The 72,089-nt window shown below is 26.6% G+C and overlaps 1 long non-coding RNA gene across 1 annotated transcript; it reads right to left on the bottom strand.

Annotated features, from left to right (window-relative positions):
- Positions 1–29,945: 29,945 nt before the first annotated feature.
- LOC126550166 (uncharacterized) lies at positions 29,946–36,931 on the bottom strand. Its single transcript, XR_007604208.1, has 4 exons — positions 36,634–36,931; positions 33,125–33,309; positions 32,342–32,607; positions 29,946–30,033 (listed from the first exon to the last, which is right to left on the bottom strand). It is a non-coding gene; the product is annotated as an uncharacterized LOC126550166 (long non-coding RNA).
- Positions 36,932–72,089: the final 35,158 nt, after the last annotated feature.

Below are 72,089 nucleotides of genomic sequence, written 5' to 3' on the forward strand. Positions count from 1 at the left end.
TAATGTACGAGTAACAATAAACATGCTACCGAATTACATCTTAAAAAAAATAACAACTAAATATATTCTTGAAGCACTACAATAATACACGGAGTAAATCATTTATGGTAAGCACTTATTGTTTTAAAAAACACTTATGTCTTTGAAAATATATATTGTATATGATTTGATTTTTTACCATCAAGTTTGGTAAATAAATATTTTGAAAATTAATATTATGTAGTAGAAATATTTTGAACAACAGCGACAAGGCTTTATGAAATTTGTACAGTGGCGCCTGCAAGCCAGTTAAGATATGTGTAATGTATAAATGTTATTTGTTACTACCAGTCAACAAAAAGTCTTCTAATAAAGATTTGTTTCCATCGAGAAAATTACGAACTTTTGGGATTAGAATCAGTGAAGGGTTACAACTCTATGAAACTGTTTCACCGCCGATTCAATTTCAACACAATAATAACACTAGCAGTTTATATCTATACGTATTTGGCCAAATATGCATTGTTAAAAACCATGAAGAGTACAAGGAACGTTTATATAAATTATATCTTGTATTCGTATCAGTACCTACTGTTGTTTGCAATGTTGTAACTTTTAAGAAAAGTTTTTTTTATTACATGAAAAAAACTACAGTTAATGGCTTAGAATAGAGATAGGTATTAAATATATAACATTTTCGGCCTTGAACTGTTAAATAAGTGATGGGGTAAGTAATGCCACGATAAACAATTCCGTAGTAGTTATATAATATAGTATAGACCAAGTTTTTCTCAACTATATATAATATTTCTTTTTTAATTTATTATGCTAATAATAAATGTTTATGTCTTTTATGAGCCTGAGATTCTTACTTTAAAGTCATGGAATAATAAAATAGTAAAATATGCAGCTTCATATTATTAAACTTGTCTTTAATAAATTAAAAATAAGATTACAGAAATATTATTTATAAATGTTATTTTTGAATACATCATTTTAATTCAATTTGATATTATTCTTGTTCTAGACACTTGTTATCAGATCAATTGGTTGGGATCTCAATGACAGAAATGTTCCCTCTGAGGGTTAAAAACAATTCAAAATCGTTTATATCTTTAATTAATATACCTATTGATTATTTTAAGGCATTATTTCAATTATAATTTGTATTTATGTTTTTATCATTTAATAAATAAAATACATGTAAAAAAATAAAAAAAACTATAACATGCTAAGCAAGGTCAACTTTTTAAAACTATTTTTATTTTTTTTAATATTTTACTTCTTTCGCAATTCATTCATTCAATAGAAATAATTTAACTGCATTATTTATATTTGATCCTATAATTCAAATTGAAAACGTTTCTTAAATCAACTGCATAATTACGTGGAAATAACATTATTTGTATACCCCAGTTTAGACGTACTATTATAATATGTAATTGCGATTTTTCTTTACCCTAGTTAGATTAAGTTTAATAATATACGAACACTTATTTAAAGACAATATTTCACACCTAACTAGATCATACATTTTACTATCGATAAATAATTATACAAATAAATCAGTGCATACTACTTACGTCCGAAATTATAATCTGTGGGCGAGTTTCGTCATTGTATTAAGTATAACGTTTGACCATGTATATAAAAAAATATAACAATTTCATTTTTTGTAATAAAAAATAAAAAATATTGCAATACATTAAATCAGAAATGTCTTTAAGCACCATTTATACATTCACACAGTATCACATACATATTTTTATAAAACGTTTGGACGGATCTAACAAGGGCATAACTAAAATATTGAATTTTATTTTTATTTAGTTTGATTAAGAACTTAACTCAGAAATACTGATTGGTCATTTTAATTATTAAAATTTTGAAATAAAAGCACAAATAAAACGATTCATTATATGAATGATGATATTCTTTTGAACACAAATCAGTCGTTATAATTCGGCAGAGTTTCCACTGTCGAATTATAACCAAGTGATGTAATAGGTAATCGGTAAAAAATATATATTTTCTACAAAAAATGAGAAAGATAATAAATAAATATTTTTCCACAGTACCGTAACTCCGAATTATTATTTTATTGGACATTTTAGTACAAAAGTTTAATATTCTCTAAATTATTCTTAACAATACTATTACAATTATAGTCGATCCTTAAAATATTTAGTTTTTTTGATTAAATTACTTGTTATTTAAACAATAAATATTATGATATCTATTTAAAAACTGTAAAATTATTATATTATTTGGAATATGATAATAAAATATGTATATGTTTATTGTTTATATTAAAGTATCTAAAGGACTAAATTAAAAGTTCAAAAATATAATTGTATAAGAATAGTTAAAGAAATATAACAAATATTACTGAAGTTATGTTTTACAGTATAAATTAAATACCTATTCCTATTATAATTAAATTAATATAAATATTTTTAATCCTATTTGGTAATTATTATATCATATAAATTGTTACTTATTATAATGGCTTACAAAAACAATATATTATAGCGGAACAAAAATTATGATTTTTTTAGAGTTTGAACTGATCCTCGCTAAAACAATTCCCTAGTATTGTTAATCGAATGCATTAGGTATAATACGTGTATATGCTGATTTTATAAATATTATAAGGGATGCATACGAATTTATATAATATATAATCCTTTTAAAATTGATATGCGATACCACACTCACCGAATGTTATGCGTACATGTGACCCGAACAATTGCAGCTATTAGGAATTGCAATTTACGCTAATAGATTCCACATGTTACACCTGCGACTGATTTTCGATTTCTAGGTCATAAATGGCATCTGGTCCAGCTGTATTGTCGAATATGATTGTTCGCGACCGTGTTAAATAATAATAATAGTAATTATAACTAATAATAATGTATTCACGAGGTTATTGAATTATTTCAAAGTGATACAAATTAATAACAATAATTTTTGTATACTTTATTCTAAGAAGTTCTTCGGATGGATAATTTTGAAACTAAACAGAATTTTTCTAAAATAATTAGTAAAATTATGGGTAATTGTTATATGAAATTGTTTACTTACTATATAAATTCAAAGATTACTTATAAAAACAAAAAACACACTTTTATAAATTGTTAAATTAGGTGGTTTCAGAAATGTATGCTTCACATACGATTAAGAGTTCTATATTATACAAATATGTGTTTTATTTGTAATTAAACAGAAATACAGATACAGTCATTCAAAAGGCATTTTTAGAGTGATACAAATAGGTCTGAAAAATAAATAGCACAAATCATTTAATTTTTTTATGTATACATTAAGTTGATAGGGAAATGGATTTTTTATAATATAATAAACAGGCAATGATCAATTATCGATAATATTATTAAACTATTTATTCAAATTAGAATTTATTATTACCTTTTAATCTGTTTTCATTTTTTAATCAATATTTCATACTAAAATATTAAGACGAGCATAATATAGGTATTTAAATACCTATTTGCATTCAGCAATAATAAAGAATTGATTTCTTTATAAATTATTATTTGACATGAATATTAATAAAACGTATTTTATATGCTCGAATACTGTTCAAAAAGTACGTAAGATTATTCAAATACTTTACAAGAATTTAATTGTGGTGTACAAGTTTTGAGAGTGTTTGTATCAAATTAATTTAATATTTGTTGAAACAATGTACACTAAATCTTGGCATGGGAAAAATAACGAACGTTCGAATTGTAGAGTAATGGATAGGACTGAAATCGTATAATTCCAACGCTACCCATAATTATTTCTGGAGATATCGAGAAAACCGAGACATTCCAGAAACAATTGTACAGATTACTTCTTAAATCCCCGGACGGACATTTAAATTTCCAAACAAGTCTGAACAAAACGTTATTGCATATTATATAATATTATAATATACGTATAAGGCATATATGTATATATATACATATACTTCGCTGAACATGCGTAATATTATATTATGTATCCCACGTGTATTAAAAATTATAAAAGCTGACTGTCCATTAACGCGCATGGGGAATTAATAACGAAATGTCAGGGCGTCCGTTATATATACATATATGTGTGCGTGTGTGTAATAATGTTAAAACGGTCCCGTGGTCATCGTGACATTTTGTAGACGTAAACATAACTCTAAAAAGCCTCTCACCTCCCGCCAACCCGTCAAATCGCCACTGCTGCGTCATACAGAGTCCAAACCCGCCCCCGACGTGTCGCCTGCAACGATCGCCGCAGTAGACGCAACACTACGAATCGTGCTATTTCCACTCTCCGCTGCACATACATCAGTTATATACAGGGCGCGACACTTAACCACCTAGGCTAATTTTTATGATTACAAAATTTATTGTTTGAAGTACTTATTAAAACACCACTGTTTTACATAAAAATCGAATTTTTTCTTTCTTCATATCAATCACTGATTGTTTTTTAAAATTATTAATACTAGAGTTCTACTAGATATATGTAATATCTTAATCGAAAGTAGAATACTTTTCTAAAAAAGATATATTACATTACTATCCAATATTTAATGTAAGTTTATTAATACAAGTATTAATATCTAAGTGTCTAAGGTATTTATGGAAATAAAATAGTAGTGGGCTAAAAAAAAGTATTTTCTTTAACATTAACATTAAATAATCCAAAATATGATAGCAATTAATAATTAAAAAAAAAAAAACCTATAATATTAATTAATTATATAAATACATCGATATTTTCAGAAAACTATTCTATCTCAATTGAATCAACGAAGGTATCTCCAAAATGTATTATAAATCTTACAGACTATAATGTATTACTTATCATAGAAAATAGCAAACAATTTGTATTTTTTTTTTTTTTTTTTGTAAATACCTACATAGTAAAATTATTTTTAAACCTAGGTTAAAATAAACATTATCAAAAACAAAAAAACGACTGAAAATTAGTGTAGCCAGCTGTAAACCGATCACTCCGTATACGGTGACTACCCTACACTATGAGGCCAGTCGTTTATATACACACACACACTCACACTCTGCGGGCGAGAGCTTTCGGTTCACTTCATTCACTGTCCCACCAATATATAATGTGTTATATAGCGGACTCGTTTATTGCGAAATTGATTTATAACCTGTGCATATCAACAATATCACCACATGCACCCTTCTACGACCGATTCCGCGAATCTACCCCTTTTCTGTCCAGGCGCGACCGGTTATAATAATATGTATACGTGCACCATCCACTACAGCCCATACCGGTTAGTGAATTATTGCTACACGTAGTATCAACAGTTATTGTATTATTATTATTATATTTGTATTATTATTACTGATCTATTTACGTATTATTATTATAGTGGGTGTGTGTGCGTGTGTGAACCCAACACTGATTAATACCGACACCTATTGTCCAATACGCGATTGAAACGAGTCACCGAAAAGGTTACCACTAGTCAATAGATAAGAATGCATAATGTGTGATAAGATAATAAGATATATTTTTCATCACAGAATCTCCATATTCCTTGACCTCGTCAAAAATTTAATTTGCACCTCCCTCTGATTGATAATAATATGTTTGGTTAGGTTAGGTCAAATAGAAAAATCGTAGTGTTCTATGACAAAACAATCACTTCGTATATATAGACATTTGCTGTTATAATTATTATTTTATTTTTTATTAATATAGATACTAAAATACCATAATTGACTGAAAAATACAGTACCTAATAAAATACGATTTTGTAAGATGATAATTACAATAGATAAACTTAAACTTTAAATTTAGGTTAGATGTAAGCTAAATAAGTTAACTTATATTACTTAAATGTTAATCATTAATCAAAAAGTATCTGATACAGACTCATTATTTTATCTTAAAATTCTCTCAAGTGGTTTATTTCAACCAATATTAGTTCAGAAGTATTGATATTGGAATTATTTTTAGTGCATCTCTATGTATATTTGAAAATATTATTGAGATATACCTATGGTAGGAAATATATCATATAATATATTAAAGGTACACTAGTACACCACAAATTACAGTAATAAGAATGACAACGATGACGATGACGATAATATCTCGTTGTTTTTACGATCGTAGTCCGAGAAATGGAGTGTACGCGATAAGAAAGTATACATTATATAATATTATCATGTACAATACGTATAACGGTAAAAATAAATATCGTGTGACGTCTAAACGAGTATTTTATGCTATTCGTCTTTAAGGTTTAAAAATATTATTTATTATTATAGTTATTATTATAATTTTTTCTTAAATCACCACAAATAAAACAAACGACCAACCAAAAAAAAAAAATATGTATATATATATAATATATACATAAAATATACACTTTTAAACGTAAGTATACAAGTATTATAAGATTTTAAAAGCGAACAAAATAAAATATTTTTTCAAGACATCAAGCAATATTTATCCATAAATGATTGTACATTCGTTCGCTGTATGATATATATATACTATGTATATAAAATTAAATGTCAAATAAAATACGATAACAGAATCGGGGATACATCAACGTTGAACTCTCGATTGATGGATTAAATTTTTAAGAAAAAATTTACAATAGTCATATAAATTGATATAATACACCCTTGATTCAACATAAAAGTCTAGTGGAAGGATGTTTATCCTTTTAAGCAGTAGGTAACATATTATTTTTTTTTAAAACTCGTGATCTCCATTCGTAATAAAAACATATATTAAATGATTAAAAATATATTAACAAATACATACTATGATTAAAATGTGTTCACTTGTCTCTAATTAAGACAAAGTAAAATGTGCGTTGAAGACACCAGATATAGGCATATAGCGTATATGCGTGCGTGTGTGTGTGTGTGTGTGTGTGTATGTGTGTGTGTGTTATATTAGTAAGTTCTAAAGGTCCATATATATATTATAAATATGTAATATAATCGAATACTTGATTTATTTTATATTGTATAATAGGACGTAAGTATTGTGTAAGTAATGTGTAGAAACACGGTTTGATTTGTGACAATGTTGTGTCGATAAGATGAATTAAAATTAAAACTCTATATTACTGCTAATCATTAATTTCAATTTATTTTATTTTATAAATAATAATTGAAAATTGGAATAATAATTTCTGTGTTAAGGATTAATATTCAAGGGAACTCCAAAATTAAAATTGAATTTTCCGTTTAAAAAGATTCATTAAAAACAGATTCCTAAGATGAATAAAATATAAATCACAAACTTCCTTAGAAAAAAATGTATGTCAGCGTTAAGTTAATACTGAAATTGAGAATTTGTACTTCAATATAATATAAAATAACTATTAATATAAATAACAATATTTGAGAAATGTATCATTTTAAAAATTAAACAGTTAAGAAACCAAAAGTTCCAGCCTATAAAAGATATTTTTTATAGACATTTGTATATATATATATGTTTAAATTGTCTTTATAAGTTGTAAATAGAAATAAAAAGGATATAATTTATTATGTCATCACTCAACAATAAGATATTAAATTTCAAAACTTCCAGGGTTAAATGTTAAGATCATGGTGGTTAAAGTGATTTTTTTTTCATGAGAAACTTCTGAATACTAAACTTCAATAAAAATTAACCTCTTTTAAATTTCATAATTATTTAAATAACGCATCTCATGCTAATGACAAGAACGTTAAACGATGATGGTACCTGTTGGTATTTAATAATTAACTTAAGTAAGTAATATAATTAAATATAAACTGCATGTCTCAAAAACATTGCAATGTCTTATTAGAACTTAATGTATAATTATTATTTGCTTTTGAATAAAATGTTAACCAACAAAATTATATTATAACGATTTTACCGTATTTTACCACTATACGAACGTGACACTTTGTATCGAAGGGCGTTTGACCTGTTTCCGAAGAGGAAAAGAGGATGTGTGCGTTCAGTAGAGTTTTTGGCATCGTTTTTCAGGCGTAGTCTATGTTTTTGGCTCTGTTCTCGCCAACAGAACAATTCGAGTAGGTATTTTAAAATTGGATTTTTCCTATATACAACAAGCTGCAGAATACAAATCGTATATATATAGTTGTTTTTTTTCTAATAATGTTTAGCAATTGAACAAAAAAAAAGTGCTTGAGCCAAAACACTAATTTCTGTATAGATTATTTTGAATTAATTTTAAAAACGCTGCAATTAGTTTGGACGTAAAAAAATAATCAACCGTGCAGACGACGCCGTACTATTATAATACGTTTATTAACGCACGTATAATATATGTGATATGTACGTTAGATAAGATTATGCATTTAGAGGATTTTAAAGGACGTTTAGATATTACGTAGTTAAAAGGAACACAGAATATCGATTACGTAAAATGGCTTAATGTTTATTATTATAATAACACCGTTTGAATCACATCGTACGCTTCTGCAGTGGCAGCACAACAACTATATATTTATTGTGGCCAATTTTTTTTTTTATATATATATATATATATATATACACACTTATAAGACTAGATGTGAGACACGTAGAAACTGTTTTAGATGTTTTTATTAAAAAATAAAAATAAATAAAACTATGAAACAAAATCTTATTTAAATTCAACCACTTCTACTTATAAATAAATATCACTAAATTTACAAATTTAGTAATGTGAATTTATTATATATCATGAATGTGCAAGCCCAAAAAAAATATATTGATGATAAATAATTGTATCATCCATATTTTCTTGAAACATTATACATTTTTAATAAAATATTTATGCATGCCTATTGTGATTCAGCCTTCGTTATTATGCACTCAAAAAATACACACACTCAATATTTCGTTAGTTAAACCCACTCAGTGTACATAATATTACAATATCAATACAAATATGTCAGATTGTCATTGTATACATATCTAGAATATTTTTATAAATAAAACACTGAAGTCAAACAAATACTGGTACCTGCAAATAGATAATCAATAAGTACATGCAATATGCTCTGAACCGTTTGATTCCTTATTACGACTACTCCATCGACATTATTTGAGTGATACATACTGGAATTACACTAAAAAAAATATCAAACTAGTAATTTAAGCGGTTTATTTGGTTTCCGCCTCGTTAAAGAAATATTACATACCTACAACAGCAGTTTTCATTCATCATATAGTAAACATATAATTCCAAACATACAATTAATAGGTAGTGAACAAATAGCTGTTAGGTGAAAAACCATTTCAAACACAAAACTGTATTCATTATAATATATAAAAATATGTGGGTTTCACATTTTATTTAAAATAATAATTTGTTGATTAAGTGTGAAAGATATAATATGTATATTGTATACATTTAAGACACTTGTGAACATGCTAATTACTCGTTATTATATTATTACTATTCTTTTTTTATTAATAGGAAATGGTTGATTTTTATGAGGCATTATAATGTATTGTAAAAAAATGAAGTTTACTACAGTTACTAGGTTTAGACTAAAATTTTAGAAATAGTCATAAAATCCAAAAATATTTTATAACAATTGAAGATAAAACATTTAAAAATTAAAGGGTTTAACAGCATTTTATAGCATTAATAATAAATACTATTATTTATATTTTTTAAATTATATTTTTAAAATAATTCTCATTTTTAGGTTCCCATTATTCTTATCAATATAACAGTTATTAGACATAAAAAAAATATATACATGTAAATACAATAAAATAATAATTCATGTTTATATGCTACTATCAGTTGTTTGAACTTAGAAGGTGTTATCTAATTGTAGGCTTAATAAAATTTATGTAATCTCTTAATCAGTAATCATTACCTAAATTTAAGATACAGAAACTATCTTTAAAAAATCAATCAAATAAAATTAAATGTCAAAAAATCATATTATTCAATATCTCAGTTTTGTGTAATATCTTACTTATCTAGTAAAACATTTAATGGGTAAATAAAATGTCAGACTTTTAACTGATAATAATTCATAAGTCGGTATTTCGTAATTTATTTTTCATAATTATTATCTTATTATTAGGTAATCAATTTTACGTACCTCAACTAGATTATAATTGCTGTCATCGTGTATAAAAAATGGATGGGATCTTATTCTTCTCAGTTTTTTTTTTTGTTGCCTTCTTGAATTATTTTTTTAAAAGAGCTTTGGCGGCATTACTCGTTTATTCCTATAACAACTCTGTTGATTTTTCCCCTTCGATTTTGCAATTTTGGTATTAAAGGATTTTTTCTAAACTTTTCTTGATTTTAATCAGTTCTACACTGTGTTACGTTGACTTGTTGAACTTTAAATTTATGTTAAGTAGCCATGTAAAGTTTATACACGTTTCACGACTATTGACATATTATTATCGTGTTGTATTTTTTTTTTACATTTACCATCGTAAACTTTATAGAATTGTCTGTATCATTCTCACTTTTTATTGTGAAGAAATAGTAGGTAAATTTGTCTATAGTTTATTTAGTCCTCCTAATAGATACATTATATCTTTCACTTTTTTGATGTGAAAATTGTTTTCTTGTCAATTATTGTTTAATGCTAATTAAACATATTAATTTGTGTTAATTTAGTTTATATTATACGCATACAGTGACAGCTTAAATCAATATTGGTATATTGTGTGGTCAATTTAAATATTTATTTAACAATGTATTCTGTTTTTATTGATATTATATAAAAAAAAAAAAAAGAATTCATACTCTTTTTATCGTATAAGGTACTGATTAATATACATAACAACAAGAGATCTGCCACTGTTCGATTTTTAATATTGTTGCCGACTCCATTATTCATTTAAAGGTCTTTTTTACATTTTCTTTAGTTTGATTTATTTTGTGTTTAACTTTTAAAATCATTTTTTACCCTTCCGCCTAACTAAATGAAAAATTCATGAAGTGAAAAAAACATGACAAGTGGACGACGACCATTAAATACCTTTATTTGCTATTTTTTGTTTCTAAAAACCAAAGCCATATTTTGTTTGTAGATCTCTTAATTTTACCAGGTGCGACTTTTTGCTCTAACAGTGTATTCAAATAACCGACCATTTTTTCTCTCTTCTTGTTATCTTCTTTCATATAATCAAATTAGTGAAAGTTATTTTACGTAACGCACCAGCACACTTTTTGCATTTGATTTTGTGGTTCCTTCTGAAAAACTTCATTTTTTTTGTTACTCTGAAGAATAAGTTTACAGCTTTGACAATTTGGTGTATAATATAGTTTTCAATGTTTTGTTGAAACTTTTGCATTTAGGATTTTATCTAAATCTCTACAAAAAAAAATAAGCTTTATTCGGATTTCTTTCTATAAAACCTGAGACACATGACGTCAAAAGTTTGAAACAACTTTCAAAATAAATAATATTTTTGATTTGTATTTTTAACAAAACATGATACAATCAAGTAAATATCATTAATTTTGTAATACAATAAAAGTGTATACTAATTTTCTTTTTTTTTTCTAATTAATAGTTTTAACATTTTAATTTGTATAGTGTGCTCGTTCCACGTAATAAATTATAATAGATTATAAAATAATTGTTTTTAAATTTCAACACTAAATTTGTTAGAGCTATTATAATGACCAAATTATTTGATGCTTAATTCATAAGACAATAATTACAATAATATGATGATGTTTATTAACGTTTTGGATTTAGACTAATAAAACAATAAAAAATAATTGTAAAACGTCTTCATTTCATTACGTGCCAGTCAAATATTATACCAATTATAAAAATAAGAATGAACGATACGATTGCTCGCGTTTATAGGTCATTTCGTTATATGCTCAATTTTGATAAATTGTCTCAGTGTGTTATGACATAGGTGGTAAATGCCGTTTGCTTGCTGTTTCTAACTCATAAATTTTACTTCGTTGATGTGTTAATGCTTCTACTTAATTATTGTGTTTTAGATATTGCTTTGTATAACGCATGTATGACTATTGAAGATGATACGCGAGGAGCGTATCTGTAACTAGTCAACTAGTCTTCAACAGAAACAACCCACCAAATCCAAAAATCATAAAACAAATTTATTACTTAAAACTACCAAGTTTATTAGAGAACTACAATTGGTCATTCGTTGTGAACGACTCTAATGTAAATTCTGCGGCGAATAAATTTATTGACATTTTCAAACATGAAGAAAATAACTGTTCTTTAGAAAAAAAAAATATCATCAAAAACTAAAAAATTAAACCTTGGGCAATAACTGTAATTATTTTATCAATTCGTCGTAGAGATAAATTACATCTGACTTTAAAAAAGTATTCATTAAACGAAAAACTTAAACATAACTATTTAAAATATAGAAATACGTTAACTAACATAATAAAAGAAGCAAAAACTAAATATTATAAATTTGAACTAAAAAAAGCCGGAAATGACTCGAAACTAAACTGGAAAATTATTAAAAACGCGACAAACCGTTCTAGAGCAAATTCTTTTATTCAAAGTATTAATAACAAATTTGGTGAAAAAATGCACTCTTCAGATAAATAAAAAGAAATATCGAATTATTTTAATGAATACTTAACAAATGCAGCACAAAACATGTATAACCAAATAAAACTTACAAGACAAAATATACATAATATAGAATACACATATACTGAACAACTAACCTCAAAAACTACAGATATATCATTTAATAAATTTAGCGTATGATGAAGAAATTATAAAAGCAATAAAGGCTTTAAAAGATGATTTTTCTCCAAGATTAGATGGAATTTTGGTAAAAATTTTCAAATTAAATATACATTCATTGATTAAACCATTATCACACATCTTTAATTTAGCTATAGCAATATCTACTTTTCTGGAACCATTTAAAATGTCAGTAATAACACCAATATACAAAAAAGGTGACAAATTTAATATTGAAAATTATCGCCCAATCTCACAAATATCAAATATTGCCAAAGCTTTTGAAAAAATTATTAAAAAAAGAATTAGTAAATTACCTTGAAAGTAATAATCTTCTATCATGTACCCAATTTGGTTTTAAACCAGGTAAAAGTACTGAACAAGCAATCGCAACAGTATCAAGCTATATTTATAATTCTTTCGAAAAAAAAAAAATGTGCAACTGTTTATTTAGATCTAGCAAAAGAATTTGATACTATAGATCATAAAATATTACTACAAAATGTTAGCACACTTAGTATAAATGGAAAGGCTCAGAATTTATTAAGTTCATATTTAAAAAATAAAAAACAACACGTTCAAATAAACAATGAATTAAGTGAAGAAACTTCAATAATATGTGGTGTACCTTAAGGGACAACTCTATCGCCTACACTGTTTAATATACATATTAACCAAATAAATTACTTGAATACACATGGAAAACTAGTTTACTACGCAGATGATACAGTACTCTTTGTTGAAGGTCAACCCTGGGATAATGTATTTGCTAGTATTCAATCCGACATGTGAAAATAATTTATTCCTAAACTTAGAAAAAACTTACACTTACCACACTATATAGTAAATTCAAATCAACCAAATAAAACAAATCTATATATACATGAAAATGACTGTTTAAATCAAAATATGTGTACATGCCAAACCTTTGTTAAAGTAGTTAAAAACTGTAAATACTTAGGTATAGAAATGTGTCATTATCTTAAATGGAAAGACCACATAAAATATATAACAAATAAGTTAAGAAAACTTATGTATGCATTTAAAATTTTAACAGATATCTTAGAACTTCAGACAATTAGAGTAGTGTATCAATCATTAATAGAATCCATACAATACAACTATAGATCCATTAAAAAAATACAAAATAAAATATTAAAAATTATCCTAAAAAAAGACTCAAGACACCACACAAAATATTTATACTTTAACATGAATGTACTACCAATAAAAAAGTTATTTTATAAAGCGTTGGTAATTTATATAATTAAAAATAATCTTACTTTTTAAACTGAACACAGACATAATACTAGACAAATATCTAATATCAAAGTACCAACTATGCACAAAAATTTAACACAATCTACATACCTACTTATATATTGGTTCAAAAATTTATAATATACTACCATTAGAAATTAAACAGAGCAACTCTTTAAAGATTCTTAAAAAAAATTACACTTTGGCTATTACAAGAACAAAATATAGAAAGACTCTTAACAAATGGATAGAATTACTTCATAATTTATCATACTAGTAGTATGACTTCAGTAATTATTGTTAATTTTTGTTTTATATTATCATATTATATTGTATTATTTAACGACATAATTGTTTACACAATATTATATTATATGAGCAATGAGGAGAAACATATATTTACTTACTATATTAATTTTATAGTTATATGCAAATTTAATTATTTAATTTATATGAACTATTTAATGAATTTATACTTCAAACTGTGAACTCATGGGCCCCCACACGAACATGTTTAGGGAGCCCATTATCTTCTTGAAGAAAAAATAAAAATAAATATGTGAGCAGATATTTGTTGGCTAGTTGTAGAGCTATTTTCTATTGATCTAATCATTAAATACTTATTACTAATTAACTATTAATGTGTACTAATAAAAACTTCCAAAATTATTGCAATAATTTTTTTTTTCTAAAACGTTATTTTGTATAAAGACATACATTATGAAAAAAAAAAAGTTTTTAAGAAAGTTAAAATTTTTTATAATTACACATCAATAATATGAACAGTACCTAAGACACTAAGATAAAAATGTACAATTATTATACATTGAGTATATTACTTTTATTTTTTCGTGGTAGATACTTTAAAATATACAAAACCAATATAAATAATGCTTAATGGCTTAATGGATAATATTGATTAGTTAATTCAAGAAAAATATAAAATACAATATATATTATAGTTGCATGTTAAAACTACAGGAATAATGTTATAAAATAAATACAGTTTTATTGTATTTATTTTATTTATCAAAAGGATTCCATTTATTATTAATTTTAAATTACTTTAAATATTATAAAACAAATATTATTATTTATTTATTACTGACAATTATGAGTTATATTACAATAAATGTGTGTAATTTTCTTAAAATCTATAAAGATTTTTTATACAATCGGTGTTAAATGTATTAATACTATATTATATTGCGGCAGTGGTACTTATACTCTTATACCGTATTTAAATAATAATTTTTATAATAACACGCATTACGGAATATTGATTTAAATATCATCTAAGTTTTAATTTTCTTTTTCTAAACTAATAAAATATTTTTAAAATTCAAATGACTAAGTAATAATTAGTTTTATTTTTATTGTTTTTGTGATCTAAATCAAAAGGTCACCTGTTGTTAAATTATAGAATTAATTTATTGATTTATCTTTTAAACTCACGTATTTTTATTTTTAATTGTTGTAATGAAAACAATTAATAACAACTTATCATATAATAATTTAAACAATATAACTACATACACTTCAAATATCACAAATAATATTCTCATTATATTTAAATGAAAAAAAAATGAATTGAGAAGTATATTTTTTTAAAAGTCAGTTATAGTTTCTTGTTCATAAATTAGTTTTATTATGCATTTTATGTTCAAAGTTTTAACGACAAAAAAGCAGTTAAGGAATAAGAGAAATACGATTATGTACGTAAAAAAGAATGATATATGCGTATAGAACAATATCGGGTAAGAAAAACGAGTTTCAATAAACTTACTATAACCTTATAAAAGTAGTTGAACAAAGAGTGCCTACCTAATATTTTGGATGGGTTTGTACGAATTCAAGTTGTTAACTAATATATTTTATTCGGTCACACAAAAAATGAAAAATACTAAATAGAATTTGCATCAGTCGTATTCCGTTAGATCATATATCAGTATGATTATTATCAATAAATATAATTAAATGTGTAATAATAATTTGGCTAAATAGTTTGTATGATTTGTTTAAAATATCTTATTAAATAAATAAAACATTTTTTTAGAAACTTCCAAGGATTATATTTTGAAACAATTAAAACTCCATTGAACAAAGATTAGGTTAATACAAAAATAATGCAATGAAAAAATTGAATTACAAAAATTATCGAGATAAAATATTGTTATTACCTATTTGTCAAAATATTTTTAATCATTCAAGAGCTCTAAATCTACTTGTTTTTTGAAAATCAAATGCTTTTTAGATAATATATGATCTTAACCAATACAATAACAAACAAATATCAATCATCATTAAAGTATTGGTAACCTAAATTCAAAAACTCCCTGTCTAAATCGTATTTTGTACAATTTGTTTTATTAAGGTTTAAACGTGTGTGTATATATATTTATGTATATAAGATATATAGTACTCGAACGTAAATCCAAAAGTTTTGAAATACTTTGTTATACGCGTAAATGGTGTTTTTTTTCATATTATTTTTATGTGTTTGGAGACCTTTTAAGTTACAAGCGAGTGAGACGGGTTCGTGACATTTGCAGCTGATGCTAACAAATGGCGTCCACTTGGATTAAAAGCGCAACAGCTCACGCTCGGTGAACGGAAGAGAAAGGCCATAGTGCAGACAGTAACAGGATGTGTTAAAATTTGATTCTTTCTAGACAACAGTTTTGTGTATTTTAGACGTTATATATAAATATATTATATTATACATATACGTCTTAGACTACTATTTTATCGTACAAACAAGCATTTAGTTTAAGTGGTTTTGACTTTTTTATATTTTGTATTTATTACGAAAATGGACCCATTCTGTCACTTCGAGTATAAAATCAGTCTTATAGTTCAATATGATAATTAGAATAGAAAAAAAAACACAAATGCCAAAACATATAACAGTGTTGGAAGCATTATTGTCCGTTTCGTTGAATAAGGGTTGGCCCGCTTTACAACAACGAAAAAATAAAAACTTAAGTTCAATCAAACTTTTTTTTGCGTGGTAACACATAATGAGATTTCAAATAAAAGAGTATTGTATGGCAGTTGTCAACAGGGAGTCGTGCTTGGATAACTGTTCCGGTCTAAAAAGTTCCAATATAAAATGAATTTCATGATAATTAAAATGTTACTAATGTATATTTTGTTCTATAGATGAAAAAAAAACATTGAAAAATTATTACCTTAGTTGTTTATAATGATTTTCAATACTGTTAAACTTAAAATTTCAATTATACAATAGTTGTTTTTATTAATAATAAATACGAAATTATTATAAAAAATTATTGAAGTCTAAGCAATCTCAACTGTAAAGAAATAGTCAAAATAGATTATTGGTAATAATATTAATATGATGCATACATGCAAATATGGACATTAAAACCTGTTGTTTTATACAAAATAAAATATGTTTATTTATGTAACTGCAAAATATGAATAATACGTGTTTTTGTTTTTTTTAAATTTTGTTTAATAAGCATTGTTTTCTCTTTGCATTTACACATACAGTGAAATTTGTATTGTCAAAAGAGCTAGTCTATATTATTATCCTTTTAAACGAGTGTATATTATTTTAACGGAAACTATAGGTACTTTTTTTTTGTTAGTGCTTGATTGGTGTCTGTTGTATATTTTTACAACACGTTAACGTCAATTTCAGCCATGTGTCCTCCTTTTTTCATTGCAAATAAAAAAATGGAAGTATACGAATGTGTTACATTGACGATTTATACAATGAGTATCTGTACATATATATATATGTTATATGTGTATGTTACCCACCCGCTGCCAAACGAATTTTAGATGATTTTGACAACGTGCGACCAAATTACTCCAGAAAAGTAATGTACGATTTGTATATTTTCGTAACATCATCATTTGTTCTTATTTTTTATACTTTATTCTAATAAAATAACAGCTCTTCTAAAAATATTAAAACATTTCATGCCTTTAAAAACTATACATAAAATTCTATTGCTTCGTATGTTTAAAATAGGAGTAAAACATTTTTATTATATATTTTACTATATTTTGATCTATATAATACAATTCAAGTTAATTAAAATAACATTGAACTGTGAACATCAAGATGTATTATCAACTATAGAAATATGTATATATAATATTATGCTATAAAAATCACACTGATAATTTCATATTATTAACGTGAATAAATTTATATTTTTAAAAATTATATCTTTTATATTCATATACATACAAACATATTAAACATTTTAAGATTTTCAAATGCAGAATATTCCAACGAAAAAAATATATTCTATAGGAATAAAAATAAATAAATAATGTTCTTCAAAGAAAATACACTATACAGTGGCTTATTCGTCTGGATAACGTTATCTTTATTTTCTTTTGAAGAGACTACCTACGTATTATAGGTTTATATTTAAAAAATATATATTCCCATGATATTTTCATCTCAAAGGTTTACGCAATTGTGTTTTTTACTTTTAATCCCTTTGATGCATTTTACTATATAAAATAGAACCATTCTACCTAATTTAAGGCCCATCATATTAATTTTTCTTTAAAACAAAGTGAGAATAAATACCTAACAACAGTTCTATAATTAAGTAATGATATTTTGTACTACCATAATGTTATAAATCGTATCGTAAAAAAATACTACCAAATAATATAAACTATAATATTATCATTGAAAATATTTTTTTTTTTTAATATAGTAATAATTTTGTTTTAATTGCTGCTTCCCTAATTTAAATATTATTAGCCATTTGGTGCAAGTGTTTTATAATTACCAGAATAATTACTATATTATACACGGTAGTATAATTTGGTTTATTATTTTCTGAACCTTATCTAACTGATAAATAACTAATTTTAGTAATAAATACTTATAAATCTATTCATAGGTATAGATAATAAAAGATAATATAATCTGAAAACACATTATTTCTTAATTTATTGACTATGAAAAACTTACAATTTTGGTGACTGAATTCTGATAAAACTTTGATCTTAAGGATAATTTTTTAGTTTCGATTTTGAACCTAGAAACACGTTTTTAAATTTATTGAAAATATATTACACTATAAATTATATTATATTATATATTATTATTATATCTTATTTAATAAAAATAATTTAAAAAGTTTTGGACAAAACATTTTTTACACATTTAATTGTCAATAATTATTTTAAGAACAATATGAAATATTTATTTTAATTTTTGAGTAGACTTTCATAACAATATATGTATTTAGGATACTTTATCCTACATTTTGAAATTAACATAATATTGTACTTGATTAAGTATGATAAATTTGAAAGTGGACACGTAATTTAATAATTCTGATTAAAATCTAGTAAAAGCGAAACGAGTGATTGAACAATATAATATAAAACGTTATTGTTACTAAAAGTATAAACAAAGTATAAACTGTAATAAAGTTTAATAGCACTTTATTATTCACTAGATCGTTTAGCTTTAAATCTCAGATCCATTATCTAAATTCCTTATTAGCTGGATTAAATTGGTAAGTACTTGGAAATTTATTTATTTACGTGGTAGAATATAAATAAGATGGAGTTATAGTTTTATGAAAGTAGTCAGGTATCCATTACTTATCTACTTGTATAATATACTGACTATATATTTTTTTACTCAAAAGTAAGTAAACTCATTACAAAAAAAAAGCCCCCGTCTGTTGTTCATAAAGGTATGTGTATTCGCTTGTACAATGCACATGGATTAGAGCCATTTAGTAGTTTTGTTGGTGGTATATAATATATATTTTGTTATGTTAAGTCTGAAAGTGACGTTTAATCGCGTTTTAAAACGATTCTGAACGAAACGCATTAACTGATAAACGAATCGTATTTTGTATTTAAAAACTTTAAAACTAACACACATATTTTTATTTTTATATTTTGTTTCTCAAAGATGACTTAAGATATTTTTAGTAACTTTTTAGAATATTTAAAAAAGGATATGATACAAAGCTTTATAAACATATTTAGAGTCTATTACAAAATGTTTTCATAATATGCATTATAGATACGATTAATAGAATCACAAATATATAAGTAGTTTTTTGGTCGTAGTTAAATTGTTTTATAATAATATATTTTGTTATATTTATAATCTTTTTATGGTATTAATATGAGTCCACGCAAACACTTAAACACACCTAACTAAGAATTAGAATCTCGTAAAATACATTTTCCAATAAATTATAAAAATAGTATTCTATGAATAAATATAAAGTTCAATTGTTTTTTTATGATTTATGAACAATTCAGTGTACTTATAATAATGACTGATAAAATTTTTTTGGCTATTTAAGAATTAATTAAATTTTCAATTATTTATTTCAATTTATAAAACTGATGGTAATAATTATAAACATTATTTACATATAAATTTATTTCATCAACTTGATAAATTCTAATGTAATACTCGTATATAAAATATAAATAAAAAATATACATTTTGTTTTATTTAATTTTTTTATACAACAATCATAAATTATACACTCTCGCATGTTTTTTTTTTTGTTTTTAGGAATACTTAAAAACGTGTGTCAAAAACAGGACAATATGTTGATTTATGTTGTTAAATGTTTGAAATATTATAAACAACTAACAAAGTAATTTAATTCTAGGTAAGCTTTGATGAAATTTATTCTATTTGATGAACTTAAATTATTGACATAAACATACAAAAAAAATTAAAAACAAATAATTTATTGACTTTTACAATCAATACAAATTAGTACAAAATACCTAATTAAGAACCATAGTGTTGTGAAATAATAATATACCTAATGATTATTATATTAACAACAAATAAGTTATTTTATGTCTAATGATCGGGGTCAACACTTAATAACATAATATTGTATAAGCTTTCTCATCTGTTTGATTAACACACAAAAACGAAACAAATGATGGTCCGGTCTATAAACTTGTTATAGGCACAATAACTACTCTATATTGTGATTTATTTTTATCTAAAAGTAAAAAATTACATACGAAATAAAGAATCAATTATATTTGGTCACTATATGACTCTTAAATGAATATTTTTTTTGTTATTTTAATATAGTACTTACCAACTTAAAGACACGAAATCTCTAAATTTTCTCTTTATAAACACAACATAAAATTGCACAAAATAAATGTCTAACTCAAAATGATAGTATAATTTCATAATACTATCTAACAAATACGTAATTCAAACGATAGTATGTATGTTATAACAAAAAAAAAAAAAAAACGATTTGTCATTTTTGACGGATTTATATACTCGTTGTCTCGTTACGTTCACCATGTTATAAGCTGTGAAAACAAAAATTTAACAAAAACTAAATAAAAATAACAAACGAAATCAATACATATATTTTATATTTTATTTAGTTGGCTAGCTAGTGATTGTGATGGTTGGTGGTAACTATATCGTTTTTATTTTTTTTTCGTTTTTCTCCCAATCGGAGTATGTCGTTCGGGTAGATTGGGATGAAAAGAATACAGTGTGTACGCATAAAATATTTATTATTGTGTAACAACGCGGAACGCAAAGACTACTACACGGAAGATACATAATCTACCAATGTTTATATATATATAATATATATATATAAAGATTCCAAAAAAAACACGTAATAAAACACAAAAAAGTATATAAAAAAAAAAAAAATCCGTTGTCCTAGCATGGAAAAAACTACTGCGGTTCGACTTTATCGTATAACGACGATGACGACAACAGCAGCAGCAGCACACGATCAGAATCGATCGATAGCCGCTAAGGCGACTGTGGTGCGAGTATATATATATAATATTATACATATATACACACATATATATTGTATATATTATATAAATAGATAGATGGGTGTCTAATATCAACAGAACCTAAAAAGTGTACGGCGGGAATGAATCGGGCTAGTGGCGGGGGTTCACATAAAGCAAGAGACGAGGGCTAGTCTACTATTAGAGAGCGTGGTAGGGTTGTTGAGGGTGGTGATGTGTCGTGTGGTGCGCGGGCGCGCCCGCTCGTGTGTGTGTGTGCGTTTGTATGTGTATATATTTGTGGCTAGTGAGGTAGCTGCTGTGTATAGAGGGGAAAAATCGCGCGTCGTTGAGGGAGTGGTCGCGACGGCGGAGTGAGTATTCGCATTAGTTATGGTTTTGACCTGCGGACACGGTTTGATTTATCTATACGGTCCGAGGAGTTGATGGTCTGAAATATAATGCCGACGTGCGTCCACCCGCCTGCCATAGCTACTGTGGGTAATGGCCAAAGCCCGAAGGGTGGATGGACGGAAGAGTTTTCCGTTTTTAATGGCGTATATATACACTCTGCAACGCGAGCGCAAAAGTATACCGGTAATGGGTTGGCAGGCGGGCGAGTAGATATCAAATCGCTCGGAATCGCCAACACTGATATAATATAATATATTATATAGTGGAACAAGATCGCGGTCGTAGTATATTCTTCGTAGTAGACAGTAGTAGTGGAAGAAGTTGTAATAATGGTAGTTATAATATAGTAGCTAGTAGTAACGGGTAGCAGTTCTTACACCTGCAGGAACTACCGTGGTACTAGTCTATGGTATATGCGGTGGAGGTAGTTGTGTACAGCGGGTGGCCGTCATCATGCAGTAGTGGTGGTGGTGATTGCGAGCGCGCGACCGATCGCGTGCCGCTCATACCCTGCACGCTATACTTGCGTTATATAATAATAATAATATAAAGGCGAATATCCCGGAAACCCGTATTACTCCACTACTGCTGTCGCCACCGGAACAAGGTCTTTCAGCCGTCAGGGGAGGAAGTTCTCCCAAAACTTCTTCGGACTTTCACGCGAGGGGCTAAAATGAATCATCTCTTACTGTGTTGTCGACGACTACGGTGGTTATGATGTCGATGATGATGATGATGATGACGATGACGATGACGATGATAATAATACCAGTAATATAACTCGCGTGTATTCAGTTTTTGGTCTTCCGGTTTTACCCAAAAGGGCTCGGCAGTGCATTGTGTATATTTATAGGAACATCGCACGTGCGCTGTAGTTATGTGTACGAGAGGGTGTGTGCCTGCCCGTGACGTCGGGTTCAACAGTTTGTAAAAGTCACCGACGATGGTGGTGGCAGAATTGTTGCTGACGACCGTTTCTTGCGCGACAACGGCAACAGATCCTCTTGCTGCAAAGACTAATAATCGACCGCGTGCACCCTGTTGACATGCTGCACGACCAGACCACTGATATTATAATGTGCACTTTAGTTAACGGATGATCAGAATATCGTCATAATCAATATGCAGAGTAATCGTACATGCCATTATGTATATTGCAGATAGATTGAATGCACACAATATACTATATAATACATAATTTTTTCCAAAACAAATTTTAAGTCCATCCAAATGTTGAATTACCTATCTATTTAGTTTTGATAACTTATATAATAGCATAGTATTGTTCATAAATTAAAAATATTGCAAACATATTGTTAATTCTAAAATCAAGGAAATTTCACATGATATTCTTAAATAATATCATATCCATATATTATAATACTACATGTGTGTGTAAAACGGCCACAAACTGTAAAATGATCATGTCAAAAAAAAAAAAAAATATTATATTTTTAAACAATAATAAGTAATATTTTATATTTTAGTTTTTATTTTAGTAAGACAATTAAGGATAAATTGCAGCTGACTGGATTAGTTTTGATTTATGGGTAAAATAAAATCGTGTTTTTTGAGTTTTTGAAGTTAAAACTTTAAACCACTAATAATAATATTAATCAAAAACAATGATTAAATTACTCTGTATTAATAGTATTATAGTTATTGATCATTCACCTGTCTAAATAGTTTATATCTGCATTTGTTGAGTTTTATACTCTTATGAAAAGCATCATGCGAGAAAAATGTCTAAATGATTACATACTCGCTTAATTTAGAATTTAAAATAATTAAACTCATTATTTCATGAAAGTAGGCAGTAGTACATTTACCATTTTATGATATTATTTTTAAAAACAAATTCGTTCTTAGTTTTAAATTTTAAAATGAGCAGTGGATAAATAAAATGAAAATGCGTTATTTTTGTTGTGAGTTGAAAAATATTGTAAAAAAACAACTTAAAAAAAACAAAAACAACAATTTAAGTATACCTAGAAAAGTAAGTTTTATGTCTTAATTATTGTACAATTTTTTTCAAAAAGTATATAACCATTTTATAAAATATTAAAGTAAACATTTTATTATTTTAATTTATTCTTAGTCCGATTATTTTATAATCAATAAAATACAGTTTTTCAACTATTTTATAAAATTTAAAAAAGTGTTTTTTTCTTAGTGAATAATATGTTATATTATTATTATAATTCATATTTAATGAGTAAATCACGTATAAAATATAAAATAAACTAATAACATAAATATTGCAGATTAAATTACTGAAATCCTAATTTATAATAGTATTATGGATTTCCTAAATCTTCTATAAATGATAGTTATTTGAGATTAATTAAAATATCTCCAGTGATATAATACGTAAACAAATATGAAATGTGTAATAATCAAAACAATATAACTTAACAATAATTACTTATCAATATCATTTGTATACAAAAAAAAAACATTTTTGGTTTTATGTTTATATAACATAAAGTATGTTAAATAAAAAAACCCTTATCATAGGATAATTCTACGTGAAAAAATAATAACAACATAAGACGTAAAATGCATCTAATTTTTGATTCTCAGACATAGTACAATACTTTTTATAATAGCGATTGTTCAAGAAGTTTACACATGATTTACATACAACTGTGATCATTTTATAGCTTTAATAAAAACTCTCATAAATAATGTTTTAAAAAATAATAGAGCGTGTTTATAAATACATGAAGTATTATTGTGTTCATTTTGTAAATAATAAAATGCATTTTACTATTATTCTCGTTATTTGTTCGTAGACTATAGAGTCAGAATTATTTGAATATAAATACCTTTAATTGTTTTAAAAAGGAATAGTTAAATTTAGATATATTATATATTTTTGTCATCCGGACGCAGGTAAAGATTCATTTTTTTTTATTTTAAACAGCTTACAATGACAGTTCTAACAGTTTCCGCTAGCGGAAAGTAATATATAGCTTAGTTACTATTATTCAGTACCAACGTAGAGTATGGTGAAACAAAGGTGTTGTCTGTGATGATACAAGCACATCTGGAATCTAGCAACATTAGTAGACCCGCATCCGTTGATGAAGGTACACCAGTGTTCAAGACATCTTAATATACAATATACTATAGAATAATCACTGATTGATGAGAATTCGAAATTATTAAAAGACAATTCAATGAACACTGTCATAAGACTAAGTCATATACCTCATCTAAACACTAAATGAATATCACACTGAAAATATTGATCGTGATTTATAGTCTATTTTGGATGAAATGGACAAATCCGATTAAAATGTCGATTATGGCTTAAGAACATCAAAAAAAGTTTATTTTACACAATACACACTATAATTATAACGTACCTAATGAAATTCAAAATGGAATCATATAAAACTCGATCTAGAATAAGACAATAAAAATACATTATGTGGGTAAGTTAACAATTATTTTTAATTGTAATACTTATAATATGTAAAAAAACATATATTAATTATATAATGACATTATACTTCCTCATTTGTTTAATAATATGTAAGCTATTTTATTTTTAGTTAAACTTTAAAAATAATGTTTATGACTAAAAAAGTAGATATTTACATAATATTTATAACACTCGAATATGATTCATTAATTCACTATTATTGTTATAATATATGGTAGGTATATAATAAGCTTTATATAATAAAAGATATTATATATAATATTAAATTCTTCTTTCGAATACGTAAATTCTCGTAGTGAAAAATGTACCGTGATTTTCTTTACAATGGAGTTTGCTTTGAGGGTTGATACTGTATAAAATGTCTATCCAAAAACAAATATTTGAATAGATAACACTAGAGTTAGAAGTATATATTATGCGCTTTAACATTACCATTATCATGAAACAAGAACGGAAACTTTAGTACCAAAGGTTCCATTAAGAATTTGGATTCAGTATAGTCGAAACGACATTCCCAAGAGTTCAGTATCTTAGACGCAGGCAACGTACGTATACACCCAACATCCTACGTAAATGGCACGTAAATATAGGTACTATATACATCCTATCAGATATGATGTCAGTATAGGTTGATAACGACTAGGTAATTCTCCAGAGGACTGTTACGGATATAGTCTAATCATCAAAAATGACGATAACAACAATAACGTAACACATTGTAATATGTATAAACCATCGAGTATACATTTTTTTATAATATTCGTTTGACGTTAAGTCACACAAATTATTACACACACAAACACGTAATCATACTTTAGAACATTGCACTTCACTTAATGAAACACAATGATGTTATTTTGCAACTGAAAGTGTCATATATTTTATAATAAGGATTAAAATGGTACGTTTTTAAGACTCTAGATTCAAAATACTTAATTACTAGTGGTACATCTGTAAACCACATTATTGATGACTAAATATTAAGACTTAATACGGACATTGTATTTTTTAAATAAATAATTTTTAATTAATATACATCAATCATTGTAAATATTACAATTTATTCGTAAAGAATATACGGACTAGTACATTACCTTATTGGTTATTAACCTAACTCAATTGTAACTATAATTATTACTAAACTAATTTTTTTTTTTTTAATTTAAATCGTATTCTATCATAAAACTACAACTATAAAATATTTTAGAATACAAATATAAAATTAATTTATAGATATAACGTCGATTTCATAGTTAAAAAAAGTACTGTAGCATTTAATTTTAATTCTCTCTAGCAAAATTTTAAACTATATTTTTAATAACTTATAATTAATGTTTGTATATATATTATATGATTATTATGTTGAATGTCCAAGTCTTATAAATAAAAAATAAAAATCATAATAAATAAAATCATTATTATTTTACATAGTTTTAACGAACAAAGTATTTTAGAAAAATAATTCTATTATATTATATAAACAACCAATAAGAAAGGATTTTTACTCGAAGTTAAATTCAAATGAAACTTTTTATTACTTCTATAATACTTAGTAAAAACTTAAACAGACAAAACTAAAATTAAAATATACTATTGTTTTTGTTCCAAAAATATTTTTTGGTTAATATTATTTTCCAGAATAAATATTATATGTATAACTGTAAAAAGACTTGAAATTTTTTTTCAAGTGTCCAAGCGATTATAGAATGAAAATCGATGCAGAATAAAAAATAAGCTAGCCGCAAAACGTTAAAAATAGTGAAAGTAATAAAATTGATAGGGTATAGGTAATAGATAGAAAATAAAACAATAAAAAAAAGTAGTCCAGTCACGATAGCTTTAAATCCATGAGGGATAAAAAACCACTTTGATATATCAATTCTTTTTATCATAGGCAATAGGTAATTCAAAATCTAAAAAATAACAAAAACTTTTTAAGAATAACATAATATTATGTTAATTTAAACTTTGTAGAATGTATCTTCTATAGTTCGACAATGATTTAAAATTTAAATTCTAGTTTTAAAAATTAAAGGTAGTTAAACATTTTAATTTTAGAACGCGCTTTAGTAAAATATATACATATATTAGTTTTATTTAAATTTTCTGATAGATCAATGAATACATATTATAGAATTAAAATTTTACCAATTTTACCCCGAACTACTTTCAAGTTTCAAGTTTCTAAAGACGAAATAATATACGTTATATACCGTTATGATGATTCTAAATTATAAACGTGGTCTACAGAGGAAAAAAGAAAAAAGTACGAATGAAAAGCTCTTATTAAATTATTGTATGAAAAACGAATGATATTAAAGTACACATGGTGAAGTTTTTTGTTTTACACTGAGAGATCCCAGACTGACTAACATGGTAACAACGATGCTACTAGGCTGTAAAAATCATAATAGACATAGAAAACTATATTATTATAATGTCCAAACGTAGACTCATTCCAAACCTACATTGTATTGTTTTTAATGTGTTTAAATATTATGTACTAACAACGTTATAGATGAATACTATAGGTCATGTTAGGTAATACTTAAAGACGGTGTCTTAAAGTTACGTGGCGTGTAAAAAGTGTTATTTATTCATTTATTATTATTTTATTTTAGAATCGTTTGGTCCAAAAACCAAAAATAACGTTATTTTCGGACGAGTGACTAGGATTTTGCGACACGCATCGTTAAACGGTTACATTTGAACGTGGGCGGGAACAGGCGCATTTTGATTTACGGGTCCCTATGAGGAAAATAGGGAGCATGTGTATCACGCTGTAGTTTTTTTTTTATATATACATTTTTGTCCACAGAGTAACCACCCTAAAACCCCCGGGGGTCACCAGAGAATAACCGGCAAAATTTACTAACAGAAAGAGAGATGTAATAATAATAATATATCCTCTTCGTCGACAAACGACTGCTACGAACATTTTGTCACCGACAGACGTGTTCGTTTTTACACCTGACTGACCATATGCGTGTTTTACGGAAATAAAATATAAACATGAGCTTTATTCAGCGACGACTTTACACGTGTGTACACATTATGATATAACTAGGTGTACCCACAGCTACTGCACGATTATTCAAATAATTGTTTTACGTCGTATTTATAATTAAATCATTTCTCGAAACCATGTTTCTATCGCCCCTATTCATTACCAACTTAATTCATTACATTATTTTGCCTTATATCGTGAGTCGTGACATAGACAGTAAAGAGTAATGACTTATTACTTATTAGAATTAAATATACTACAAAGTTAAACTTAAATATAAATATTTTTAACTGATAAAATACTTAATACTTGATTAAATATTACAATGTATTAGTTTCCAAGTATATGTAGTCGAAAAAATTCTAGATACAATTTTAATCTTTGATGATAGTTTTTGATAAAATATTGGATCTATTTTATATACATAAGGGGTCAAAATTAAAAATTCTCAGTTTTTTTTTTTTAATAGTCGAGAATAACAAACAACTAATTAAGTTAAAACGAGAATTATTAAGCGAAACTAATTTTTAACAGAATCGATTTTCGTTTTGCTGTAACTCAAAAATTAATAAACGAAGATCTTGACATTTTCACCAAAACAAACGCATAGTATATTTTTAAAAATATTTTTACACCAGTATTTATTATAGGTATGAAATTTTCCTTTTCATATACCTATTACCTATGTATATATATAAATTTGCTTGATTAAAATGCTTGAAAATTTACTAAAATATTCTCGGCTTTCTTTTATCAATAAAAAATAATAAAATTCAAAATATTTTTTAATAAGAGTTTGAGTTTAGAATTTTGACAACATTTGTAAGATCTTGAAAATAATTTAATTGTTTTGTTGTTAAAAATTCATAAACAATATTTTTTTTTCTTTTCAAAATAAGTAAATTATTGATACTTATTTGTGCAATTAACCTATCATTATATTTTACGGTAAAGTGGTATTTATTCAAAAGTTAATGAAAATAATATAACATTGTATAAATATATTAATAACATAATAAATATATTTTAGTAAAAAGTTAAATAAAACTACCTTAATACTAATAGTGTACTTAAATATAATATATCAAAAAATATATCATGAAATTTACTTAATGATATCAAGCTAACAAATCTTCTTCGTTCGAAATCATTTTTTGTATTCAATGATAAAATGTCGAATTCGAATTTAATATATCAATGACAACTACTAGTATATAGTAAAGCGGTACCAACTCGTCCAGCTTTTTTAAATTATTAATTATGATTTATAATACCTACTTATTAGTTTAAGTAGTAGAAAATTAATGCATATTATAAACTTATAACTTAAATATAATAATATAATATACATAAATTACCGCGATTGTCTCCATGATTCATTAATTACTTGAGATGAACAATGAAACATTATTGATTGTTATGTAGTATGTTATTGGATCATAAATCTGGAAAAAAATATTTTTATTATTGAAACTTAAATTTAAGATCGGATCTCAAATATTATTTCAATAAATATTAAAATTAATATGTTATGGTTAATATTTAATCTTTAACATATCCAATCTAGTATAACAAGGTCTAGACAATCTTATTTTATTAAAAAAAAAGTTGATTAGATGATAAACGATAATACTGTCCCAAAACTCACATTTATAATAAACAGATTAACATTTTTTTAAATATATTATTATAAAAGACACACATTTTCAAATATATAATACATATGTGATTTAATTTAATTATTATAATACTACGTTTTAAGTTTCTAAAATGAAATGATTGCTATATTATAGTAGGTATAGTTTTTTTTTTTTTGTAATTGTATGTAATCAATTTGAAATAATTCTTATTGTAATTTGTTATGTGAATGATGTTGTTGTTCATATAAATGCGTCGTATACATTTCCCCATAAGATGGTGGATTTGTAAACGGCCTGACTCGGCTTTAATATTTATGTCTGGTGAAGTTTAAACATTATATCAGAATGTATAATACATAATATTATACAGCATAGACATAACAATAGACCTTACTTATAAGTCACCGCAAAAGCCTGGTAAATTTCTTTTGGTTTTACTTAAACGAGTGTTTATAGAACATTTTTTTTTTTATATATAAAACCACGTGCTTTAAAATAAGTAGAGATTGGATTTATTTTTTAGTATTTTAAGCTCAAAAACCGTGCGTTCTATTATGATCATGGTTGTATTAATAACATAGTCTTAACTGCTAATGTTAATATACCAGCCGCAAAACCGCACGTATGCAAAAAAAAATCCATCGGATTAAGACGGCTAATAAAATCTTTCGTCTTAGTTTGTTTTTCTAATCATTTTAACGCGAAAACTATGAAACCAATAAGGTTTATAGGAAAAAAACAGTGAAAAATATTGACGCGGTATGAATCACACTTTGACTTATTTTCGGGTGTCCCGGGCGGCAGCGCATTGTCCTATGATTTCTTTCATTACTGATAATGGATATGCCACGCCCAGCAGAGCACCGTGTTGAATCATTTGTCACACCTGTTCGCCAACCCGAGTTGACAGTACACGTACCGTATGCTTGTTTACGCTCACACACATTCACACATATTATATACATATTGTATAAATACAACACATACAATAATCAATCATTGATATTACCATCGCTCTATAGTTTCGATTCAACCTAAGGGTATGCCTAAAGTAATCAGGACGAAGGGAGGGGCTTCTTTTGTAAGTTCCATACGTTTTTTTATTATTATTTAGTTACGACGCACCCAAGACCTTTCGTTGAATTTTTTTTTAATTTTTCAGCACACCACCATCGTCACTGATGCCGAGAGCACAAAAGACAAAAATTAAAAAAAAAACTAAAATAAACGGAACCAAACATATATACATGAAAATAGCGTAGTGGATAATATAAAAGGAAAAAAGATAATTTTAGTAGAAAATGTCGAAAGGACCATTAATAATAAGTTATGCGGCTCTTCGATATTAATTACGCCTCTACCACACCGCGTATCGCTAACACCGCAACCGCCATAACTACCACACCGTCTCATTTTCTTGTGTACGCAAAAAAAAAATACTCATATAATGACAAATACGTTAATGTTCCCTAATAACGTTAATTAATTATATTATTAGATTAAAATAATTTCTAAAGAAAATTATTTTACTCCCTTTTTTTAACCCTTTATAATAATATTAAATTATAAAAGTCTTCGCTTTTCACTTCTTGAAACACTTTTACCAGCAACTTAATATTATTATATATAAATATATATTTTTATGACGTACAGTAAACTTATATAATATTTCTTTTAGTTTCCTACTCCTTTACTTACATTTTAATATTTTGACACATAAAAAGTAATGCACTAGAATAATATATACTATGTAAGTATAATAAGTATATAGGGGATCCATTAAACGTAAAATTTTCTTTATATTTCAAAAAATACTAATAGTTTTGAAAATATATATTTTAAATAATTTTAAGTCATAACAAAACAATATTTAAAAAAGAAATAGATAGGTATGTGCAGGGCCTGATTAACCAATAGGCTAAGTAGGCTACAGCCTAGGGCGCCAATTGGTCAACGTTAAATTGGGGGCGCCACAACATTTTTTTTTTTACGAATGTAGAATTTTTGCTAACCCTAGCCTACTGGTGACCAACTCCTTAATCAGGCCCTGGGTATGTGAAGGCAGTTATGAAAAAATACTGTTACATATTGCTCATATATTTTCGTTACTCACCATATATTATTATCTCACATATAATTGTGTAATATATGTACATCGCAGTTCACCAAGCGTGTATATAGAGGAATATTTGTTGACGTTCCAACAGCGGTCAGCGACGGTAGTGTCAAAACGGTGGACGATGCGAATTATGTCTGCCAACCGTTCCACAGCCCTAGTTTACATGACGTGTCCGTACTCAAAAGCTCATCGAACCGACAGTGAGAGGACAAGGCTTGTATGGTTGGTCGGTAGTATCGTTGATATTAGGTGTACGCGATCTGCATTTGAAAGATTCTATGTAGCTTCAATTTGTTAAACGAGAGAGTCATAGACCAATAAGTGATGCAGACCACCGCCACACCGTAGTAGATGCGCTACGTTCGGCAAGTGACTCAGGCACGTAGGGAATCCCAAAATCCTAAATGTACATTGTACAAACCCCATCTCTGTCCTTCTAATTCAGATGAGAGACTTTATTTAACATCGTCTGCTATTTTAAAACGCACACACATTTATGCACGTGCGCTTATACATTTTATAATGAACAAAGTGGATCTTAATATAATTACACATATTTTTTAAGTAAATGTATGTGTTTTTGGAAAAAATAAATAATTTTAAAAAATTTAAAAATGTATACTTATGTTTTATTACATAATCAGAAGTAAAATACTTTTATAAAAACGTTTAATAAGCATTGAAATTTAAGTTAATTCGTTCTTATTCATGCAAATTGAAAATTTAATTAGTGGAGAACTACAGAATTTTCTAAGTATCTTCTAACATTATTCCCACCTTTTTTTTTAATTGATCATGGATTTTCTATGTTCATATTAATTTATGTGTGCATATGAATACAGTAATGTTAAAATTCAATCCTATTTCTTCTATGTGCTCAGCTTAATGCCATTAAGATCCATACGAATTATAGGACACATGCTTTTATCGATGAATCGATGATGTCGAACAATTGGATCGATCTATAAAATAAAAATAAAATGTATTATAAAATACGTAAATAATAAATATACTTAAATTCGATTTGAAATCATAACATATTATATTTATTATAAAGTCATGTTATGTAATATTTAATAAATAAGATACAATTTCTAATGTTTCCTTAATTCCTGATTAATCTGAGATAATATGTTGAGAATAGGATTGATAAGACAATATTTACGAATTTACATCCTTGAGAACTATTGAAAGCTTTGAGTAAATAAATAGACTTATATATAAAAGAGAGAAAAAATCACAAATACACAACAAACTTATAATAGTTGGCATTTGTCCAATTAATACTAAGGAATTCTTTTCTTTTTTTTTTAATATATTAAAGGTAGATGAAATAAATTATTAAACTGTATTGTTTTTCAAGAACTCAAACAAGTGTTAGGTACACATATTTTCAATGATTTCCATTAAAATCTAGTTGTTTAACTATACAATATACATCCTTATAAAACAATTATAACATAAGGGTTAAATTCTTCCAAAAACCTTTTAAACAAAATTTGATTAACTTATATTTTATAGTATTATGCTTTTTAAATGATCTAACTAAAATAAGGTCATCAAAGTAAAGGCAAAAATAATATATTACACTTCAATATAATAATAAAAAAAAAAACCAATTATATTAATATAATGACCTATTATAAAAGGGTTTTACATTTTTCGGGAGCTGTTTCAATAAAATAAAAATACTAAATACTTTAAACATTATTTATTTAAATTATCAAAACTTAATGTAATATTTAAAATTTATATAATTTAAATTTAAACTACATTATGAAATTTTTAAATTAGCTCTTTTTAAAAAATATATATTCATGAACAGCAAAACATTTATAGTAAATCACACTTTATCGTGTGCCACGATGCTTATTGTAAATTGTTTTAACCATTTATCAAGTACTAAATAAACAGTATAGATATCGTAATAATTATAATCAAATTAAAAAATAATCAAAAATCTATTACGACCTTACATTATTGCTTTAATACATATATTCATCTATTCAATTACGATACATTGAAATTTACAAACTATGTTTTTTAAATTATAAATAATTATGAAGAAATTAAGGATAATTTAGGTAGATATACAATCCTATACTATAAATATTAACTAATAAGTATAAATATACTATTATAATAGTTTTTATACTTATAACTTATAAGGCAATAACATTGTTAAACATTTTAAATATAGATAGATTATTTTTTTTGCTCACTTATACTTACTACTAAATATTTTAAAATAAAATAAAAAAATTATTTATCTATTAAAAAAAATGTAATGACCTATTCTATCTAGATTTTTTTTCTTTAAAAATAAGTTATTTTGGATTTGAATAATAAATTTGGTGAATTTAAGATTTCTGGTGGATGAATTACTGCAGTAATAATATAATATACATAATATACTTTAAATAATTAATGTAATGATGAGTATAATATTATATGGTGTTACCGGGCAGTGTCTTGATCAACATTTAATCCATATTAATTTTTTGCTACGACACAAATTAAAATAATTTAACCACCAGTCATTGATTAACTTTTTACGAAAAAATGTACATTCTCTTAAAATCACAAAATACGTATTTGTTCATAAGCAGAATAAGATAGCTATATATGCGTTGCTTTTGTTTTTGAATTAAAAATGTATTAACTATCGTATGTTACTCAATCAATCGATTGGAAATTGAACACAGATGGTATGTTTTAAAATGGAAATTGTATTTCGTTTAAAAATGTTTTACAAAAGACGTCGATAAATGGAATATATACTGCACAGTATGTTTATTTTTAAGAAAATCTTGATCTGTTAGGTTAGAGAAATACGAGCTCAATTTAACATCGTTTAACTATGCGAATATTCTTCATATCATCTTCCAAATTAGGAATATGATAATAAAGCACTGGTTCTATATGTATCTTAACCCTAATATTTTATTATTATGTTTCATGAAAAACTATCATGTCTCCTTTTATATTATAAAATCAACCAATATTTAATAAAAATACAGTAATAGATATTATAACACATTAAATTGTTTAAATTTTATTTCGCAATAGAGAGCGAGTTGTAAAAACAAATCGTTGCATTTAAGAATAGTCAACTGAATTTCAATAACTATAAATACAATTACATAAAAGTACACATAATAATATAAAATATGAATATAGTATTTTTTTTTTCACATTTAAGCCAACATGTTAACTTGGAGACATTTTTTTTTTTTGTTATTATCTAATACGTGATATAGAAATTACATGATTTGAATGATAAAATGAATAGAAATTGAGCAAAAAAATCTTATAGATATATTTTTTAAATACATATTATTATAAATATTGATTATTTTTTAGTTTTTAGGCCACCCAGCAAAGTACCTACATAATATAATAATGTATTTTACTTAAAATACAAATATATACAGACTATACGGAATGTCTCGACTTGATTAGCTTATTTGTAATATGCCTATTATACCTAAACTTTTCTATACCCATTAAACTTAAAAAAATGTATTATAAATTTATAACTATGTAAATACCTAATGAAAATTAATAACTTAAAATTTTGAAATATATTTATATTAATTAGCATTATTATTTAATTAATAGAACTATATAAAATATATTTATTTTTTTTATTTTTTATACATGTTTGGTACATGTTTTTTCAACATTTTTTTTAGATCATAATATATTTAATTTAACTTTTATTTTTTACAGTGGTTTATGAACTGATGATTACAAATTTGACTTAGCTGGTATTTTGAGTGATTAAAATAGAAAAATCTCAGTACCTAATAATCAATGTAACTTTTTTTTTTTATTAATTTTTATTCAATTAATTTTTAATTGAGTTAAAATTGAATAATCTATAGATAATCCATACAATGTGTCAATTGACATAATATTCAATGATAACTGATAAGATTAAATTGAAATCGACTATATAGCTAGAGGAATAACTAATTAAAGAATAAAAAAAAACATTTTAGGTTATAGAAATTGTACTTTATAATATAGAAACTATATTATATAATCATATTGTAAGATTTATATGATGATAGGTTTGTCTGTACATTTTATGATTACTAATTTCAGTAAGTTGCTAATAGTTATATTACTAATGTCCAAATAAAATACAAATCCTAAATTCTAGTTAAAAATTGTATACACATTAAAATAAAAGAAATATGAATTTTACAATTTAAATAATTGCTTTAGATTTTTAATTTTTCTTTTACCTGCTTCAAATTTTCTGCGCAACCATTACTTACCCGATAAACTAATGGTCGAGACATTTCCTTTTTTTACAGCGTTATCTCATCTCTCTCAGTTTTTTTCAGGCCAACATAGAAATATTTCCCTTCACGTAATCGAGCACATTGCATTTTACCGTAGGTTCCAAAAAAACTTTTTAATTAAACACTTGTTTTTATATAAAATATGTATTACATATACTTAAGAAATTTTATATTTTATTTAATATTTCGTAAACATAGGTAAATTTACGTCCAGAAAAAAAATTTAATTATATTTTGTATAACTTATTAAAATAAAAATACATAAATAACGTCAATGCATAATGAATGACGTGTACTTAGAAATAATTCATAATAATAATAAACTAGTATTTAGTAAGTACAACACAGCGTTCTAATTTATAATTATTAATTGTATTCTATCAGTAAATTGTAAAGTAATCTTGATAACGCTCCCTTGAAATATTAATGAAAGTAGATCTATATAGGAATTGTTTAAACTATCATATTTCCAACAATGAATACCATTTGTAATACAAACATTATTTAATTTAATTAGTCGAATATGATTGCTTCATTATAGAAAAGATTTCCCATTGTAGATAATTCTATAACAAATGTATTAACATTGACCTGATGATTAATTTAATAATATTGTAATTTATTTTAAATACGAACACCACGTCTTGTTCACATTAAAATTAATTATTACTAAAAAAAAGTGTGCATAACTTATGTATTGAACTTACAAAAAAACAACACAATAAAATAGTTGAAATATCACTGAAAAATCAATCATTTCTTTTTTTAAAATTAAAAGTATAGTTTCAACTTTTAAACAAAGTGAAAATAATAATTTTTTACAACTATAAAAACTATAAACTTTTGAATTTATAAATCTTAATAAAATACATTTTTCTCGCAGAATACTTTATACTTTAGTTAAATATATTATTCTCTTATATTGTTACATCTTCAACTGAATAATATATAAATAAATAAAAAATAGATTTATTTGTAACAGTTTTCATTTTTGATAATGTATTAGAGAATGAAAATATTTTATAAATATCTGTGTGAGATATTGATTATACCTAGTTGAGAAATAATTATCAAATTTAATTTAATATGTGTCATGACTCAAAATATTATAATATAATAAAATAACTAAGCACGTTCGCTTTACTTTGGAATTTAGCATAATAATAATATAAAATGTATTTAGGTAATATTAATAGGCAATCTATTGAACATTGATTTTGAATATAATAACGTTTTGAAATTTAAAATACATTATAAGCTATTTTAGTTTGAAATAGTATTAATAGCTGCATATTTGATAAATGTAAATTTTGTAAAAATAATAATTTTTATTAATTTTTTTTTTTTAATAAATTTCTTCTATACATTTTTAATACGCTCACAATCTTACTCAAAGAAATATATTACACATTTATTAGTTACTTATTAAATTAGAAACTTGAATATTTAATATTTAAAAAAATTATAATTATTTAATTGTTCATTTCAACAGTATCAGTATATTTTAAAGTATATTATGTTCTCTAACTACAACGTTTAAATAAAAATATATACCTAATACGTATATTGAATCAGTTATAGTGTCAACATGTAGTTATTAAAAAGGAACTCGGTAATATTTTCACCTACGAATTCATCTCGTATGGTAATAAAGTAATAATATTGTTTTTGCATATTAAAATATAAATGTCGTGAATCAATTTATACATCTATTTACGAAATTATAATAACCATAAACAAGCTCAAATATAAGTCAGAATTAAGTATTTAAGTATAACATTAAGGATAACCCGAAATTGTAAATAAGAACATTATGACTTAGATTCTGTTATAATAATTTACTATACGAAAATTGTTGTTAATTAATCGTTATTTTTGTTTTAAACTTTGTATCCTGATCGAATAACTTTTAAATAATATTCTATACACAGCTATAGTCATTAAATACACTGCAGCCGGTAATTATTGTTTGTAAATTTGGAAGGGACTGCAGAAGGAAGTATTCAAAATTACAGTGTTTTGAGGTCATAAATAATAACTAAATAATAATATAGTGGTTAAAGCAGAGGAAATATACATGCATATAATAGAAAACTAACAGTCAGGGTTGAGAAAAAAGAAGACTATTCAAACAGAAAGAAGCCAGTGAACATCCCTGACCTAATTTATATTTAAATGAAAAACGTGCAACCTCGTATATATCAAGTCATTACTTAAATTTACTTGTTGGTTTAAGTATTTATAATCTATAAACTCACAAAAACGTTAATATCACAATTAGTTATGTTCCATGTTTATGTACACATCTTTACTTTTTTGAGAATTTTTACTTTTGCTTATATCAACTGTACTTAATATGTTTATATACAAATTAGTTTATCTAACCTATAGAATTAGATTTTTATTATTATATTTTAATTCATAGTATTAGCCAATTATACGGTACCTATACGATTATGTAATAATATGATTATAATTAATTCGTAAATATTTTTAGAACAAAATAAAACAAAATTAAAAAAAACAAAATATATTTTATTAATCTATTTAAACTTATGTTACTGTAAACTGCATTATTCTATTGGACTCCTAGCACATCAATAAATAATAATAATAATAATAATAATAAAACTAAGTTTGAAGATAATTTTAAAAAAATTTTTACTGACCTGGATAAAATTAGTATAGTATGTGAGGGCTGTATAAATTTTACTACGAGGTTTCAACAATTTAGTACATACAATTGCAAAAGTTGATATATCGAGAAAGTGTTTGGACAAACACCGTTAAGCAATTGAATTGCATTTTTACATTATAAATTAAATTGGATAATATTTTAAGATTTTTACAAAAAGCCAATTGACAATAAAATTATTACAAAATATCAATTTCATGATTTTGTGAACATAGACATACTACCTTCTTTACCCATTGTTTGAATAATTTTATAATTTATTCAAACATGAACAATAACATAATATATTAAAACCAATAGGTACGATTGTCTAGTTTGTTTGAGTATAGAAATATTGTTTTGTTGATCAATGAGTATAATAGTATGCAGTATTTAAAATTAAATATAATTTTTATAAATTTATAATATTCTAAATTTATTCTTTCTGTGCAGATTAAATACAATTATTATTAAAATAATATTGGTAATAACGAAAATACTGAAAATTCTGCCATTCAGCTGTTTTATTGACACAACTAAATGATTAAAAATTAATAATAGTTAAAATTGTTTAGTTAATTTAGGGGAGATAAACAATTTTTTTTAAAAGCTCTATCTCTGTTTTCCAAATTCTATTGAAGAAGTTTTCTCGTCACCATCAGTTTATATTAGTTTAGTTCTCTCAAAAATCTAAACTTCAAACATAATATTATGTACAAATTGTTAAATCGTTTAGTTACAAAAAGGTTAGTATCACATATAGTTTTAATTTCCATGACACATAACAATATCAAAAAATATTTAAATGAACAATTATATTTTGAATGTGTAAATGTTTGGAAATTAAATATATAAGTATATATATATATATGTATATATTCATAATATATATTATTTTGCAAGCTACAGCACAAGTTCAAAAATTAAAATATACATGCATAAAACATCAGCATTTAATTAAACGCGATAACGTTCATATACCAAAAACAACACCTATAAAAGTATAATATTAAGTTATAATTTATACTATTATTATTGTTATTACAGCGTTCCTTACTTTATGGTAATAACTAATATGTACCTATAATATGTTGAAAATAAAACTAAAACCAAAGGCAAACATTAAACTATCTGCGAAAACTTTTAACTGATACACCACCGACGACACTATAAAGGTTATTGTAGTCACATATTGTATGAAGAATATGATGATTGGGCATTATATAACAACCGATTGAACTTTGAAAGGTAGCTCATATAGACAGTTATAATCGATTGGAAAAACTATTCAAAATAAATAGATTTCATTCTTTTCATTATTTTTGATTACTGTAATATTTAAAAGCCGCTTTTATACCGAACCTAAATCAAACCTCACCACGACAATCACTGCATACATTATTATACACTATTTTTGAACGCCTATCGAAAACTTACTTGCATAAATACTTTGTATGCATGGCTAATGGCTATATAGGTAGATGTGTAATTTGTGTAAATATATATAATATAATATATTGTGTTGAATTTAAAATGTCGAATTCAAGCACTATACTTAATGCGATAACATTTTAAAAAATAACAAAATATTATTGACTAATTCGTTAAAAATTGTATACAACAAAAACAGTCGTATATAATATGAACATTTTTTTTTTGTTCATAAAAAGTAGATTAGTTGATGTTCGAGGAAGACGCAATAATAAATAATAAATCAATCATTTTTTACTATACTAAATAATATTTTAATAATATGTACATTATACATTTATACGCGATTTTTCTGCAAAATGATTTTCCAATATTATTGTCAGTACATAATATATTAATATATTAATATGACGTGGATGTTATTCATCCCATAAAATTACTCTCAATTGCTACATTGTAAATATAGGAAATAACTTGTTTTATCATAATCTAGTATTTAATAAATGAGTATGCCTACTATTTTCGTCATCGTATTAATTCAACTCTGCTGCCTTTTTTTTTACTCTGGACATTATTAATTAGTACTCAACTCTCGTAGCTTATATACACAATAATATTATGTACTGAGACTCGAGGACTCCGATCATCGTCGTAGTTGTCTGTCGGTAGTCATCTCGCTTCGGTGAAGTTTACTGGGTTCGATCCGACGACGACAATTATTATTCCTGGTCGTAAAACGGTATTGGCATAGTAGCGGTGAGGGGAGGCAGATTAAGCCGAGTGCATTTACGTTTAATTGGATCCGACGTCTTTGTCTATAAAATTATCTTGCTAGTTTTATTTTCTCTGAACAAAATGTGTTCCGTGCTGCAGTAAGTACATACAAACGAATCGATTTATTTATATATATATATTATATATAATAAACGTGAGTAAGTTCGTCCCATCGTCTCACAAGTCGTCCACACGAAGATGGTCGTGTGCGTATTTATTATGCTTATAGCAGTTCTTCAGTCGTCTATTTTACCGGACTAACTTTTCGCAGCATTCGCAATCTCTACCGATAAACGGCTTTGTTCTGAGCCGAATCGATTTAATTATTAAATTAATAAGATTTTAAAACTGTTTCAATTTGATTTAAACGCATGAGATTAAAACATAAATCGATAACATTTCAATCAGTTCGAAATATGTATACCAGCCACATATAATAGCCAAAAGTGTACGCGTATACACTATTATAAAATTACATAATGTACTTGTATACGTATAATGTATAAATAGATATATCGAGAGCAATCCAACTACGAAGATAACCCTGAGCCAAGTAAAGTGAGTTACATTTTGGAAACTACAAGAGTATATAATTTATATTTATTATTAATTGCGAATTAAAGCACACGAAGTTTACACATTCACTACACGTACCCTAAGATTTTATCATGTGTATAATATATACTTAATTAGTGAATGTTTTTATTTGAATCCTACTATACAAATTATAATTTAAATAAATATGACATTTTTTACAGTCCGTGAAAAAATACCATGAATAATATTATGGGTAATAAAATTTAAAATCATTTTATGGTTAGGATATTATATTATTTTCAACTAAAATTGATTAAATAGAAAATTAAGTTACTAAAGTATGTATTGTGTAAATTATTTGAATGATGTATTGATACAACAACCCTATTAATTTATGTTTGCGAGGTTTACATTAAGCCAGCGCAAAGCTCCGAGTATAGGTAATATGTTTATGGAAAAAACTAACATAGCAACTAAAGAGAAAAACCATATGATTTAAAAAATGGCAATTATTTTTTTTCTTTAATAAAAGAATAAATAAATAAATAATAATGAAACAAATAGTTGAAGGGAGTGTAACAACATATTATTATTAACCCTAAATGGCAAACGAACACGGTTATTTACTTTTGTGGGAGCAGGTGTCTTGAATCATTTGGTTGCTACGGAAACCAAACTTTTAGTTTTCCTAACACATAAAATGAATTAATAAATAATATATTATATATATATATATTTGTTTTTCTCTTTATTTTTCACAAGAAATTTCATAATACAAAAACGTACGGGTATTTGCAGAACGAAAAAAATGTCACTGGAAATCACGCAGACATAGTTTTGCCGTCTCTGCGCAACACCTTTTAGCACACGTGTCGACGATATTAAAAGCAATAGGCTTCTATTGAAGATGACTATTTTGTGAATTTCACATAATATATAAAGCAGCATATATCTGTTATGCTCACAAAATGCGTGTATAGTGTTCACACTCGCTCATTCACACGTATATAGGTTTGCATATATTAGGTGACAAATATATAACTCCCCAACGACATCTTACTCAGTTGAAAGGGAAAAAATAAAATAGTCCATAATATGTAGTTACCAACTTACGAGTAGAATATATAACAGTACAAAATAATAGTGAACTATCCCCGTTTTGTATAAAAAAAAATTACTCTGATACCTAGTTGTGTGGTTAGTGAAGCACTGAAGCGTTATAAAAAAAACATTTTTATAAGATATATCTAATATTATACTCGTATGGTATAGTGTAGTATTATAAATTAACACCTAGAATATAATTTATATTTTTTTGTATCATTCTCAAAAAAAAATTTGAAATTCCTCAATTTTTTTTTTTTTTTTGAGATTAAGTTAATTAACAACTTAAATTGTTTAATTAAATAACAACAAATATATAACCTAATAATATTTGATTGACTAAATAGGTATTTTTCAACTCAATATTATAGTGTTGAGAGAACCAGCTTATAAAATTTAATCAAAAATAATAAACACACTTAACCACTAAATGTTAGGTTCCTACTTATATAACTATATAATTATAATAATTTAACAAGTAGATACTAAAAAAAAACATTAATATTATTGACACCAATGGACAGCCTACATAGAGGAAAAACTAATATAAATAATGTACATAGAACTAAATATGAGTAGGTATTATATTTTTTCGTATCTATCTCTCGGTTTGGATAAGTAAAAGTTAAGAATTCAACTCATAACTATAGAAATTGAATACTAATTTTCTACAACTGTGGACAATTAGAACAGAGCTAATTGTTTTAAAGTTTACGCCTTCTAGATTTGTTCCAAACTCAATTAGTAGATTTTGGTAGCAAAATAAAGAAGGAAATCAGCGTATTTTATACTCTATACCCTTTGTTGTAAACATTTTGTTTTTGTTTATAGCTTTTTTTTAATTTATTTATTCCATCGTTGTTAATCGAACAATTAAGATACCTTGGCTTCGATAAAAACCTTATCGGTTTTACGTGGCACTAAGTCACTACCCCGGTCGAACTTAAATTAAATGAAAGTTGGGAATTAATTTTCCGAAGCGAAGCATTCGAATTCCTCCCACGGGAAAGTTATAACGAAGCAATTTGTTCTACTTTCCTTAATTTGGAAAACACAAGTGGAACAACTCGAATTTGTTACACACGCTGTCATAACTTGACATGAATCCTGAGGGTGTAATTCGATTTCATTCGGAAGCGAACTGAATAACAACAATTTTCTCGATAAAACGTATAGCTGTATTATACTTATATAACTTGTACAGTTACATGTCTTATTCTTCGTCAAGTGTGGCGGAAAGGTGAATAAAATTGTTTAACATTCAACTTACCCGATTTATTTATTATGTCGGATATAAAACAGCCCACCGGTGGAATAATAGTACAATACGAACACAAACACTGAGAGGAGAATGAAAAACTACATTATTAATTTGAATACCCACACAGTACTATGCTAATACATATCCACGTGGTATCATGACGTTATAACTAGGGGAAATAAGTAAAAATACAACACATAGTACAAGGCATATACAAATAATAATAAACTATAAAGTAAGGACACATCGAGTACATTTGCTTTTCTATTTTCTTTTTCGCCCCATTCGTGACTTATGAATTCCATTAAATTTTGTTCGGTTCCACAGGAATTCAAAAGGATAAGATACCCGAGGGTATGTCAAAGACATACCAATGGAAATTAGATACGGTCGACCTGAATTCAACAAAGTTTCGGGGTTTTAAATAAACGGACGCGACGACAAAGTTTTGCAAAAATTCCTACCCGGTGCGAATTTATCCACAAACATGTTGTGACAACTTACGGAAGACACAATAAAGTTTAAAAAGAAATGTTTTCTTACCACACAGTTGTAGGTACATATAAAAATAATATAAGCCGGAGAGGAACTAATATCTGCGACATTTTTAGACGTCTGTCACCAAAGTCGAACGGAAAATAAATTTGGGTGATACAAAAATCCAATCCAAAAGTGCCGTTCACCAACCAACGTAAACTGAGTTTTTTTATATACAAATATATTGAGTATCATAATTTAGTCTTATAAAAAAAAAAAAAACTATAAATTTTAGTTCTGTTAAATTTACGAGATGAAGAATATTACTGTTTATTCGTTTTATTCGTAATATTTTTTGTATTGATTTATACTTTAAAATATTATAATCATTATGATGAACAAAAATCAAATACTTCACGCACAAGCTAAAAATATATATTGATTATGAATGTAAAATAATTAAACAATAATTGCAAAATCAAATGCAAGAAAAAAAATAATCAATTCATTTTAGTATGAATATTCATAGTGTATTTAATTACAGTAATAACTTTGCACTGAAAATACTTTGCTACTAGAATTATGAAGTAAACTGTGTTATATTGACGAAAAAAGCCTAATTTTTTTTATTATTAAATTAGTTTATCGGTTGTCTTCGATAAAATTTACCTATATGATGATTTAAATAACAAACAACTTAAAGTATTCTAAAACTTGAATCTTTAAATAAAACTTTATAGATGGATTTAATAAGTATTCTTATTAATGAAATAAAATAAATTCTAACCACTTATCTGATTTAATTATTATAACATAATTTCACATTGTACCATCATAGATTCAATTTAACAATACTGAAATGACGATGGACTGAAATCACGTGCTCACAGCAGTTTCTATACGATAAACCCGGAAAACATTTATTACATTATTTGAATTTGTTTTTATTGTTAATTTTATTATATTTTATCTATAAGTTTTATTTTCAAATATTTAATTTCTAACGTCGAGACAATAAACCTATAAAAGTTATTAGAAAATGTGATTTCCTTTATATATGTTTCTTAGACAGTAAATACACTCAGATGATTGAACAACACAATTTTATTACGATGCTACACAGAATGCAATTTCTCTTGTTATATTATATACAAAAGAAATAATATAATGGTTAAGGTCGTACCAATCTTATAATATTATATTATACTTTAAACTCGACATTCAAAAAAAAAAAAAAAAAATGATAATAATAACAAAAATTAACTAAAAAAGTTTATTATATTTTTCATCAACATATTATATACCAACTAATGTATGTGTTAAATTATTTTTAGCAATATCAAATCGACCAATTACACAAAACTTGTAGTGCTATAGTGCTGTTTAAAAACATGATTTGTACTGCACTTAAAATACATTCGGTAAGCATAATTAATCATAACATTTCTTGCAGTGTTTTGGGGATGGGAGATCAATTTCAGCGTATACAAATATACGATATTATATTTATTAATATGTATTCAGGTAGCTGGTGTATACAGTTATGTACTATAAGCGTATATATATGTAGCGTAAAATGTATACTATAAAGCGTATAAAACGAGTATCGTATAGCGCTTCATGTTGGCTAATCCAATTCGAATCCAGTGACAAATTTTGACAAATAAACTTTCAGTATTATTTTATCGAATTAGCATTCCCCTCACTCCCGCTAATGGTTTCCGTGTTGGAAGAAAAAAATAACATCCCCCGAAGGCATAATAACGATTTAATAACGGGAATTTCTCTCACAGACACATCTGAATGTCCTGCAGAGCTCATTTTTCATAAAACGCGTATGTATGGATGTATATATATATATAAAAAGAAAAACAGCAACAAGGAAAAACACGATCCCATAAACACGGTCCAAAAGTGTTGAATTCATTTTTCAACGTTATTGACGCCTGGCGCCAGTGAACCCGTAATGTGATAAAAACCCTCCTGACGACTGCAGCGTGGAACGAACAAATTGTATAAACATTTCCCCACACTACTACCAACCACCACTTCTTGGTCTATTGTCAATGAAAACTGGGGAAAAGGACACACAAACAGTTATGAAAGGTGGGAGGGTGGGAGAAAATAGTGAAAAAATAAATAAATATAAAGCTTAGGAGCCATAACTCAACAAGGCCGATTTTTATTGAGGAATGTTACAAAAAGCACATTTGGTGTGTGTTTGTGTACGAAATATAGTCAGAAAAAACACAGAGATATTGTGCGGCTATAGCTATACCAATGGACAAACAAAATACACGCCAACTATTTGTGGGTTTTGTGGATCTCTTCCATATAACCAGAAGGGTCTACGTTTACGCGTACACACACAATATAAGGACAGAAGAGACTACAGTAAAAAAAAAAAAAATGATATTTTATTTCTGTTATAGAAAAACATTATTGTATTGGAATGTATTCTATGGAATTGTTTGAGCCGAGGGTCGTATAAACGTAAGTGCAGGCATTCATGTACTGTCTACATCGAGTGGACTTTAAGTCAAATAAGTGCCCGAAAAGTATTTCTTAATCGAATTATGTTTTATAACATCTATGTATGTACACACACAAAAGGCACTTAAGTAAAATACATAAAGCTGTGTGAACAAAACAAGAATAAAACTGAATAAAAATAAGTTTAACTCGACTGGTACATAAATTAAAACAAATAAATACATTTCCGTTTTCAAGTCAAAAAGCAAAGCGTATTTAAAAAAACGATTAAGTTAACATATTATTATACAACTGTTTAAAAGAGTTAGAAGGAACAAAAATTATGATATTTTTTACTACACATTTTATTTTATTTTATATTCTTTCGTCCCATCTCCAATAGTTTAAATTCAACATTTTCTCAAATTTCTAAAATCCAGACAAATAAATTATTGTTTGTTTTTTATTATATACGTTTAAATGATTACAAAATAACTTTATATTTCATTGAAAAGTGAGAAACAAAAATAACTGATATTTTTCCGCTGCTAATAAACATAGGTATATTTAATATTTTACAGAACGCAATTTTAATTTCAGCTAATATTGATAAAAACAATTTTTCAGTCAAACAATTTGAAATTATAGTAATTTAATAATATAAAAAACATATGAACATAATTTTTTATAAAGATCTAAAATTCAAGTTAGGAAAAACTTTGTCAAAAACGTAATATTTCATATTATATTAAACGAAAAATAAGTTGTAAATTAAATCTATAAATTTAACAATCAATAAATTGAGTACCTCATAGTACTTAATATATGTATTGTTATAAAATATACTTTGAAATAGTGACTCACTACCATTTTTACTCAGAATAATTTTCAAATGCAATCGTTTATCAAAGATAAGATTCAATTAAACCTAGCATACCTACAAAAAAACGACTTCTCCTGTTTTTTTAATGTGTATAAATAAAAACAATTTGATAGGAAATTTTCTCAACATTTAATTTGTGCTGTATAATAATATATTCGAACGATTGTAAATTACTTGACGACTAAGTGTCGAGTACAACTACAACTTTAAAATATTCATTAGTTTTCAAATAATACACTGTCAGAAACTTAAAATCAGCTAAATATGCAAATGAGTTATTTGAAATTTAAATTCTAAAAATTAATTATTATAGTTTAGCGAGAATACGGATAGAAAATATTAGAACATACTCGTAAAGGTGAACTTAAAAAAACAGCAAAAACAAAATTATAAGATTTTTGTTGTTAAATTATTGAATTTTCAGTTTTATAGAATCAATAAACATGTTGAAATATTTTTTTTTTGTTTTAAAAGTATACACTTATTTACTAAATCCATTTTTTTTTTTTTTTTTAATTTGGTTTTTGAGTATACATTATTTACTCCAATAACAGTAATACGCGTATAAAATACAGACGTATAGAACACAAACGTAAATAAAAATAATACAAATGTAGCTACCTATATGTACCTTACTTAAATTGGTTCGATAGACTTTATGTTTATCTTCTTAAACGGATGTTACATAAAAATACTGAAATCTTATATTATACAGAGTAAAATAAATTCATATAAATATTGTTTATTGTATATTTATATGACTGTAAAACGACTGAAGTGTCTCTATAGTGGATACGAGTTTTTCGAAAAACATTTTTATAGCACAATAGTGTAATATAATGCTATAAGTAGGTATAATATTCTACGCATTTACATTTTAACCGATTCACAAACAAAATTTGTTCAGAAAGAAATCATATTATATGTTATATTATTGTAATAATATGCATTATTTAATGTATATGATCAACCTGCAAATTCATATTATTATATTGTATTGGAATCCGGAATTGCAGAGGTACGATTTTGAATGAATAACCACCTGTGCATTTCAAAACAAATGTCGATTTTCCTATCGCACCATTCCCACGTTTTCCTTTCAATTAATGGGAATTACTGCCCGACTCCTGTTAACAACTTTTCGAGTATAATAATAATATAATACTGTTGATTAAACACTTTTTGGCTCTCTGCTGCAGTCTATTAAATCAAAACAACTCTGTAAACAGTATAAACTGATATTTCCGCATCTGTTCTAACCATAATAATGATAATATCATAAAATCATTCAATAATTCACCCGTTAAGAACAATAATAATATAATCATTTTAAATTGTAAGCACAGTATGTATAAGACTTAGATTAAATTTACTCTCGAACAATAAAGTATCTATAATTTTCAAAACAGAATATTATGATATACCTAATTGCTCAAAATTTTTAATCTACCTATTGCAACAAGAATTTTTTATCATACGAAACAATAGTTGTTTAAACTAACGTACTGCACAATTAGCCTACTCGTTTGACTAAGTCGAGTGTTTCTATAACAATAAAAATAATTTCGGCTTTTAAAATTTATGTTTTAGGTTTTTTTTAAATAAAACAAACAGTAAATAATATAGCATCATTATAGTCAATACGTCAACGTATTTTTTTTTAAACTTATTCAAATGACTATGTTTTCTTAAATTATTATACTAAAGTTAAATTTTTATACTAATATATTAGATGTATAAAAAAAATTAACAGACAAAAATTTAAATAAAAACTCACAATGATCGACGATGAATCTAAAATGATTAATATCCTGCAATTTTGGTGAGGCAAAATCGTTTTGTGGGCCTTGAAAGAAGTGGCAGATAACGAAACACTGTCTCATTTTAACGTTTAGTCCGGAATTAGCGATCTGTGATCGCTTTCAAATTTAATGCTAGACATCCGTCAACTGTATCTCGTTCGTCCGGTTTTCTTATTTTTTTTTTTATTTATTTATTTTTTTTAATTTCGTTATTCAGTGATTTAAATAAGGGCTGACTGACAGAGATGATTTATGACGCCTAAAATTATTCACAGAACATTTCTCAGAGATTTTCAACAAAAAGTGAAAACGAATAAGTGTCAACCACGGTATCGCCTTCCCGGTAAAAGCACTAAATACGTGATAATTATTATTTGAATGCATTTCGAATTGATTACATAATATTTCACCGTTCTGTGATCACTTAATTATTCAACAATGTATGTTTATTAGTATTAAGAAAACTTAGTATTAATTTTTACTTATTCACAATATTTTGATATATGCTCATATTATTATATCACATGTATTATTTCAAAGAATGATTTTAATTTTTGTTTAAACACTTTTAATCGCATATAACTTAAGTTCATTAAATAATAATCTGTATCAATTTCTGAATCTCAAATGGTGACTAGTAACTTGAAGTTTTAATTAATCATCTCAAAAAAAAAAAATTGTTGTTCAATTTGATGTGCTCATAAACCTAATATTATACTAATGGTTTAATAACTATAACAACTCTAACGGTTAACTATTGAGGGTTTCACTGAAAGGAGCAAAGGAGGATAATCAACAAATATGCAAAGCACATTTCTTCCTATTTTAGTATACTTAACATTAAATTATAAAAAAATATATTAATATTATTAGTGTAATGTAATTTGTGGTAAATGTTTTTGAAAAAAAAAATTAAACCAAATATTTCTCAAATTTTAGATTGGTTAATATTTTACTGGTTGATAAAATTGTAAAATAACAAAACCGTAGTATGTGCTTCAAATACAATATCATGATCCATTTTAAAATTAACAATAATTCAAATTTAAAACTAAAAAATATTGAAAATAGATAAACTTATATAAATAATTCAATAATTATTATTGCTTTTATACTCCAGTCCAAGAAAAAAGGGTGAATTAAAAAAATATATTAAATTAGTGATATCAAAGCAATATTATCGTAATGGTTGATTAATAATGTTAAATTAAACTAATTAATGCACAATCACACTAATTACTAATAACTAATCAGTAATATTTAAAAAATATATTATGACAAAGTATGTAGGTGAAGAACACGTGGTGGGTCAGTACCAAGTGGTTAAACAAAGACGATATAAACGAACAAAAGCGTTGTATAGCTGGTGCATATTATACAATGTTATAATAGTATAACACACAAGCCGAATGCACTAGAAACTGATAGAAAACGACCTTTTTTGAAACTATCCGCAATGCTTTTACGAAACACGATCACCATTATTTACTCTTCTCTCCGCCAATCATCTTCTGAAGGTTTTATCTATCTCTCTTCTGAGTTTTCGTCTCTTTCCGTTTAACACTCTTCTAACTTTTTGTCTATCTCTCCATGCTGTTATACCTTTCTCTCTCTTTGGCGAACAGTTTCGCTCAATATTAACAGTACGTATATATACATATACATAATATAGCACCGAAGAAACAAGAAACCGCACCGATAACGGAAGTCGAACGATACAGTGTGTGCTTTTTCACTTTTTTTCGTTCTTCGTTGGGTCAAATCTCTTTGAACCACCGTCACCGCCAAACGGATATTCTCTCCGTCTTGGATAGATGAAACGCAGTCGCGCGTGTTGCCGCTACTACAGTGCTGACGTGGGGTATGTATCTCTGTTACAAGAAAACGCACAACAAAAACTCGTGAGTGGCCCGTCGCCAAACCACTCGCGCTGTGTGATACGGCAAAATATAACACACCTCTAGGCTCTAACCGATTGTCCGACAACCATCTTAAACAACAAAAACCTATTAGACAATACTGCGGCAGGCATGAAGCCGTGATAAACATAACCTGATTGGTGAGAGAGGCGTCCCAGGAGAGGATATTAGAGAGTGCGAGAACTGTTATACATTGTATACTACACAATAATTTTCTACTGAAAAAATCGTGATTTAAACGATAAACAACGTGGGTACATTTATTTTTTAAACACATTTATAATTTCGTGACAAATTGAATAGAATTCATAAAAGTAGATTTAAAAATTAGAAAAGAAGCCAATTTTCAATTAAAACGATTAAAAAATATATTAAATTTCAAATAATTATTCAAATTATATTTACATAAACAAAAGTAAGTTATGCATTTTAAGTTTCTAAATAGGTTTACTACAGTTTTGACCAACCGATGATTCTACGCGGTGTTAGATTTCATACCGACATTATTGATCGTCTCAAGTAATGTCATTATTGATCTTATAAAAAAATAACAAAGCAAAAAATATTTGTTTATTAATTCTCTGCTAAAACTTAGGGCTTCGTACGAGTCTCGAGGATATCATTTTACAGAAAGCTGAGAAAAATATGTATGCAGTGATTTAAAAAATAAATAGGTTGAACTAAAAATCAAGTTATTATTCAAAATTGAATTTATTTAATACATTATATCTTGATAAAAACATTAACGAATTGCAGTAAACATTTTTTAATATTTTTAATTTTTATATTTAAAATATTTTATACAGTTATAAATATAGCTGATAACTGACAATTAAATATTATGTTATTTTTTTATTTATATAATTTTTGTTTTAAGAGATGCACAATTTATTTCTTTACAATGATTTTTTTAAAAATTGTAGGAATAACTATAATAGGTATATTCTAAGAATATTGCAGCATATTAATTAGTTTAGTTTACCGGGTATATTTTTGTTTTTAAAAACAAAGGAACAACTAGGTATCTTGTAAATCATCATTGAGTACTGATTAAGCCACTGTAATTTGATGTGTTAAATAATTTCTATTTTATTTATAATACGTTATAAATAGAAAATAGCTTAAAATGTATTTAAATATTATAAGCAATGAATGCTTAATTTATTTTGATTTATTTTGCATAATGTGTAATATGGTTTTTCTATCTGTTATAACTTTTTGGAACAGAAAAATTTTCGACTAGGCAGTTGTTAGTAATAGGATCTAATTGAAAATTTGGAAGGGAAAAAATAAAAAACGCATAAAATTAAAAAAAAAAAAGCCGGCAAGTGGGTACCGCTCTGCTGTACATTAGGGGATGGGGTGGATCTCGGACTAGGGTAGGTTAAATTTGAATGCAATGATAGGTATCATTGTATACGAAAAACGATTCTGAACGGAGATGATTTGTCAGCCTAGGCCCTAGGATATAATTTCCAGTGATTGGTTAAAAAGGTGGTTTATGTTTTAATGACCTGAATACACCAAAATTTAAGTTCTTTTATAATTATTGTAAGCTAAACTTATGAAAAATCTTGTATTAAATTTTCAACTCTTAGCTACCTATACAAACATTTTCATGAATTATACCTACAAAATAATTTGCAAATATTCATAATTTTGACGAATTTTCGTCAAAATTTGAACTTCAAATGCTAATAAAAAAAAATTATGCCTATGTATTCTTATAATTTTTTAATCACTATAAGAATAACATATGAGGAACTTTGTATAAAATTTTCAAGTATTTTGATTGGGCGAAAAAAAATTTATCGACACTTCAAAAAAAATTTTTCAGAAAAATTGAAAATTTCAGTTATCTATAAATAGCTCAAAAAAACTCAAAATGTTTTGAAAATCAGAAAATTAAATCATGTAAAGAAAATTCCAATATAAATAACTGGTAAAATTTTCAAGTATCTACGATTTATACTTTTTGAATGATAACAAATATTTAAAATCGTTTGAGGATAAATCGTTATCGTTACGTGATTTCGTAAAAATTTAAAATTCAAACGCACTTAAAATTTTTCTTATAATGATGCTTCGAGTTTTCTCTATAGATACTTCAAGAAAAACTTGTGGAAAACTTAGTTTGATATTTTCAATTCTTAGTTATTAACACAAACATTTTTATGATTTTTCAACTTCAAAATTACTTGCAAATTTTCACGTTTTCAACAGATTTCGTAAAAATTTGAACTATAAATGCTTATAAAAAAAAAAATTGTGACTAACGATTTTTAATTTCTTTTAGCTACAATAAGAACAACTCATAAGGAACCTTTTATTATATTTTCAAGTTTTTTTGGTCATCCAAAATTTTTTTACCGACACTTCAAAAAAAAATCGCATAAAAATCGAAAATTTCAGTGGTCTATAAATAGCTCAAAAAAAGTCAAAAGTTTTTGAAAATTTAACTAACATAAACATTTGGTGAAAATTTCAAGTATTTACAGTCATTAGTTTTTGAATTACAACTATATAAAAAAATCGATTCGTTCGAAAAATGGTTTTGCGTAAAAATTCCCGTTTTTCCGTCATTTTTTTTTTTGTTTTTCTCGATTTTTTTGAAAACTGTTGGAAAATGTTTACTTTTTACCTCTATAATACACCAAGGATATTCACTTTTCCATCGGAAACCACCCTCGAAGTTTGAAATTGAAGCATTATTTCGACTAGTTATGCTGTACAGACACAAAAAAAAAACATACATCATTGTAAAATCAATACATTCATCACTCCGTTCAGAATCTAAAAAAACTGGAAGATAAATTAAGCAAAATCTCAAATTTTTACAAAACATCGGAAGTCAACTAAATCAATTTTATTATTTTTTTTTTTTTCATGTAACTAAAAACCTATCTAATAACTTAAGATACTTAATGGGTTTCATTTTTAAATAGACAAATACATAAATAAAAAGTTTTACTAACTCAAATGTATTAATAATGTACACAAATAGAAATGTATTAAGCCATAATAATATTACATGGTCCTACGAATCCGATAATACGCGCATCTTACCGTGTAATATTATAATAATAATGACGTTATTATACTATAATTATCATAATAATATAGTTATGACGCGGTTTAAAGTATTTTAAATCGTAGTAACGAAACCATAAAAAGCAGGAGGCTGTTCTGCAGTTGAATTCTCGCATAAAACCAGGTTATCATATTGTATTATTACGCTGTTAGAACGCGCGGCCAAGACAATGCGCGTGACACTTGCAGTCGACTAACGCGCGACTTCTATAATATACGCACACATCTGCGGCTGTATTGTTAATAAAACCGAACCCTCGCGCCGTAAAGTTTCGAAACTTACCGAAACACTCGATAATGTCGACAGCGTTGAAAAATAACAATGGTTATTATGCGGCGATATTAATAAATCACGATGATTTTTTTTTTTTTTTTGTAAAACGTATAACCTCTACTTCACTTTAATGATTCGAATTAATGCGTTTTCGAGTGTATAAAGTATAATAACGCGGGTATAATCTGTCGGTTTTTATATTTATATACATATATATATACAACTTCAAAAAGGGCAGTTATTCCATTGTCCCAAACACGCGTTTAAATTGTTATCAATCGGGTCTTTATATTTTTACCGCGCCAGCCACCGTGTCGAGCATATATTATACAATAATATGGGTTCAGCCGGTATTATCAATTGTTTTCGGATTAACTCGGAATAAATTCATATATGTTTAAAACAATAATGACTACTCCCATTCGCACTATTGTTTGACATGCGCTAAAAAAAGAAATGTTTCAAAATATTAGCTAAAAATTAAAATTGCTGTTCATGTTTAGTTTGGTATAATATTTGTTTTTACATAACAAAGATTGTAATAATTAGGTTGTGTCAGATTCATAAAACAATAACAAGTAAAAATTACTATACGTTTTGCTAAAATCGTGTTTTGTAACATAATATATAGAACCTAACAACTACCTGTATTTAGGTAAGGGGGTTTCCAAATGACCTGTATTTTCGTAACTCGTTCTAGCAATAAATGTATAAATAAATAAAAAGCAAAAAAAAAAATACAGATGGTTTATTATAATATTATATATTTAAATGATGGCGGGGATGGATTGTACAAAACGATCGTTTTGTTGTTCGCGCTCTATAAATCCCCACATAACGACAAGCATACACTTTCACACAAATATATGTATTCATATATATAAATATATATATACATTAAACACACTCTCATACTTAGCCCGTCTATATTTATTTCGTGTATAGTGGAATCGTCTAGCGTGATTTAGGGTAATTGCACAGTCCGTCGGTGTGCGAGCTAGTGTGCAACGTGAAGGTAAAAAAGAAATCGAAAAACGTTTGTTTTGGACGATTAATAGGCTCTAAAACTTTTATTCCCAGATGGCCGTAAACCATTGTCAAATATTTGTCGTCCCCCATAATAGTACGTCGTATACACAAACACATCACGTGCACTGTATATGTTATACAGGGTGATTCACAAGCATGCTCACTTCCATTATTTTCTTTAAAAATGAATTTATTTAAGCTCTGATCTTTTAAATATACTTCAGTACCATATTTTCTAATTATTAAGATTTTGTTGTACTACATAAAAGTGTTTTGATGACACAAACCCCTGTTATTTTTTTTAAAAAAATTATAGTCCCCTTTTTTACACTGCAAATTATCAGTTGGACAATTTTTCTGAAAATACTGATATTATTTGAACGAGTAGGTTCTCAATTATTAAAATATATCTAATTAAGATAATTGTCTTTAAAAATGGTTTTGAAAATTTAAATCAAGTATAATATTTGATCTAGTATATATGATACTTGGGCCATTTTTACATATTATTATATATTTTTATATAGATTAATATTTAATATCAATAACTAAAATGTTTAACTCACCATAGGCTCCAAATTTTTCAAATTCATTATCATGAACCTAAACAATTACCCTTACTACACCTTAAAAAAAATGCTTCTCTAAATAATTTCGGAACAAAAGAGGAGTTCTCGTTTGAAAATTAGAAATAAGTATCTCCATAGAACACTTTTTAAGTAATACAAAGAAATTTCAAGAATTTCAAAACATGGATTTAAGTTCGAGTATTTAAAAATTACTTAGGTTAGAATTTAAATAAATTCATTATTAAATGGAAAAGTGGGGCAAACCTAGGCGAATCACTCTGTATAAATAATATTATATATATTATAAACACCTACAAGTGAGTATCTACACTACTATTTTTGCTTATACACCATACGTAAATGATGACTATGTAGTATGTTCTTCTGTTTTTGTTGTGCTCGCGTACAGTACGCCACCAATGCCGCCCACAAAAGCCAGGTGCGCGCGTGTCATGCCAAATGCCACTGCCACTGCAGCGGGCTACACACCCCTTGCAAACTACACACGACCGAAAAAAAACACGTGCTCGTTTAGCAGCGTGTCTCGTTTAAGTCTACGTAAAGAGAGGGAGAAAGATAGATAGACAAACAGAGAAATAACTAACCCCCTGACGACCGTATATTATATCGGATATATGTGTACATACAAATACAACATATATAGGTATAGGCGTAAAATGTTTAATACCGCTTGTATATTAATGTAACTAAGGGTAGAATAGTCGGCCTGGATGAGTCGCGAGAGATTTGATCTTCAATCAAAGTCGTCGTTTGTTCTAAATTTGGAAACAACGAAAAATGTGCACCGCGAACCGGGAATGCTCCGACGTGACGTGTGGGCAAAGGTGTAGGTATATTATTATTATGCGGTCGCGTAGAAAAGGGGTCGTCTCCGGTGCACAAGCACTCTGACACCGCTACCGCGAGAGATCCGAATTCATAGTATTATACATATACACACACGACCCGCAGATTGTCATCTTATTCGGAAACGCCACTCTCATCCACATATAAAGTATAATATATTATTATAATACAATATGTCACACTAGAATGTTGCGCCAGCTGAATGGCTCTGGAAACATATTATTACGCATTTTTTTTCTGTCCTATATTACTGCCTGCTATTAGAATTAACTTTAATTCAATTAATTTTAATGATTAACCAAGTAACTTTTACAAACATATTATACGTCACCAAAGAATGCGCATAGTGACATTAAACTTTTCACTACAAACTTAAAATCTTTACAAAAAAAAAAAAATTAGGTTTAATATCTTAAAAATTAGACATTTTACCAATCCTTTCACAAACTATTTGATTCGTCACGAAAGATCAAATATAGCTATATAAATACCATTCATATCATATTTTGATAAATTATAAATACATTATTATTCTTATTATTATAATATAAGAGTTATATATATTTTTAATAGAATTAAAGACTTGTAAAATACGACATGTAGAACCAACATTATATAGACAGAAGACGATAACTCAACTGTATTTTAACTATGTGAATTATAATATTTAAAGTTTTGTATATTTTTTTTTTAAGTCCCTACCCATCCATAGCTAAATGCGCGCAAATGCTTTGTTTTTCACGATGGCCATAAATCGCTATGGTTTTGTATATTTCCTGACATCGTAATAGAACGCATATTAGTTTATTACATGGATTTTACAAACTCATAAGTATATACAGCAATACTGCAACAGCTTACATATACACATATTCTATGTACAATCTAAATACAAATAATATAACAATACGCGAAAAGCGACAATCATGCATTGCGTAATATGAATGTAATAGGAATTTCATATTTTCGTAGGAAGGTATTACTGGTATTAGACATTATAAGTATTTAAATATATTCTACTTACCTAAATAGGTTTTCACTACATTTTTTTACTTGTAGATGCGAACCCTTTGTGTGATTGATATCATACTTATGACAGGCTTTTGGTGTACATATTTAAATGTAGGTACATAAGTATCACACGATAAGCCACGTTACGTGTTTTACTGTTATTGCTTATTGGATCCATAGTTCAATAATTGCATATACATGGTCATTGAATGTATAAAATATGTACTTACATACGGATGCATATCAATTATTAAATTCTTTATTTTAAAACTTTAAAACACGTATTACCAACGTCAACTAACGTCTAATAACCAATATTAACGTGTGTTCAAGATGAACGTTCGTCAAACATGACGCACATAATATACAGCTACACAATAGTAAGTTGGTAACAATAGTTTAAAAATCTGTATTTTGTAACACGGTCTCGGTAGCAGATTTTGTACCGAGGTCATAGTACCTTTACATATTTAACCGTAAATTTTGAACTTCATTGGAATTGACCGATGCATTTATTAAGTTCCGTCGAAACGGTATTGAAATTTAATGATTCTGTTTCAAGAAATAATTCACTTAAACTGGTATAAAAAAAGTGCGATGTCTGCACCACATTATTTAAATGATTCATCATCCCGGTGTGATTTTTTTTTTATTCCGATTCAGATCAACAAATTTCTTGTCTAAATATTATATACAATATATTTATTTCGAAGACAAACCTCTTAATTTCTATTAAAAATTGCGTTATTTTTTCCTTAACATTATTATTTTTATGTTATTATCAATATATTCCAAGTATCTTGTAATTTTAATATTGTTCACATTAACACACTGTTTTAAATTAAATCACCGAATTATTGATAATTTTAAAGTAAATTGTTCTTATCAAAATGAAATTTATTCAGTTGGTATTAATTTAATAATCTTGCATCTACAATCTATGTTACACATATTTCAATACCTTACAAAATAAAATAAATTGTATTTTAAAATTCCAATCTATTCCAGTGAAAGAATACATACTGTGCATTAAAACAATTCATTTTTGTAATGGATCATAATATTTATAGACAACAACTTATAACTATACAATACTTCTCAATGATTGAAATGCAGTGTTCATAAAAATTAGTTTTTAATTAATAATTCACTTCATTAAACTTAAAAGTTTCTGCCAAAAGTTAGATGACACCATTGTTTGTAGTCTCGTTGATATATTTTATAGTTTTAAACTCCTGAAAAATATTATTTTAAGAAATGGTCTAAAGTGGAATATTGCCAAATTATTAATATTTTATTTTTTAAAGAATATATACAACCGTCTTTCTCTTTCACAATCATGTGATGTTGAATAGTCTTTTCAATAATTGCCGAACATATTTTAGGATCTTTTTTTGTATTATTGTTACCAATATTTCAATGACTTTATGTCTACTTTCCATTACAATCGTGGCAGCAGACAATTAAAACTCACACGCTATTGTATTCTAAAACTATATCGATGAAAACAATTTCAATATTATAATAATATTTTATCATTCTGAAGGGTAGTTTTTCGATCTAAATTTATAATACTGCACTTCAATACCCTCATAATTTTAAATTCACTATCTCTGCAATGTCTTATTTCTTTATTTTAGTCTTATAATTTAACTCTCAGTAGGTATTGAGATTACTCAGAGATACTGTAGGAGAAAAAATATAAAAGGTAATAATTATTAGAATAGAAATAACAAACATAATATTTTGAACACACGTTTTGTTCAGTTTCGTGAACCAATGCAACAACATGTACAAACGTATTAACTATACAATAATGCAGGTGAACATTACGTTTTAAATTAAAAAAGAATACGCATATATTGTAAATTTATATTCACACGTTGAGTTTCGCCACAATTGGCAGAGAGATCATAATGCTACGCCAAAAATGCACCCGACGATTGTGTGTCGACCCCCGTGATTCACGTTTAGCAACATTATAAATAAATTAACATAATATATCATACGTAATTAATTATAATGTTTTAAAAATAATATAATATTGTAATAGCTAATTATATTATTTTATAAATAATATTATAGAGGTAAAAATACAATACTTTTTTTATTTTTCAATCGCTGTTTACTGTGTACTATATTGTAGGAACACGTTGTATACGTTAGAAAATATGTTATTACTTATCAGTGACAAATATAATATATTATAAATAAAGCTATGATATTATTATTATCGATGCCGTACACCATCGTCATTTCGGGGAAAATATAAATAACCAGACTAAAAATAAACAAAAATAAAACCAATTATTATTATATAATCATTAGATTTATCAGAGGATGCCTGATCTCCTACAATAAAATATTTCAAATGATACCCCATCCCCATTAATAATTATGAACCACTTATGATTTAAGTGAATAATAATTATACTTTGTCGATGACAGCGACTAGGAAATGTTCACGACGCGCGACGTCGACTATGCGTTAAAACCCATTAAAATAATATACCATATAAATAGTTAAATACTTAACTGTTATTTTTGTCTATTCTTAAAAATAAAAATAAATATTTTAAATCGACCAATTTCTAATGAATAAAATTACCTACATATTAACTCTAGCTGAAAAGGTTAGTATTTTTAAGAATAAGATATTTCGTAGAAAAGTCATGTGAGTATAACGATGACTGACTTTAACGATAATAATATCTAAAGAATATGCGAACACTATGGAATTTAATTTAACATACGTTGTGAATTAGATATAAAAAGAGAATTCAGTGCTTTTTATATTTTTTTATCAGAAAAAAAATCGAAAAATCGAATAATATTGATACGTATAATTAGTGTGATTACATATGCAAGTACACGCGCGTGTGTATAACATACATAAAATACATTTTAAAGTTTGTGATTTATGACCAAGCTCCTAATACAAAATTGTAGAGACATGCTTATTCAGCTTAAGAAATTAATTAAGGTAAGTTAAAACTTTCAATAATCAATCAAGCTCGATGGAAATATGAAATGATTTATTCACACGGCGTGATAACAACAGCAGCAGCTAGCAAGTTAAAACAATATAGGTAATACATAATAAGAAAAATCAAATCTAGAATAAGTTTGATATATAAATATGCATTTATTTTTTTAAACTAACTAAATATAATATAATAGTTTATATAGATTACTTGCTCATATTTCCTTGTGAAAATCTTTACTCGAACTAAGTTTTAAAATTAATTTAATTTAAATAATTGAATACTGATTTAAAAACCATTGTGCGTAAAATAAATAAATTTATTCTTCATTTATATTTATATATTATATAAAATATTGTATAATAAATTGAAAATAAATCGCTCTGTATGATTATTATGGGGAAAAAACGATACAATAATATTCTGTAAACGTTTTTGTGATCGCGTTTTATATCTATTCCGAAAAACAGTTAATTTCATTGTTTTGTAAACAAAAAAAAAAGTGAAAAACTTATATTTTACTCACGATTTCAATTGAAATCCCTTAGATATTTTTTGTACGGGCGTTTCGCATTTAATGTGTTTTTTCGTGTTGAATACATACATAATTCATTTGAAAGTATGCGATTGCATTATTTTACTGCCGATATTGTTAATTTATTCGACGATTTGAAAGACAGGGCGTGAGTGCACCTACCTGCAAAAGCATAATATAACATCTGTGAAACGAAAATATAATAATATAAGTAATCATCATAAGAAAAATTCGCTTGGTAAGTACTTTCCCAGCGAGATATTTCTCGTTTGGCCTTTATTATAATATACTTAATGTTTATATAGTTATATACTATAATATCATATAATTTCTATAGTTCTAGCCATAGCAACTACGCGATGTCCCTATCGTCCGCACTTCTGCAGTAATGTCCAAATTTTTAATCGAACAGGGAAGAGAATATTTTTCAATATCATACTATTACTTCAAAGTAAAACAACAATAATTATAAAAAAAAATGTTATGTATAATATACACATTTTAAGTCTGCGGTGGGAAATCGAGTTCGAGGATACATCAAAAGGCATCATATTATATACGAGCGTTACGGCTAGACACGCCGTGCTTAAGAACGCGCACAGATAACAATGTGTTACGCGCGTATGTGTCTGAATGAACAAAAAAAAAAAATAAAAAAATATGCACCATAAGGGTAGGTCTTAAAACAAGGAAAATCCACTGGGAAAATTCCTGGTCTAGAGGGTATGAAAAAAATTGATATTATTATTATTATTTTGTCCTTTGAACAATAGTAAAACGGAGTACCTACAATTTTTCTATAATTTTTTTTCTATCCTCTTAAAACGCCAGTTTAAGGTCATGTGCTATATAATAAGATATTATCATATAGCCATATAGGCACTAAAGGCACATATTATATGTACGTGATCGAGTACAACACCATACCGTCTGCCACGTGCATAATAATTATAATTATATTCTTTGTGCTTATATATACCATATACATAATCAAAGTGACTCAAAATAAGTGGAGGAGGAAAATATCGTAAATATTTTATAATATATTCCGTCTTAACGTATATGTTTGTTTTATTGATTATTACAACTAGTCACTAGATATATAAATTATAACTGATTGTTATTAAAACTAAAAATAATATAGTGACTGAAAATAATTAGGCAATCGATTATTGCTCTGTTGTGCATTAAGTGTCAAGTGGGTCACTATTATGGGTGTATTAAATTTAAATTCAACTATTCATTATTGAATACGAAAAATGATTCTGAGCGAAAATGGTCTGACAGCTTATAATATCACTAAGTATATTTTGTGATACCTATATTTCGTGTATATATGTACAGGTATATACAGGTATACAATACCTATACAGTTATTAAAATCATTTATTTTACTTTTAGTAGTACTCTATAGCTAGGTTAATATTATAATTATTGATATTATTATAATAATATAAATTTATACAATATTATAAAAATATATAGAACTCTAAATTTAATTTTATCTTTCTATATAAATACTGTTAAACAGCAAAAAAAAAAAAAAAACAAATATTATCTTAAAATAAATCAAAAATGTTTTTGTATATAATAAGATTCTTAATGCGTATTATAACTTACGTAAAAGTTTTAAGTTTTCAAGAGTATTTTTAAATTATAACAAAATAATTAACATGGTTATTTATCGTTTAAAATAATAATTTCGTCCAAATTTGAATTTCAGATGCATTTAAAAAAAATTAATTAAATTTTTTAAGAATTTTGACCGAAAGCATAATTTTTGAAGTTTTAAAGTTTTAAAACAGGTAAATATTTTTAAAATTTTACAATGCATACAAAATGAAAATGTAAATACTTGATGAAAATTCAAGTTTTTGTAGTTATTTGTTTTTGAATTATATAACTATAATATACCTAATGATATCAATTTAGTCAAAATCTGGTTTAACGTAAAAATTTCCGTTTTTCCTTAAATATTTATTTGTTTCACCCGACCATAAAAAAAAAAAATACTGACCATTTTTAATTTTGACTTCCCAAAGTACAAACTAAATCTAATTTGCTATCCAAAACCACTAGCAATATTAAAATCAAAAAATGTTATATTTTTATCAACGACTTATCGTATATTTATACTCATAAAAAACACACATCGTTGTAAAATTGATACACTCATCGCACCACTTAGAATCTAAAATTAATTACTTTACGCATTATAAAATAAAAAATATAAAGCTAAACAAAATATAAAATAAAAATAATAGTAGGTAACTTTTTAGTTTTCACATAAAATATTATGTATATAAACATTGAACAAACATTACAAAGTAAAACAAAATTTAATACAATAAGTGTCCGTTTCATTAAAACTTAATACACTACAAATACAGTCGAATCAATACAATTATTATTAAATACCTAATATAACCATATTTGAGTTTAAAAAAATAATTAATTACATATTATATATAATATGTATCAAAAATAGTTAATTTATTAGCCCTTTGATCTTTTATACTATGAAATTATCTTTTTCATGAAAACTACATATTATTTAAGAGAAAATTACGATATTTTGAAAATTAAGTTTAATTAATTATTAATTGCATTATAGTATATGGTAATAACTAATATGTAACAAGTTATTAAAAAATTACCTATTAATGGGGTCATTAAAAATGTATACACACAAGTTCGAAGTATTGCATTTCCCTATTTAAATCGCCGCTTACATTAAATATATCCATATGTGCTAATGATATGTTTTTAATTTAATCCATTATAGGTTATGACTCATAAGTCATGACTATAATATTATAGAAGAAATTTTATTTTTTAAGCATAATAGCATGGCAGCTGATGTATAGCGTTACACGCGATATAAACACTATTTCCAAACGAATGATTCAATTTCACGTCATAACTTGATGATAAACGGACATTGGTTACAAAGATTTTTTCACCAAAAATTTCTTTTAAAGAAAAAGAAAGAAAGGACGATATAGCTGTGAAACTTTTTAAGGGAAAAAAATGATTCGAAGTCGGTAATTTATCTACTAGAAATCGTTGAAGGGGATTTTTATGTTTTCTTTAACGGCTGAACCATATATAGTTGAAAACTCATTTTTTGAAATGCCTCTTTCAATCCCGAAGAAGACACATTGACAAATACAAATATGTTTCCCGAATAAAAATAAAACTTATCTTTGTCGAGTATCATACTATATAATTTATTATAATGTATTCGTTTTTTGATAAAAATGAGTCGGCAACTCCACTAATTTTTTCCTTAGAAATAGACACAATATTCATTAATTTCAACGACGATTGACGATTGCGTTTTGTATTTTATTGCATACAGGAAATTAGACGTTCTCATATTTCGTAACTCGTGTAATGTATGGTAACAACTACGTCTATTATAGAACTGAAAATGCCTTAAAAACATTTGTGCATTACCGAAAAACATTAAGATATGATAATACATGGCATTTTGAATCATCAGAATTTATTGTACTCATTTGAATTTTAGAATTTATTATCAATTTACATATACTTACGCAGCAGGATTTACAATAATAGTTTGATGTTTGTTATCCACAGCGGCGTACCAATGGGGGGATTAACCCCCCATAAGTAAAATATGTATAATGATTTATTTTATATAGTATTACATTAATAACATTTTATACATGTAGGTATATATTATATATAAATATAAATGGTAACCCCCTAGACATAAACAAATTCTACATACATTACCGGTTATCCAAGTTCACTATTAAAATAATCTCAACTCAAAAAAAAATGTTTCCATATCATTAAAATTTAGTCCAATAACATACTGATTCTTTTATCGAACACGACTAAAAAAAAAAACAAAACATTATTTTTTAATATTTTTACTTTTTTAAATGGCAATATTCATATTTAGTTTCAAAATATTTGTTGACACTTAAAAATTTTGGACAAGTAATTTTTAAGTTAGAAGTGCTTAAAGTTTAGTTGAGCAAAGTAGATCAACATTTTGCGAGGTATCCCCGTACTACACTACTACCTGCTAACCAAAAATTTAAATACTTTTAATTTATAAACTTCTAGTCCAAATTTTTATTTTAATGTAATAAAATTAATTCTTGGAAAAATATTTTGTTTAAGAACATGAATCTAAAAATGTATGTTGTTATTCAAAAAATGAAAAACTCAAAAAAAAATTGTAACGACAAAAATTATTAAAAATAATTGTTGTATTTTTATTGTAAATTATGTAAGATAATATTTTAAAAAATTTCAATAGATTTTAAAATAACGATTGTTAAGCTAAAAAATCACCTTGTATGTAATACAATAATATAGAAATTTCCAATTTTAACACGTCCATTACTTTCTCTAAAAATAAAATATAAAAAAATATCTATACGTAAGATTTTATAAATAATATCCTTAACTTATCAATTACGAAACAGATATCATGGAGAACCTTAGTTTGTCATCCTCTTAAAATTCACGTTGGTTTTATAGTATACATTGAGTTGTTTATTGCTCTTGCAATTTGCTAGACCGTGAATAAAGAAAAAAGACCTCAAGTGACATCTTGTTTTCGACTGGTAATCGACTTTCGGGGTTTCCGTGAATGTGCATTGTACGAGTAATACCTATACCAAATAAGGGATCCGCGATAATATATCGAAACCTGTATGCGCGTGGAGGGGTTGACGGGAAGCGTTTCTTTTATTTTCCCGACATACGAGACAGACCCTTTTCACAATGCCTCGGCCACGAGTGGGTCGTGTCGAGTTCAGGTTTAACTTCGATTTCCCGTCGGCAGATGTTTACAAGATCTACTTTTGTTGACCGAAACGAGCCATTGTAATTTTTCAATGACCTATGCCAATATTGTACTGCACAGTAACCATATACTAATACGGACGTGCGTTAAGGACGTTATCCTGTACGTATGCAGTAGATATATACAGTAGATATATACCTATACCTGCCATGAGTATTATCATCGAAGAACAAGCCACATATAAGCTATGGGTATCGAACAAATTTATTGGTCTGTTAACGATAGGGAAAATAGTCCAGAAAAAAATAAGTCTGGTAGATTTTTATAGTGAGCTCAAATGCCAATGTTTATCAAATAAAAAAATATTTTATCATATCATTTTGTTTTTTTTCTGAAATCTCTCATAATCTCAGAAGGTATTTTTAGGCACAGACTTCAGAATTAGTTAAATATCTTAATTTAATGTGCGTGCTTAGTGACTTCTACGATTATAGTTTTTTTTTTTTTTTATTGAAACACTGCATTTCTTAACATTGATATATTATGTAATTGTTTAATTTAAAACAAAATTATGCAATTCGAAAATTTTTACTTCAACTCATAAAATATAAATATACCAAACAAAAATAAAAAACGTAATCGATAACACAACAGTCATGTACACGCTGTGCATTATAAAATATAATATGTAAATTGCACGCTACACGCCAAATAGGTATAATGTTAAACATTTCGTATATAATTGAGTTGAATATACCTATTCAATAAACCCAGCTCAATGTCCTAATTGTATAATAATAATATATTTAGCAAACCGTATTCGATCCAATCGGATTCTAAAAACCTAACAACTTCGCATTATTCTATTAAAGTCGATTGCGTTTAACGTACCTACTGCAATGTTTGTGCACGTATTTATATATGCTACATACGTGATTTTAGAATTAAAATTATTATTGTTTTATCACCGTTCTCCAAGCACTATTATCGTATAATATAGACGATGCCATCGCGAAACGAATCGCCGTGCGCTGGTGAATAAAATACTAGATAATACAGAAAACGTAAACAATCGTCATAATTTAACTTGTTGAGTACAATGTTATATAGTATCACCAGTATACGAGAGCTATAGTAAATAAAGTCATGTAGGTACCTATTCAGTGCTATCAAATCAAAAATCCCATAAAACTATTACCAACCAAACAAATTTGATTTTTTCACATGGTATTTAACGTAATATTATCATGTAGTAGTAGCAATTGCTATACAATAATCCATACTTTTAGTAGCAGTGGCGCATAGGTACTAGTTTTCAAAAAATGTATTAAACATATTTTTTAATGGACTCTACGTCTATACCGACCACCCTGTACTTACTGAAAATACGTAGAAAATAAAAAATAAAAATTGTCCCACTCTAGTCATTTAACCACATTAACTAAAAACATATCTGTCCAGATCACCATCACCACCGTACCTTATTTCATAGAGGTGTCAACTGACACCAATGTATTCAATACACCTTTGTGTCATTATTTAGTTCATATCACGTAGAATATGAATGTATACATCTGCCGCCCGCTATATTATAATCATTATTATTTACCGTAGCCACGTGCTGTTTTCATTATTCGAATTAACTTTTACTGATTACGACGGGTGTCTATATTAGTCAGTAACAAATTACAAACTCACGAATAGGTATGTATGAATTAATTTACTATGTTTTACACTATAATATAGTCCGAGCTTCGCCGCTGATACGGTCACCTAAACAATTAATTAAACGTACACTGCGTAGTATAATATATGTACAAAACAGACACCTGGTTGTACACATGAATATGTATTCTACATTCATGAGCACGAAACTTACGGACCACGTAATTATTCTACTCATTTCTGATGTTTATACTTTTAGGTTACTTTAAATCTAAAATCAACAACCCTTACCCATGAAGATATCATAAGTTTATCTATAAAATGAAGGCTTGAGTCACAGAAATTGTAAATAGTAATAATTATTTTTATCAAACTGATGTACCCATAAAATCATACTCCCAGATAATCGTATAGAGTAAAGGAGAGAATTATTCTAAGATAAAATTGGCTTTAGTAACAATTTACCAAGATAATCGTACGGCTAGTCAGCTATACAGATAATATTTGCATATTTTTCTAAATAAAATAAACTAATATTTAGGTATTAACAAAACCTTTATTATAATTATTACGCCTCAAACCCTAGGCGAAAATACAAATATAAAAAAATATAAAATTATTCAAACGTTGGGGCGAAACGTTCATTTACCATTTATTCCACGTCAAATATTTCTGACAATATAGAACCTTTCTAAACTAAAATAATATAAACTTAAAACTGTAATTTAAAATACTTACAGCATCATATATTTATCTCCATTCCTTAGTATTTCAATAATTTAGTGTTATAGATTTATGTACATTTTACAATTGGCATTGTTAACTCCTATAAACATAATAATTATTAATAGACAATAGTATTATAAATGATATACTATCATAAACATTATAACATCATATAAGTCAGTAATTAAAAACATTGGACAAAAATTTGTTTTTTACCTTAACTTATTTCTATTACAACTACCTTCAGTGATAAGAATTATTATCCTTAAATCTAACTACCAAACACTGTAAAGTGTGTGTCAGTGTATGTATAAGAGTCAGAGAGAGTGATAAAGAGAGATCGAAATCATATTATGTGTTTGATAAATGTTTTTTGTCTACGGAATTAAACGACTTGACTAATCGTATCTGGATAATGTCCGAGTTCTAACGAAATGAAGATATATAATATTATTATGCTTTGCGCGTGAGTGTGGGGTGAATCGCGCATGTATATAACATATACATATTATATATATATATATTTATACAATTCCAGCGCCACCACCACCGTCGTCTGTCTGGACCGACCGTAAGACGCCGTCGTATTTTATAAATGCCTGCGCCAGTGTGTTTCAATTTCAAAATGAAAAATGAATCGCAGTCGCGCACACAAAATAATATCATAATATACGCGTGAGAGGCGGTTATTATTATATTATGTATGTTTCCGCGAAATCGGACAAGATTATTGTATTTCCGCAAAATGCGCAACGCAAAATGCACACGTACGATATCACTCACTGCGGTCGAATCGAACCGCATAAAATTAATCCGTTGTGCGAATGCGAAAATGAATTTATAGACAGATTCCTGGGAATCGTATTTTAATACTATATAATAGGAAGATATTTTATAGATTTTAAGTTGTTCTACGAATATTCGGCTGCGTGCACGCGTATTCCACATAATTTATACAACATGTATAATGTATACAATATAATATTGCAATATATCATAGTAATAAATTAATAATATATTATTATATTGCACACCAGAGGAGCAGGTCAGGAGACAGCGTATCCCCAATAAATTTAAAATAAAAATAAAAATTTGTTTTAATTTTTTTGAAAATTATTTTCAATTACAACTAACATATTATCTTCTGCATACGTCTAAATAATATTGTACGCATGAGTACTTATACGCACGAATCAATGTACATAGTACAATAATAATTATAATTACAACATACGTTCTGAGCTATTCTTGGAATTGGTAATAATAACGACGACGCGATATCAACATTACGAATCACGATCTGTTGAGTTGGCCGAGAAACAGGTGAGACGACTCTCAATTCTTATATAGTTAGGACTGTTTGGAGGTAAAAACAAAGTTTAGGGGGTAATCGTTACGATAATGTTTTTTATACGAAAATACAGTCTGTGAGAGTGTGAGACTAGTCTCGATCACCAAGTGACACGTTAATTTATTAACGTAAACTTGTATGGTGTATTGTAAATTTACCGTTTTTTCGGTTTAATATTTAAATTGTGGCATTATCACATTATACGTTAGATGAATTATTGGACAACGATTTTCCTAAATTAGGTATACGATATCGTATTCTATTTTAAAATTAAGTTTAAGAAACTATAAAATATATTATTTTTTTAGTAGTTTAAATTTATTATCTTATGAAGTAGAATTCACAAATTGACTCAATGGTTAGGTATACACAAAAGTTAAGTCTCCCCATAGTATAGAACCCATACATTTTATTCACGCACCGCTATTGGGGCAAATCATATTCGATGAGACCTTTATTCGTAACGTAGACCATAATATTATACAAACGATAGAGGCGAAAAAAAGTGCCAAGTTGGGTTGTGTACTGGTAGGGGGTAGAACAGATACGAACAGATAAGTAGCGCTGTGCGTATTGCGGTGGGACAGGGAGGTTATCGGCGTTCGCCATCGTGACCACACGGGGCTTAAATACGCCTTCACGCGTTCGTCTAATGACTTCCCGAAATCCCTCCAGCCCGCCACGCTTATCGTCATCTTGCACCGCCGAAACTACCTCTCACCCTATCTCTCTTACTTGCTCACTATAATTCTATATAGTCTCTCTCATCCTCATTATATCTATCCGAACGTCTCCCTCTGCTGTTGTTCGACGATGGATATAAATTGCGAGTGTGGTGCGGTGGGTATGGGTTATTATTCGTTCACCGAATTTGGATCACCGTCATCGAGACACGTGTGTGTGTGTGTTTGTATTATATATATATTATAATATGTATATAGATTAACCGTGGCGGAATTGCGGAAAGGATCAAAGCGGATGCCTAATGAAGATTGCACGAGCGACGAGTCTTATCGTTGTCTCCATTAACGGTGTCGAATCATCGTCTTCGTCGTTGTCAGTAGAATAGTAAGTAAGTAAGCAAATACGCCCGAGTAAGTATATTTCGCTGCGGGTCCGTGTATATGCGTTATAATATAATAGTATAACGCGCCAGACCTATACGCCTTCATTCTCTCTCACTCTCTTCTATCTCTCACTCGCTT

The sequence above is a fragment of the Aphis gossypii genome, chromosome 2 (assembly GCF_020184175.1).
Source record: "Aphis gossypii isolate Hap1 chromosome 2, ASM2018417v2, whole genome shotgun sequence".
Lineage (NCBI taxonomy): Eukaryota > Metazoa > Arthropoda > Insecta > Hemiptera > Aphididae > Aphis > Aphis gossypii.